The following is a 72,089-nucleotide window of genomic DNA, read 5'->3' as shown; positions in this document are numbered from 1 at the left end:
GTCGCGGCATTAGGAACGTTGAGAACCACTGCTACACAGGAACAGAGAAACAGAACTGAAGAGATGGAAACATGAATCAGTGAGCTAGGAGACAAATCTACAGACGCCAAGCTAACAGAAGAACAAATAACAAAAACCGCTAAAGAGACCACGAAAAGGTTGAAAACAACGTGGACACAGTAAGAGGAACAAACTGTGTCTTATAGGGATTCCAGAATATTTGTATTTTTATCTTTATATGATTATTTGACCCTTTCCACTTTCGAATTTTGTTTTATTCTTTTGGTTAGGTTTCCCCTTTTGTGAAGCACAGGAGTCGATGCACAGAGATAACATGGCAGGGTTTATGGGGATGAAGGGCTGGGGCAGGAGATAAGGAGGGTGGGGGGATTTCTGGAGTAAACAATGAAAGCAGGACGGGGGAGGGAACACTAGAACTGATTATGACTACACAACTCATTTTAAAGGGGATTTAACCATGGAGTGGAGGAATGTTGTAAAATTGATTGTGGTAATGACTGTACAATTCTTTTCTTATTGTACAATTCTTGATATGATTGAACTATTGAATTGTATAATATGAGGATTAGGTGCCAACAAAAATGTAAAAAAAACAAAGAATGTAAAATTTTTTAATTAAAATATTCAACTCTTCTTAAACATACAAACTATTAAATTTCACTCAAAAATGTTCTAATACAAGAAATAAAGAAAAGGAAGTAAAAAGCATATTGATGAGTAATATTGATGAGGAATAAATAGCATTCTCCTTATGTACACGTGGCCTAGTCTGTGCAGACAAATCCAAGGAATCTATAAAAACATTTCTACAACTATTCATGAGTTCAGCAAGGTCACAAGATACAAGATCAATGCTTAAAAATCAATTGTATTTCATTTTTGAGCTTGTAGAAACTCAAGTTAATAATACATTGCTATTTACAATCATTAAAAAAGGTAACTACTCAAGTATAAATCTAACAAAACTTGTACCAGATACATATGCTAACAACTGCAGAACACTGATCAAAGAATCAAAGAAAACTCGAATAAACGGTGATGTACACTGTGTTCTTGGATGGTACTCAGCCAACCAAGCCTAAAGAAAACATGTCAGTTCTCCCCAGATTACATAAAGGCTTAGTACGGTTGTCAAATGTCCCACAAGGTTTGTTTCATAGACAATGGACATGTTTATTCTAAAATTTATAGAGAAAGGTAAAGTAACCAAGCTAGTTAAAGCAAATATTTATTCTCCGCCATCTGTTAAGTATAAACCAATCAGTCTTAAGAAGTACGCCCAGAAAGCTCCTTTGAGGTAAAGATGGTGAGACTGCATCTTACATACTTCGGACATACGCATACTGTCAGGAGAGAGCAGTCGTGGAGAAGGACATTGCTGGTAAACAAGGACAGGAGAGAAGAGGAGGGCCTGCAAGGAGACGGACTGACACAGCGGGTGCGACAATGTGCTCAAGCATGGAACAATTTGGGGGTGGCACAGGACCAGGCCGGGTTTCATTCTGTTGCACATAAGGTCACTAGGGGTCAGAACCCGCCTGGTGTATTAGACACAGAAAATAAGCAAAAATCTCTGTCTTTATGGAGAAATCCTCAGGATTGTATGCTTGGTTCCCCCGCAAAAAGAAAAGAAAAAAAATTACCAAGTAAATTCCAATTCATTGTAACCCCGTATGTTGCAGAGTAAAACTGAGCTCCGTGAAGTTTTCTTGGTTGTAATCTTTTTATTGATTTGGGGGTCTGTAATCTTTATGGGAGCTGGCTTCCACGCCTCTTTGCCATGGTGCCTTCGCTGAGTCCCAACCTCTGACTTTTTGATCAGCAGCTAAGCACAGACCGTGGCCTCCTGGGGCCTCTGTACTTGGTCCTCACCTCATCCTTTGCTCCTTCGGTGCTTCAGCTCCTTCATTCTCAATGATCACAGGTGAGTTAATAATTCCCTGACTTTGGTTTTGCAGTTTAGATGTTTCCCATGAGTATCATGAAACATAAACTGGGACATCATTTAGGGATCTGGAACTCAGTATGTTTAAATCACCACCCTTTAACATCTCCCTAGACAGGTTCTCATTCAGTGGATGGTACTCAGCCAACCAAGCCAGAAGTTCATCTTAAATCCTCCCTCTCCTTCCTTTCTCACATCTGAGTCACTATTCCTTGCCCAGAGGACTCTTTTTATTTAGCAGGCTCCTCCTACCGTTTCCCAGCCTTGTCCGCATTAAATCCTCTCTCAACACAGCTGCCAGAATGATCAAAAATAAATGATCATCTCAGTTTTTAAAGGTTTAAATATTTCCTTGTCAAAATAAATAATAGTTTCCAGACTTTGACCCGGTGCCCCAATCTGTGAATATGCAACATACAGGCATGAAGCATGGACCCAACAGAAAGGCCTGCAGGGCGGCCACCACTACCAATTACATGGGCACCCACCACCCAAGACGAATGCGCTTCCAAGGACAGCAGTGAAGCTGCAGCTCAGGAAGAGGGGCGCGTCTGATCAGGAGCAAAGGAAGAGGGAAAGAGAAAGAGTGGACCACATCACAGCCCACCAAGCCCTGAGGACAATATTCCAGCTCAGAGCAGCCAAGGCAGAGAGAGGATCACAGGGCCGTCCCCACCGACATGAGGATGACGTCCCTCAATGGCACGTAGCACAAAGGAGGACAGCACTGGGGACAGTGTGGGAGATGTGCTGGATCCGGCCCCACTGCACCGGGGTGAAACACTAAGGGTGCACGGCAGAGCAGCAAGGGGGGCAAAGTGATGAAGTCCCCAAGGAGTGCCAAAGGTGGACTTTGGAGCCAGGGTGTGGCACCCCAGAGGACTCCACTGGAAAACACTTAAAAAGGTCAACGGCCAGACTGGTACTGTTTGAGGGCTTGTTTTTTCTGGCTGTTGGTTTTTTATTTGTTTTGTTTTGTTTTGTTGTACTAGTTGTTGATTTATTTTTTTGTCTTGCTTTATTTGTTATGTTTTGCTTTGCTTTGTATTTGCACATATTGTTGTCTATGCATGTCTATCTGGACAAGATGGGTGGGAAGCACAATCCGGAGGAGAGAACAATGGGACCAACGGTTTCCTGGGGGGACCCGGGGGAGAGGGGAAAGTGGGGAGAAGGAAGGGGGGGCCACCAAGCCCAGGGACAAGGGAAGAATAAGTGATCTAAAGATGATGTCAAGGAGGGCATAGGATGCTCGGGGGCCTCGATCAAGGGTAATGTAGCCAAGAGGAATTTCCAAAACCCGAATGAAGGCCGAACATGACAGTGAGACAGGAGGAAAGAAAAGGAAATAGGGGAAATAACTGGGAGGCAAAGAAAATTTATAGAAGTCTAAATACAGGCATGTATATATGTAAATACATTAATATATAATAATAGGGGGATAGTTCTATGTACATATATTTATCCATAAAATATTACGGCAGTAGATGGACATTGGGTCTCCACTCAAGTACTCCCTCAATGCAAGAACACTTTGTTCTACTAAAACAGTACTCTGTGATGTTCACCTTCCCTGACACAATTGCTAAAGACAAAGTGATTGTTCCCAGCTATCAAAAGATATAGCATCTGGGGTCTTAAAGGCTTGAAGACAAACAAACAGCTATCTAGCTAAGAAGCAACAAAGCCCACATGGATGAAGCACATCAGCCTGTGTGATCATGAGGTATAGACAGGATCAGGTAATAGGCATCAAAGACACAAAACAAACAAGCAAACAATCATATCAATGAGAATGAGGGGGGAGGGCAGAGTGGAGACCCAAAGCTCATAAGTAGTCAATTGGACACCCCCTGTCAGAAGGGCTACAAGGAAGAGAGGAGACAGTCAGGGTGCAGTAGAGCACTGATGAAACACAACATATAACCTTCTTCTAGTTCTTTAATACTTCCTCTCCCCACCCCACCCCCCTCCACTATCATGATCCCAATTCTATCTTACAATCTAAATAGACCAGAACATGTAAAGTGGTACAGATAAGAGCTCACAACCTCACAACGCAGGGAATCCAGGACAGATAAACCCCTCAGGACCAATGAGAGGATGCTAGGAAGGGAAAGGAAGTGGGGGTAGTAATGGGGAACCATTCATAATAATCGACATATGCCCGCCCCACTCCCAGGGAGATGGACAGCAGAAAAGTGAGTGAAGGGATACAGTGGTCCGTGTAATACCGGGGGGGGGGGGGAGAATAATTTACAAATTATCAAGGGGACATAGGGGAGGCAGGGGGAAATATGAGGAGCTGATACCAAGGGCTCAAGTAGAAAGAAACTGTTTTGGAAAAGATGATGACAACATATGTACAGATGTGCTTGACACAATGGATATATGTGTGGATTATGATGAGCTGTAAGAGCCCCAATGAAATAAAATTAAAGAAAAATAGTTTCCTTGTCTGAAAGATATACCGCATATTTTTAACCATGATATAAAATCCCTCTATCATCTGGTGCCTGCTTAATTTTCCATTTTGCTCTTTTTTTTTTTTTTTTAATTATTCTGGACTCACAATAAGATCACAAACTCTGGATCCAGGCTGCCCACGGGTGAATTCCAGTTCTCCTGTACACTGTGCCTTAGTTTTCTCAACTCTGATGGTTACAGTAATATGTCAATTTGGCTATGTCATTTTTGTCACAGGCTTGACAGATGCTGTGTAGTGATACTCCAATTTGTAATTTGATGTGATTTTTCCCCCTTCTCTCTTTTCAAGATACTAGTTTGAGGTTTGTGGCTTAACGTGAAAGTACTAGAAATCAATTGGAATTTTAGCGATCACTCTAAGAACATGAGTTTCCATTGGTGCCTCTTCTTTCTAAAAATTGTGTTGAACGTTATGTGTGAGTGAGGAGTCGTTTATTTGTTCTATTTGAAAACACTTGGTCTGCTCTCTTGCAGACAGTTAACCTACATCTCCAGATCTGTATGCCTAGGTTTTCTTGACTGTGAGAGTTAAGGCTTTTGTGCCAATCTGGCCAATAAACACATGCGGGGTTAATTGAAGGGCGGAGAGATAAATGGCTCAGTGAGCCTCGCCTTTGTGGTTCTCAGATCTCTTGCTTTCTGATGGTCGGACCAGGGTGCAGCTGCCTTAGCCAGTTCCCTGCTTCAGCTGGCAAGGCTCACTTCCTGTGTGACATCGTTGAGGAGAAGCCTCATGGACCTGCCCTACAGCCCTGTGTGCTGGAGCACCCGTGTGGAGACCCCTGCCAGCACTGAGATGTTTACACACTCACTGATTCAGCTTTCCCCCTGCCATCGGCGTCATTGTGTGTGTGTGTGTGTGTGTGTGTGTGTGTGTGTGTGTGTGTGTTGTGAGATTGAGGAGGACTTTGCAGATTGGTGTCAGATATGAACTAATGTTGGCCTTACGGGCTTGGACAGCACTGGGCTGGGATGCTTTCTTAATGTACACTTACCTTTTATATAAAACTGTCTCTTATATACATATGAGTTTCTGTGGATTTGTGTTCCCAGTCTTCCCAGACTAACACATAGACCCACAGAAAATGTGGAAAATAATGTTCTTTGGGTTTTAGTGGGGGTAATTCTATTTCCAAGGAGCTCTGAGTCACTATGAATATGGTAGTTACATGATTTCATGTCAACTTGACAAGTAGGTCACAGGAATGGGGTCTAGTCTGTCAATCAAGTCACAGTCTGATGAATGCCTCCTTGTGAGCATGGCCTTCTCATGAGAAAACTGGAATTTTTCTTCTCTTCCTCCCTGGAGGCAGGACACACTGTCTCTCTGCTACACATTCCTGGTGATGTGTCCACCGCCACTGGACCCACAGGACTTTCCACCCACCACCCTGTGATCTTCTTGCATTTGGCATCATGGCAAGTGCTGTGTGCATCTGAAGAGGAAGAACTGGGTTAATATCAGACTCGTGTGCTAATATTAAACTTATGGACGTCATCTGAACTGGGCTAAGATGTTTTATTGATGGATATTACTTCTTTATATAAAGTTCATATATATGTATATGTGTGTGTATATATCAATGAATTTCTTTCTCTAGTCAACCTGGACTAACACAGTGAGCTTAGGCACACTTTGGTGGGGAAGGGGTCCATGAGGAATATCAGTACTTTGACCAAAATCCTGAGAACCTGAATGCACCACTTCACTGTTGCTAAGTGTTGGTTGTGTGACCTAAGTTATTTTAGTGGAATTCAAAAAGAAAACCCTTACTAAGTGCAGCTGACCTAAGGTACGTAATGCAGTCTCTGTACGACAAATAGGCTAGAGGAGGATATCACCTGGAGGGGACAAGATGATGCTGAAAGTCTTCTCTTGTTTACCTGACTTAGTGATTAAAGGTAGGTCCTGCTAACTAGTTAGTCAACAGTGGCATCCTGAAAAAGGTCTAAGACTTAAAAGAACTGTATTTGCTAGCTCTTTGCTTGTTCATGATCAACTGTGTTTCCATGGTTAGCTTGAAACCTAAGTTAATGTAATACATCTATATACAACTCTCCGAAATGTAAATTCAAAAGTAAAAGATATATATTCTCTATGTCTGCTGATTTCAAAGAGGACATTACAAAGACAGCCTGTTTTACTGTTGGGCTCCCCACTGGTGTCCACCTCTAATAGAAAGTTCTATTTCTCCCACTAACTTGGAGTGAGTAAATTGGCTATATCACACCATGGTAAATATTTGCATTTCGGGTAACAATCCTCTGACTTTTTGGGTGTGCATTTTGGGTGGGTCTTGCAAGGGTCTCATGGAGAACACAGGTTGCTTATTGGTAAGAAAGAAATGCCACCCCCAAGTATCAAACTAGACCCTACTCGTGAAGTAGACACTGACAGTTGACTTCCTTGTGAAATGAGTGGTCACCTGTAAGGGAAATTTTTGATAATTCTCCGAACAGCATAAAATTCTGCAGCCATTCGAGCATGCGTAGCTTTGTTCTGTGTTGTGCCGCTTTGAGAGTGTAGTGCTATTAATTGCCGCCCTGGACAATAAAACAAAGGGACACACAGGCAGGACCCCAGTGGTGAGCTGGGACCAATCTTCCCCCAAGATGAAGATTTTTTTTTCACCTAATCTGCTGTGGGTCTCATAGGAAAGCTTATGAGATTTGTTCTAGAGGGAAAAAATTATTCAAATATATTTTATGGATGCCCTTTGTTAAGCAAGACTGTGGTGGACCAGCCTCTACAATCGAATGGGTCCTAAGGGGTGGTTGTGTAATTAAAGGGTAAACTAAAGGCCTCACCTCTTCCATGGAGCTGGGAACCAGGGAGAGAGCGAGCAAGTACTGGTAACCCTGTACATAACAGGAAGGGGCTGTCCTAGCGGCATACACATAACAGGAGGTCCTAGGGGCATACACATGACAGAAAAGCACATACGTAAGCAGGTGGGCAGGTTCTAGAGGTAAGATGGCAGCTTAACCTTGGCTGCTCCTGAGATGGCTTGACCTGAGGTGGCCCTGAACTCTTCTCCAGGGGAACAATCTGTGGTTCTTATCAGAAGGGAGTTAGCTGTGCCTAGGATGGGGTGGACACTAGGATCTGATTGCTCTCCAAGGCTGATGGCCTCTGGTTGTATGAGACAGCAGCCACATACTTAATAGGAATATCTTTCAGTTGGCATTATTATTATGGGGGGAGGAGCATTGTGACATTATGGGGGAAAACTTTTATTTAGGAGAATATGACTGGGATTCATCTCCAACTCATAAAGGTGAAGGCCTTCCACCACTAGAATCTGCCTCCCAGACTCTTTAAATATGAGGATAGAGAATTTGTCTGTATATACTCACTTCCTGGTTCTCAGTTTCCCACACTGGAAAAAGAAAACAACAAATAACCAGGGTAACAGAGACCATCTGTATGAGGCCATAATTGTGTCTAAAATAGTTCACAGCTATATATATATATATATATATATATATATATATATATATATATATATATATATATTTTCTAAAACCAAAACCACTGCCACCCAGTCCATTTTAGTTCATAGCAAGCCTAGATAGAGGTTTCCAAAGCTTTATAAATCTTTACAGAACAGACAACCTCATCGTTTCCCACAGAGCAGCTGGTGGGCTCAAGCTGCTGACTTTTTGATTGGCATATTAGTGCTCACCTGAGGAGCCCTAGTGGCATATCGATTATGAACTGGGCTGCTAACTTCAAGGTCAGTAGTTCAAAACTACCAGTCTGTCAGCAGGAGAAAGCGGAGGCTTTAAACTTCCTTAGAGGAACTGTCTTGCAAACCCACAAAGGCACCAGGTATGAGTCAGAATTGACTCCATGACAGTGAGTTTGGCTTTTTAATTGTTTTTGCAACGCAGGCCTCATGCTCCAGACTACCTCGATGTTAGGTTGTTAGGAGCCTCCGCAATGTAGTGGGCTAGGCTGGGCTGCAGTTTGAATTTACAAGATGCGCCGTGGAAAAAAGATGTGGATTTCTACTCCTGAAGACTTAGTAGGGAAAGTTCTATCCTGTTCTATAGAGTTGCTGAGTCAGAATTGACTCCTTGGCAGTGAATTAGGTTTTTTGGAGATTCTAGATTGATCTTTTCAGAGCATCGTAATATTTTTCATAGATAAGGGAGACTGAGTCCCTAGGCCTGCCTGATTTTACCCCCAAATAAGATATACGGGCAGAGACAAGGAACTCAACTAGATACTCTCATGAGGGTTTCCTTATGGTCAGTTGACTAAGGAAGAGAAACGATGTGCCTGGTTTACAAATGGTTCTGCAAAATATGCAGACACCACTTGGAAGTGGACAGCAGAACTAAACCCCCTAAGACCTCCCTGAGAGACAGTGGAGACAAGAAATTCCCTCAGTGTCCAGAGGATTGATCACTGTACCTGGTTCATACCCAGAGTATGCATAATCTGATCCTCTGCTGAGGGCATTCACAGGACACACAAACACCTTCACTTCTTTCACCCATTTAGAGACATCTATTCCCATGTTTTCCCCCAATACATCCTTGTCCCCAGTTTTCTAGCCATATTTCTTCTAAGTGTCTAACCATCCAATCACACTGTTGGCCACAGCCCATGAATTAGTATTCAGTCAAACATCTGGCCATCTTTCTAAATATCTGGCTGTCATGCTAAACAAAATGAACAGTCAACCTCTTTCCCGGTCACTCCTGTTATTATGCTATGATCTTATGAACAAAGTCGCCCTGGTGCCAAGGATGGGTGTTATGCAGGGGGCTCAGTAACATAGACTTCCACTCATCAAGGTCAACCTGGTGACAGCCACTTCTGAGTGCCCTATCATCAGAAGAGACTAACTGCAAACCCCCAAAATGGAGACAAATGGGGATTTGTTTACCCAGTGTAACCAGCCAGCAAGCTGGTGGCAGATTGATTATAAAGGACCATATCCATCATAGAAAAGGCAGAGGTTTGCTCTTAATAGACACTTTGGATATAAATTTGCTTCTGCCAAATTTACCGGTCGTGGATTTATAGAACATCTGACCACCATCGTGGTATTCCACACAGCATTGCCTCCAATCAAGGAACTTTCTTCAGAGCAAATTAAGTGTAGTGATGGAATCATGGAATTCACTGGGGTCCTGAAGCAGATGGCTTGATAGACTATCTAGACACAATTACAGGCCCAACTAAGTGGCAATGCATTGCCAGGTCCGGGGGAGGTTCTGGAGAACGCTGTATGTGCCCTAAAAGAGTGCCCGATATATGGTGCTTTTTCTTCCAGAGCCAGGATTCACGGGCCCAGGAACCAATGGCTGGATATTACCCCCAATGATGTACTTGCAAAATTTTTGCTTCATGTCCCCTTAACTCTATGCTCTACGGGTCTAAAAGGCTTAGTTCCAAAGGCAGGAATATACAACACTGATTCCAGGAAATGCAACACTAATTCCATTCAACTGGAACTTAAGCAGTCCCCTCATTCCCCCACCGCCCCCTCACCCCACCTCCCAGCCACTTTGGGCTACTCCTGTTTGTGGATCAACAAAGAAGGGAGTTACCATATTGGCTGTTGTGATTGATCCTGATTACCAAGGGGATATCTGACTGATATATAATGGAAGTAAAGAAGAATATGTCTGGAATACAGGAGATCCATTAGGAAATCTCTTCATACTGACTTGTGATTACATCAATGGAAAACTATAGCAACCTAATTCTGATGTTACTCCATGTGACCCAGAACTTTGGGGAATGGTTGAGTTGCCTCACCAGGAAAAGAATTAAAATCAGCTAATGCACTTGAGAGGAGCCCTGGTGGTATGGTGGTTATGCATCGTGCTGCAAACTGCAAAGTCAGCTGCTCTGTGGGAGAAAGATAGGGTTGTCTGCTCCCGTAAGAGAGTTACAATCTCGGAAACTCACAGGGGCAGTTCGACCCTGGTTTATCAGGTCAATATGAGTTGGCATTGACTCAGCAGTTTAGTTTTAGTCTACTGTGCTTGATGGGGGCAGATGGAATACAGACTGGGTGGTGGAAGAGGGTTAAGGATTAGAAAGAATCACAAGGAAAAGAGGGCTGTGATTGTTTTCAGTACTTTTTCTTTGTTTTGTTATATGGGTATGTGTGTATGGGAAGGGACTTCAAAAAGTTCGTGGAAAGATAGAATTAAAAGATACAATTTTTTCACAGACTCTTTAAAGCCCCCTCAAATTAGTTGAGGCCTGGATCCTATACAACATACAACATCCCAAATGAAGACTATGCTACCTCTAAAACGCAGAGACCCACGATGCATTGTGCCTTCTCGGTTGTAGGTAGGGCCAATTTCTGATACACTGATGTTTATTACCCGTGAATGTGACCTACCACTCATATATTTTATATTTGGTTTGGCTTTGTAACAGCCATCCTCCTCGCCCTCTGTTCACTTTCATGACTGCCATGTGATTCCTTCCATTGGTCTGGATCTACTGCTCTAGCTCTGTGCCGTATCTTTGGGAGGTAAAGGAAGTTGGATAACTCCCCAGTTTCTATCTAGCATGACAGGGAAGCCAGAGTGTACTTGATAATGCTCAAAAGCAAAACCAAACCCTTTGCCATCAGCTCTATAGCAGGATTTTCCTGGCCATAATCCCTTTTATTTTTAAATAATTTTATTGGGGGCTCATACAACTCTTATCACAATCCATATATACATCCATTGGGTCAAGCACATTTATACATTTGTTGCCATCATCATTTTCAAAACATTTTCTTTCCACTTGAGCCCTGGATATCAGCTCTTAATTTTTCCCCTCTTAGTATCAGCTTCTCATTCCCCCTCCCCAACCCTTGATAATTTATAAATTATTATTATTTCATGTCTTACACTGACAGATGTCTCCCTTCACCCGCTTTTCTGTTGTCCATCCACCCGGGAGGGGGTTATATGTAGATCATTGTGATCAGTTCCCTCTTTCTCCCCTTCCCCTCCTGGTATGGCTACTCTCAATATTGGTCCTGCTGAGTTTCTCTCTCCTGCATTCTCTGTGTTTCCAGCTCTTATCTGTACCCATGTACATACTCTGGTCTATCTGGATTTGTCAGGTAGAAATTGTAAGGTAGAGGGGATGGTGGAAAGCATTAAAGAACTAGAGGAAAGTTGTATGTTTAATCGTTGTTATACTGCACTATGATTGGCTCGTCTCCTCCCCGCAACCCTTCTAAGGGGATGTCCAGTTGTCTACTGGTGGGCTTTGGTCTCCACTCTGCACTCCCCCTCATTCACAATGATATGGTTTTCTGTTCTGATGATGCCTGATACCTGATCCCTTCAACACCTTGTGATCACACAGGCTGGTGTGCTTCTTCAATATAGGCTTTGTTGCTTCTCAGCTAGATTGATTCTCAGTTCATTTTCAAGCCTCTAAGACCCCAGATGTTGTATCTTTTGATAGCCGGGCACCATCAGCGTCCTTCACATTTCTATGTACCTATTTTGTCCTCAGAGATCTGTTGGAAAGGTGAGCATCATGGAACGCCCTGACAGTACATAATCTTAAAGGAAGCCAGCTGCCATATCTTTCCCACTCCATGGGGACGGTTAGTTCGAACCAGTCTTTCTGGCTAGTAGTGGGGCATTTTAACCGATGCACCAACGGGGCTCCTTTGGTGCGACACTGCAAATATTTTATTTCACCAGTGGTTTCATTGCCTCTGCAGCCCGCTAGGCTGACACTGCGATCGATGTCACTTTAGTCAAACTTCGCGCAAAATGTCCCTTTTGACTCACCAATTAACCAGACAAACGCTCTACAACTCAACTTCCCTTCGGGGAGAACAGGGTCACTGGGAACTCGCAAGTGGCAATCGTCCCGGGTTTCCCTGTCACCATGGCAACGGGACCAGGAAGGGACGGACTTGGCCTTGCTCCACCCTGCGGCGCCGGCTGTGCTGGCGCGGGACGCGGGGCGCGGGGCGCGGCGGGTTCCAGGCCGGGCTCGAGCCGGAGCCGGAGCCGGAGCCGGATCTCGAACAGTCGACACGTCAACCTAACCCCGCGGCGCCCTCGCCGCCGCCGCGCCCGCCCGGCCGGGATGCCGCCCTCCCGCGCAGCGTCCCCCACGCCTTTCCCACAATGCCCCGCGCAGGCCCCGCCCCGGCCCCGCCGTGCGGACCGGCGTCTGTGGAGCCGACCGGACCTCGCCGCGGCCGCTCGCCTTCCCGTCCCGAGCGGAGCCGGCCGGCCGGCGGCCGGGAGTGCGCGCCTCCCGCTCCCGCTCCCGGGGCACGCGCCGTCGGCCTCGGCCGCGCAGGGCCCGCCTCCCGCGCTCGGGCACTGGCGAGTGGCAGCCGGAGACGGCCGCGCTGCTCGGAGGTGGGCAGGGGCCGGGCCGGGGCCCTTGGCCAGGGAGGGGCGACCCGGGCGCTGCACCTGAGCCTCCGGCCGCGCGGCTCCCGCGGGCTCGCGCGCCTTGTCCGCTGCTCGCTCGCTGCCCCAGGGTCACGCTGTCGCCCGGGGACCCCGGCGCGGGGCGCCATCGGCCGCGGGAGAAAGTTTGCCTCGCGCATCCCCGGCTCTTCCCCCGCCCCGCATCCCGCCGGGATGGGCGCCCGACGGGGCATCCGCGGTGCCCGGCCCTGCAGTCGCCACCCATCCCGCAGGTCTGCACGGGGTGCGCCCGGCCGCCACGCCCACCCGGCGGTGGCAGTCCCAGGCTCCAACACGTTATCCACTGGAAAGCCCTTCTCTCCCCCAACGCGGCTCGAGTGTCCACGGGCATTAGTCCTTGTCTCCGTAGCTTACAAAGACAGCATTCCTGGGATTGAAAGGAGGGTGGGACGAGCTGACGAGCTTTCCCAGGTAAGGCGGAAAGGGTAGGGTCGAAGTGCACTGGGAGAAGTGAGCAGCGGGATCCTAGGAAGTTCCATTTTTCAAAGCTCGCAGATCTTTAAAGCAGACAAGTTGAAAGGTGATGGGAAGATTCTGTGCCCAACAGTGAGCAGGCCATGCCACACTTCTTTGTCTCTGCTCTCCTGCGTCTATTAATACCTAACAAACGGTGCGCTGAGGTTGCGCTGTTAACGTGCAGCTCCATGATTTGTCCACCTTCACGTCGATGAGGTGATTGCAGGCTGCTGAAGTGCCGTCTGTAGAGGGTTACGGGAGAAGTCCAGGCCCTGTGGAGAATCAGCCTCTGCACTGTGAGTCCGAATGACCTTTCCTGCAAGTGCAGTCTGATGGACAAGAAGAGTGGCAGCCTGCGAAGGGTGAAGAAGACGTTAAAAAGGGAAAGTGCCACAAAAAGACTCCGCTTCAGCCGAGTAGAAAACAGGAAGGAAGCCGCTTTTGCCTACCCTTCTGGTGTGGATCTGTGGATGGGGCTTTTTGTTGTGAGAAGTTTTGGTTTTGTTTTAAATACTCCAGCCAGCCACGACCGTCACCACCCTTTCTGGGCTGTCTTGAGTGCTTTCAGTGATCTAGCTGCTTGGAAGCAGTGGAGCGTAGAGCCTGCTACACCCCCGATTTACCATGTAATGGAAAGTGCATTACCCACTGGGTCACTTGATAAACACATGGTGTCATTGCTACTTTGTATTTAAATGTATTTTGACTGTCTGGCTTTCTCTCTGTAGGTTAACCTTTTGGGGGACGGTTTGTGACGTTTGACTCACCCTTGGAGTAATGTGAACAGCGGGCCGCCAACTTGCATGCGGTATCAACGATATCAACGTGGAACCGGCAGTGTGTCTCAACGCTCACCTAAAGCGGAACTTTTAGAAGAAACAGAATGGGTGCCTGGTTCAATAAAAGTGACTGTGTCAGAGACTTGAAAAAGATCATTCTCTGTTTTTTAGTAGTGTATATGGCCATTCTAGTAGGCACGGATCAGGATTTTTATAGTTTGCTAGGCATTTCCAAAACAGCAAGCAGCAGAGAAATACGGCAAGCTTTCAAGAAATTGGCACTGAAGTTACATCCTGATAAAAATCCAGTGAGTAAAACTTTCTTTTTAAGATCTATCTGCTTCGTGTATTTTAGCAAGTTAGGATGCTTTGATCTTAAATTACTGTAAATTCCTGCTTCAGAAGTCTAAAATCATCATGCAGCTGCTATGCTAAGAAAATAGAAAAGGCAGTACGTTCTGCTTTAGAATGGCGTGAAGGGACATCAGTCCCCAAATGCAATTGTCTAGTAATTTATAAGCTCTTGCCAAAAACTCTACTAAAGATACTCCTCCAATAGAAACAATAGTATCTGTGGTTTGCTTAGTACTTAAAGTAGGTTCAGATCAGATGATAACAGAAAAATTATTTGGTTTAGAACTTGGAAAATAAATGTCTTGCTAAAAATAGCAGTAATGACTAATAATAGCATGCTTTGATTTTTAGTACTTTCTCCCCGACTAAAATTAGAAACTATTATTGGTTGCAACTTGAGTGTACCCAAAACTTAGTATACCAGTAATAGGTATTTAATATTGTAACTTCTGAAAGTGAATGTGGTGTCAGTTTTGTTATTTTTATTATTTGCTTCATTGATTTTTTCTTAGTAATATTTGGTACTCAGCATTCGCAAGGAGAAAGATATGGTTTTGTGTTACGGGCTTCTCATTTTCTAGTTAAGACTTTTTAAAATAAAGATCATTTACTTTTCTGAAGTTAAGCAGAAAACCCAATTGTTTCAAAACCTTGCTAGTTGGTAATCTTTTCCAAAAATCTGCATTGTTCTTTTTACGGTTTTTCTTTAAAATTTCAGCATATGATTTTTTTTTTTAAGTTTCCTTATGAAAGACCTGAGACCTTTCTTATCCAAGCTCCTTGCCACAGTCTGTGCCAACTCATGGGGTGTTCTAGGCTGTCGTCTCTATGGGAACCGACGGCTCCCCTTACGGTTTAGAGGGGTTCTTCCTCAGGCCTCCAGGACTCTTTCCCTTATTCAGAAATTGATTGAAAGCATTTCTATGAAACAGTTAAATACAGTAATAAATCACATTTCTGACCAGTTTTTCATTATTCCTGTGGAAATGGTTCTTAATTTATCTGATGAATTGAAATTGAATTGAAATATATGCCTTTATTTACATAATAAATATATACCTTAGATAGAAGGTCACATCTATTCCTTTAAAAATGCCTTTGAGGTTAACAAATGGTTAAAAGATTGAGTCTGAACATGCTTAGTAATCATTTTGTTCTCAGAAACATTTCATAAATGACTGATATTGTGTAATCATATCTTTCAACCGTCTAAAAACTCAGTTCTCATTTTCCTTTTTTTTAATTGATAGTTTCTTTGAAAATACTTTTTTATTTCCACCCATGCCCTCCTGCCCGCCATGCCCCTGCCACCACCGAGTTCATTCTAGCCCACAGCAACCTTAGGTGTTACCAAGTGGGACTGGGACTGGGACTGGGATTTTCTTGGGTATAATCGTTGTGGAAGCAGCTCATCAGACCTGTCTTCCTTGCGTTGGAACCACCAACCTGTAGGTTAATAGTTAAGCACAAGTCAATCCTCACACCTACACACCTTATCTGCTAGCTAACCTCCAGAAAACTCAGGATTGAATTAGATCTACATTTAGCTTTGGAAGGGACTTGGATTATGTATCTGAAGCCACTGTTGTTTCTCGTTTTTTTCATAGAATAATCCAAATGCACATGGTGAGTTTTTGAAAATTAATAGGGCGTATGAAGTTCTCAAAGATGAAGATCTGCGGAAGAAGTATGACAAGTACGGAGAAAAGGGGCTTGCAGACAATCAAGGAAGAAGCCAGTATGAAAGTTGGAGCTACTACCATTACGACTTTGGTAGGATGCGTTTGTATGTGAGTGAATTTAGAAAAGTCTCACCGTCTGGATTATGTTGCTTCACCGTTTAACCCACATAGTCCACATCACGTTGACCCTCTCTTTAGTATGCCGGGGAGTGGCGTACAAAAGGATGAAAAGTGGATATTTAGAGATAAAGCTATATTGGTCACTATCTGACTAAGTAATTTTAAAATGAAGATAGCTATTCAACGAAAAAAGCTTTTTAGAAGTTAAATATTAAAGCCTTTCGATGTCTTTTAGACAGTCATTGTTCCTAAGCTTTAACAGTGATCTCTCCAGCTTACCTTCTATGAAGCCTTTATTAGTCATAGCTGATGTGGGTGACAGGAGTAAGAAAGGCGGCAGAAGCAGAGGAAGGAAGTAGAAAAGCCAGGGAGAGTGACGGTAAACCTGGGTATCGAGGCAGGAAGGGAGCATGCCAGTATCTGATACTTTTGCTAATCATTAACGAGCTTCAAATGGAGTTAAGGACTGTAGTATGACACTTCACTAAATGAAAACACTGTAAATGTATACCTGGGGCTTTGTTTCTCAAGACTCGCTGTCTATTCATAGCATGAATTTCAAGTCAACGCTCTCACTTCAGTAGCCTATCAGTCGTTAGCAAACCACATCCCCAAGGCCTATCCAGCCTTTGTTGATAAACAAACGTATTGGGGCACAACCCCACTTCTTGCTTCCTGTATTGTCCCCAGCTGCTGGGGATCACAGGGGCGGAGTTGAGTAGTTGCGGCAGAGACCCTGGATTCTGCAAAGCTTCCAGTGTTTGTTCTGCGACCTGCCCGGTGGCTGACCCCTGGTGTGATAGCCATTCTTAATATGATCGGAGAATTTGATATGTTAATAAGAAGAAAACTTCCCCTTGGCATGATTTTGATCATTATATTTAGGACATGAGTTTGTTTCTTCCTCTGCATATGTTCTTGGTGGTGGAAAATATTTTAAAAGTGATACCACTTCTTACAAAGAGCGTGACCTGACTGTAGTCCAGTCAACAGTAAGGAGCCAGTGTCATGTTCCTGGCCTTCATATTGAACTGCAGCTACGTAGAAGAAGCTGGGTTGGAAGGTACACAAAAGTTTTCTATTTTTGCAACTTCCACTGGGTATATTAAGTGTTTCAAAGTAGTATATTTAAGGTATATATAATAAAAGTTTTTCTTCGCAGATGAAATGAGTTGAATGTTGAGACCATACCCAACCTCCTTCACCTGTAATAGTCCATTTTAGGAAGTTAATATGTTTAGATTGTTCTTCAATTTAGTCACAAACGCTTTTACTTACTTTAGCTTTTCTCTTGGCAGTTTGGTATATAATCTTCAAGTTTGAGATTTAGTACAGTAGTCTGATTTTGGCATAGTTAGGACTCCAGAGTGAGTTTTATGTTTTCATTTTATGCTTTTGCAATTAGGTATTTATGACGACGATCCTGAAATCATAACATTGGAGAGAAGAGAATTTGGTAAGTTTGGGGGGCAGGTGATTTCTAACAAGTTTGATATCTTTTCTAAAACTCTTGGGAACAAATGTGTTTGATACAAAAACATTTTATTTTTCCGATTTTAGAGAGATAATGTGTTAAAATGAAAAAGGGAACCCTCGCTGGTACAAGTGGTTAATGTGCTCCTCCGTAACAAAAGTTGGATGTTCGTGGCCACGTAGAGGGGCCTAGAAAGAAAGCTGACTTCTGCAAAGCCAGCTCTTGAGCAGCCCTGGGGGCAGTTTCACTCTGACACACCTGGGGTCTCCGTGAGTCGGACCCACCCTGACAGCAAGTGGTAAAGAGAATGACATACAGTGAGGCGGTGCACCGTCACCAAAGCATGGCTGTGACTGCAGGGACATGCAGACGTGTGTGTACTAAGTAAGAGGGCTAAAACATGAGCTAAACCTAACACATAGCCTCATCATTTCGGGGCTGGCTTAGATGCCAGATGAACTTGCTGCAAACTTAATTTAAAAACAGACAAACACTTTTTTTCCTTGTTGGCTAAGTAAAGTGGTTATTTTGGAGGCAGACTTAATGCGACCTATGCTTAGTGTGGGCACCCTGGTGGCATTGTTGCCTAAACGTTAGCCTGTTACTTGCAAGGGCAAGGATTTTCATTTACCAGCCACTCATCGAGAAAAAAGATGTATGCCCCCTGTAAAGACTTACAGCCTCGGAAACCTTATCTAAGGATGCTGAGTCAGAATTAGCTCTGGGACCCTGAATTTGGTTTTGCCTTAGCTTATGACTGGTATGAAAATCAACATGAAAACTCAAATTATAAAAATACTCTTTTTTGTTGCATTTTAGAAAATTACAAATATTGCATTAGATTCCTAGTTCTTCAGATATTTTACAGTTGTTGTTTTTTAAGAGCCACACACACTGTATCACCAATATCCTCATTTTTTTAAGAAGCTAAAGGAATTTAGAAAGTGATGATGGCAACACATGTACAAATATGCTTGATAGAACTGATGTATGGAGTATTATAACAGCCGTAAGAACCCCCAACTAAAGGATTTAAAAAAACAGGGTTAAAGCAGCGGCAGCAGCTAACGGGATCTGGCCGGCATGGCGAGTGGCTTCAGTTTGTACGTGTGTCAGTGTCACGCAGCCTACCTGGTATGGGTCTGTCTACTGCTGTCCTCTCTATTAGTTTTTGGCTCCACAGTTGTCTTTGTGTGTTACTTACAGATAATTATAAAAGCTATTTTAAGGTAATGTATGTTTTCTTTCAGAGAAGAGTTATCTTTTCTTCTATCTGGTCACTGACAATCTCAGATCGGGTTTTTCCATACAGAGATTAAAATTACTTAGAAATGGAGTTCTGGACCTTGAGTGGGCTGGTCATTTCCAGTTCAGCTTTATTTCCAGGGCTGTTTCTTAAATGTGCCTTGAGTGTCATGTTTGGTCCTATGGCCCCATGAAGTTCTTGGGAGGCATAAATTGTGAAGTGTTACTATTAGCCAGAAGGTGAATGGTTACAATCTATCCAGAGGCACCTTGATAAGCTGATGCCTTTTCCTATTTTGCCTACTTTTCCAGTTTGCGATGGGAGTGTCCATCCCATTACATGAGGCACCTTTCCCAGGAATGGAACCCTGGAATGTTCGTATTTAGGACAGAAAATAACGTTGTGCATCCGCATCCTTTTTATGAAACATGTTATCTTTCTCTACATTATAATGCATTATTTTATCAACACGTTAATGATTAAAAACAAGTTCAAGATAGTATTTCAACAATAGAAGATGTTATCCAGGCCAGTCTAAATAGGGACTCCACAGGCAAATTCAAGAAGTTAAAGAGGAGCTGAAATTGCCTGTGCTTATTCTTAGAAATTGGTGTGCAAATAGAAGAGAGTGTTTTGCTGCCTTATTATAATGTCGAAGTGGATCAGATCATTTACTTGTGTCAGGGGATCCTACAGATCATGGGGCACCAAACGTTCTGGGCCTACTGCTCCCTTTTCAGAAAGGGGGGCAAAATAGCACCCACCTAGCAATGAAGACCTCGGGTGCTCTTTATCTCGTAATCCAGGAGGGAGCCTGTCTGCTTGTGCAGCGCCCTTGAAACTTTCCAGACCCCCCAGGAAGGAAGCGATAGATTCGCGTGGATAACGCGTTGTTGACTAAACGTTCTCTGTCTGGCAAATCTGTTTCAGCAAATCTGTATTGATGGTTTTAATTGTTAAAAACCTTGATTTCATGCTTTTTCAAACAAAACAATTTCCCAGGGTAATCTCTTATTTAGCAGCAAGGATTCCATATTATTCCTTGCATCTTCCGTTATACTTTATCATGTGAGTCTACTATTTGATTCACTTGGATTTTAAAGCAATTGCCCCAACTACTGGGCGGAACCACATTCCCCGCCACTAGCCTCTGCCCTTCTCTCCAGCTTCATGGGCACGTGGGCTGTACTGGTCAAGTGTAGGCTTCAGAGAGGTTTTATAAAACCAAGGACACTGTTTGAGAACTGAAATATTTTCTTCTTTGTCAGAACAAAATGTTTACATACAAAATATAATGGTGTCATTAATGATTTATAACATACTGCATTTTTTAAAAAAGTCAGTTCCACCGAAAAGAAAGCTTTTTTAAGGTAAAATACTCATGAACATTTAGTAAATAACTAATTCTGTACTTTTAGATGCCGCTGTTAATTCTGGAGAACTGTGGTTTGTCAACTTTTACTCCCCGGGATGTTCACACTGCCATGATCTAGCTCCCACGGTACCTACGCTTTTACATCTTGCTTACCACTTCAGTGTCTTTAGTTCTAGTTGATCTGTTACTTTAGGTTTGTTTTCGGCTGTTGTTGCTGTCGTTGTTTTTGTCTTTTAAATATTTGATTAAAACCCCCCTCGTAAAGAATGCGTGGGGAAGAATGCACTCTCAGGAGAACGTGTGCTGCTGCTTTCTCGTAGTGGAGAGACTTTGCCAAAGAAGTGGACGGGCTGCTCCGGATTGGAGCTGTTAACTGTGGAGACGATAGGATGCTGTGCCAACTGAAGGGAGTCAAGAGTTACCCCAGCCTCCTCATTTTCAGATCTGGAATGGTAAGGACTAATGCTGGATTTTTTTTAATTGTGGAATTTAATGACAAATGAAATTCTAGAGAAGGTATGATTTGTCGACTTCTGAGGTGTTTTTATTTTTAAGTTGTGTTTTAGGACCTTCAGCGAGTCTTTGTAGTTACAGTAAACCTTCTTGGACCGAATTAGGAATACTTTTACGTGCTGTTACTTTGACTTTGCTATCTTTCTGAATTCAATATTTTCAAATTCCAGCTTCTGTCTTAAAAAGCATCATTTACCAATATGTGTACTTCATGGTTTATAGCTATTAAATCATGGAATATAAATATCCAGTCTCCTTTTTATTTGTTAAATCAGTTTTCAATGGTGAAACTAAATGGAAGTGATTGGGAAGAGTATTATTAAACTGTCTTCCATGGATTCTGTACAGTTAGATTCTGCAGAGTGTTTATTTGAAGCTATGCTGTACTGTGGAATGATGGACAGGTCTTCCTGTATCATTCAACATAATGTCAGAGCAAAAGTATTTGACATTTTTAATGAGCTTTAAAAAGAAAAAGTAAAGGATGTTTCTTTTTGTGTTAAACAAAAACAGACTGCAGTGAAATATCATGGTGACAGATCCAAGGAAGATTTAGTGAGGTTTGCCATGCAGCATGTCAGAAGCACTGTGACCGAGTTATCGGCAGGTAATGTTATTTTCCTAACTTGCTTGATTTCACAGATACTTTGAAATGAGTATTTTCACATTTTCCGGTGGTGATATTTTGTTCTAGTGGTGGCGTTTCTGGGCCCTATAAAGGGGAAATGTGTCATTGGCCCCAACCCCTATTAAATAGTGGGCATCTAACAAATGAATTCTTCAGAGGCTGAAACCATCGAGATGTGGCACATGGGGATGAGGTAGTTTGGATTAGGTGGAAAAATCAACTCTGAAAGCTAAATGTTTTATTATGCAAATGCTTCATTGCCTTCATAAGTATATAGACAGTAAATTCATGCCTATCCAGTATAATTTTGAAGTTTAAGAACTCTTCTAATCCTAGGTTTTTAATTTATCAATCGAAAACAGTTACATATATAAATATTCAGAAGTATCCATGAAATGACCTCCACAGTATTCGTGGCTGATGGGATATTTGTTTTATCCATTGAATACCAGTTTTATCTCAGTTAAATACCGTGCATTTATGTACATAGTACATAATGGTACTGGTAACTGTTTTGAATGTAATGGTAACTGTTTTCTGTCCCATAAAGAGTTACAGTCCCGGAAACCCACAAGAGCAATTCTACCCTATTCTGTAGGGTCGCTGTGAGTCAGCACTGACTGCTTGGCAGTGCTTTTTGTTTTGTGCTTTGGAATTTTAATGAGGGAGACCATTTGTAAACTTTTACATTGCAGTGTAGTGACAGCTGTGACAGAGGTGAGCTTTGCCCCTCAAGGAGAGCATAAAACATAAATCAACCCAGTTAGAGAAAGGGTTCGGAAATACATTTTTTAAAGTTCCTATCTAGTCTGTCTTGATACGAAATGGTAAGTCTTAAGTGATCTCTGTAAGTTTGGGGCCCTGGAAGTCCTTCTCCATCAACCTAATAAGAGGATGGGCACTTTGTAGTGTGGCATCTGGAGAGAGATGTGGCTGCTGAACGAGTAAACACAGTCCACATCCCAGGGACCGTACCGTCTGAATTCCTTTTGAGAAGTAATGATTTTGGAGTCTCCAGTTAAAAAGAAGGGGGAATTCCCTGAGAAGGAATTTGATGTGCCCAAGAGAACTTTCAGTGAGTTAAATTGTCCTACTCAAATGGATAGCAAGAGTGAGATTAGAAGCAAAAAACTTTTAAAGAATGTTTCCGTTATCAAGTAACAGGTGATAAATTTGCTTTATTTTCTTTTAAGGAAACTTTGTTAATTCCATCCAAACTGCTTTTGCTGCTGGTATTAGCTGGCTGATCACTTTTTGTTCCAGCGGAAGAGGTAATTTTATTTGCTGTTTTATTATGATGATAGACTTATCATTTAAGTTTTAAGTGACAGTATGACAGGGCTACCGCTATGGATTTTACACTACTTGAAACTATGAATTGTATCCAAGATTATAATTTTTGCCTAGTGGATATTTACCTTTTTGGTTATTTTACATGTAAGTGGGCATACAATTAATTTTAATATATCATGATAAATTGTTCCTTCCAGTAGTTTGGAAAAATTTAGCAGATGACAGATTATACAGGCCCTTTATTTATCATTCATTTCAGAATTAAGTATATTTCCCCATACTTTTGAATATTAAAAATTGATACATACTTGTCGCATATCATTATATAGTTGAAGAAGACAACTCCCCATTTCTATGGACCTTCCCTTTACTGAATTAAGTTGAAAATTCATTTCCCTTTGTACAAAAATCACAACTGTAAATTCTTTCAAATAATGAGAATGGTTAAGGAAAAGGTATCATTATTAAAAACTATCTTAATTCATTAGTGTATTATTATATGTTTAGTCTTAACCTAAGTCTTTTCTGCCTGCTTCGCTTCTCAGACTCTTTGGGCCATTTGAGAAGGTATTGCCTGCAGCAGAAACTCGGCCTAACCCAGCCTGCCCCTGAAAAGCTGTCTCATTTTGGCCTAACACTTAGATTTTTATCCATGTACACATGAAAACTTTAAAACTCTGTTTTACTTATCACTGCAGATAATTATTTTCGCTATCTCTGTGTGTTCTGTGTGAGGAACTCTCCTGGTGCTGTTAGGTAATCATTGGACTACTAACCTTAAGGTCACCGGTTGAAACCCACCAGCCGCTCTTTGGAAGAAAGATGAGGTTGTCTGCTCCCATGAAAATGTGTAGGCCTAGACACCCTGTATCGGGTCACTATGATTTGAAGTGGACTTGATGACTATGTGTTTGTTTTTTTGTTTTTTGCACGTCTTTATCAAATAGGTCTGATATATTCCATTTCTCCTAATTCATAAGATCCTTTGGGTAGGGACATTGTTGATAAGGAGATGAAAGTAAAATCCTAAAGGGACACTTGAGAAAATTACTCTTTTTCCTTGCTGCTAAAAACGAGGGAATTAAAACCCAAACCAAACTCACTACCATCAAGGTAGTTCCGACTCATAGCTACCCTATATCAGACAGAGTAGAACTTTTCCTTTGGATGTAAAGCTTTACAGAGCGGAAAACCATCTTTCTCCCAGGGGGCAGCTGGCAGGTTTGAACTGCTGATCTTGTGGTTAGCAACCTAACACTAAGCTACCAGGGGCCTTAAGAGAGGCTAAGGAGACATCATAAAACAGGAGGGTATGTATACAGAATGAGATTCAGTATCCATCTGGTAAATTATGTTCTCAGTATTTATCAGGAAAGCCCAGTAATTTGCTCTGGAGTCAGCATGGTAACTGGGGGAAAGTGGGTGGAGCTGTACTCTTAATAACCTCAGGTTGCCTCATAAGTTTTTTTCCGCCCCCAGATTGCTTGACTCCTCAGACACGACTCAGGCTTAGTGGCATGTTGGTAAGCATCAGACATTTTATAAAATTATGTCACCGTGTTAAACACACGTAGCAATTGATTTCAAATATTTTTCATGGCAGGTTCTTGAACATTCATCTCATTTGTTTGTAATCCTTCTGTTCTGATAAACATATACATAACAGTAAATGCCCTTTCAACTAATGAGCAATATTCCATAAATCTTGTCATGTACTTTCATTGTCAGTCACTGCCCAAAACTTTATAATTTGACTACGGTTTCACCTTTGGCCTAAATTAGTGTTTTTTGTCTTCACTTATGCTCTTTGAGACTTCTTGAACTTGTTTAATCTGTAGATTAATATAGTTCATCAGTTGTGAAAATTTATCTGTTGATAACATTTCAACTATTGTTTCTTTCTCTTTTCCCCTGGAATCCCAAATAACTGTATGCTAGACCACTTTTTGTTTACCAATTTGACTGGTCCAAAATTTTTATTCAGAACTTGGAAGTCTTGAGAGATCTACATTACATATTTATAAGACCTTGCTGATCAAAGGAGCTCAGCCACAATAGGTGACAACTGGAAAGGCATTGAGTTAAATGCACATGCAGACACACAGACACTCAACTGGTGAACCATATGATCCTTGTGCAAAGGACAGTTAATGAAAAGGTTTTTTTGTTAGTTTGATTTTTTTCATAAACATTGATGACATTGCCCACTTTCCCTATACAGAACTGTGAAAGCAATCGCCTAGAAGGGGATTCTGAACAAAAATTCATTACCAAGGAATTGAGTGTTCTGTTTAAAAAGTTTTAAATTTACAATCGGAAAGTTGTATTTTTATCTCAGTAAAGCCACATTTCTGAGCTTGTTTCGTCCGTTCACAACGTGTCCTGTTTGTTTTCTGTCCCCTTTAGGACGGTCTTGTTAACGTGGGCTGGATGGACTGTGCCGTCCAGGACAACCTTTGTAAAAGTTTGGATGTTAAAGCAAGTACTATGGTCCACTTTCCTTCTGGAGCCACTTTGGTATGAATCACTGTTTTAAATTTTTTTTCTATCAAACAGTGTTATTGGCATATAATTCACAAATCATACACTTCAATAATTCAATATTACGAGTGGTACAACCATCACCACAGTCAAGTTTTAGAACGTTATTCTTATCCTCGTATTTAGCTCTCCATTTCCCTCCCAACATCCCTGCCATGCTCTCAAGTGAACCAGCTATGAACCCTGAGCATGTCACTCACCTCCCTTTGGTCCTTTTGAGTAGTGGAAGTGACCTCCCAACCTGCTGTGCCAGGTCGGGATGGAACGGTATGGAAGGAAAGAGAGTAGGAAGCTTAAAGAACTAACCCAAGCAGAAAGTATGCGCAAGCAAGCTGGGCAATGCCACTGAAGCACTCCTGGCGATGAGCTCTGTTTGGGTAGGTTTTAGCCAGCCCGGGACGGCAAGTCCTGGCCTTGGCGCTTACCTGGACATTCCACGTGGCCCTGAGTCTGTCAGACCCCAACCAAGGTGATCAGAGGGCCCCAGAAGCAACCATGTAAGCATTTCTAATCTGTGGTTCTGTACACATCCCATTCCTGGTCCTTTCCCTTTCTGTAGTCCTGCCTGCCACAGTGATCACTTGACCTGCCGCCCGTCAGGATTGTGTGTGATTGCCTTTGATGTCCGTTTTTATAGTGAGCCATGTGGCCAAGACCTTTTGGAAACCGTTATGGCTTTATGCTGCTGGCTTCCTTCATGCGGATGGCTTATCTTTACCTGGATCCTATTTAACATTAATAAAGCCATCTCTATTAAAACAGATTTTTTTAATTAAAAAAAAATTTTTAAGCATAGATGTCACCTTCAGAGTTTAGGTGAGCCAGATCCATTCCATGATATTTTCAGTCATGTCATGTCATGTCATATACATGTGAATGCTCGACAATAAATAAGGAAGTTTGAAGAAAATTTCTTTGAATTTTGGTCTTGGCAAAGAATCTTAAATATGCCATGAACTGTGCTGCTGCTGCCTGAGCATTGGACTGCTGACCTCAAGGTCGGTGATTCAAACCGACCGGCTCTTCCTCCAGAAAAAGATGAGGTTGTCAGCTTTTATGATGATTGATTGATAGCTCCGGAAACCCTCAACAGCAGCGGTCCTCAAACGACCCTTTCACAGGGTCGCCCAACTCATCATATAGCAAAATCACAGTTATTAAGTAGCAATAAAAATAATTTTATAGTTGGGGGGGGTCACCACAACATGAGGGACTGTATCAAAGGACCATGGCGTTAGGAAGGTGGAGAACCAGCTCTACAGGGTCATAATGAGTTGGGATCAACTCAGTGGCATTAGGGGTTTCTTGTTTGGTTCTGGCCAGGGGAATGAACAAATACGTTTTGGAAGAAGTACAGCTGGAATGATGCTTAGAAAGAAGGGTGGTGAGACTGTCTCGCATACTTTAGACATGGTATCAGGAAGTACCAGCCCCTGCAAAGGGGCATCGTCATGCTGAGAAGAAGGTCAGTAAAGAGGAAGACCTCAGTGAGGGGGTTGACCGATAGGTGACCGCAGCAGTAGGCTCAAACACAGCAACCTACGTGAGGACGGCACAGCGTGCCCCCCTTTGGTACGTACGTCCTTTGCACTTGCTGTGTAGCAGGTACCCAACAGCAGCGGTGGATTCGTTATTGACACACTTAGCTAGGTTGCTCTTTTTTTAATCATTCAATTGGGGGCTCGTGCAATTCTTATCACGATCCACATACACATCCATGTGTCAGCACATCTGTGCATTTGTGGCCACCATCATCCTCAAAACATTTGCCTTCCACTTGAGCCCCTGATATCAGCTCCTCATTTAGCGGGTGCTCTTTTTTTTAAGATGCAGTTTGTTTGTTTTTTAGATCATTTTATTGGCGGCTCTTACAGCTTTTATTAACAATCCTACATCCAATTTTGTCAAGCCTATTTGTTCTAAGAAGCAATTTTTAAAGATATAGTGAACCTGACAAGTCGATGAATTATAGACATGATGTGTTAAAAATTTCCATTTTGACATTTTAACACCTCAATAACAAGAATTCCTATAACTCCTCTGGAATATTTATACCGTGGACTCCGCATTTTTATTTTTTAAGAGAATCTCTGTTTTGTGACACCATTCCCATGTCAGATTTCACATCACAGCAGGTCAGTTGTGAACTTAGGTTGTTCATGACTAAAGATCTATGTAAGGGTTCTTGCAGAAAATAGGAAACTAAGTGAAAGGGTGGTTGTAAAATCAGAATTATTAAGCTTTGTTTTGTCAGCCACCAAGTATGCTTCCTTGCGGGTCGCTGCCGCTGTGCTGTGTTGAACAGCGACTTCCTTGGCAGCTCGGCCAGCAGTAAAGTCTGGGGAAAAGCAGGGACAGAGGAAATATGGGCAGGAATAATGGAGGTGTGTTAGGAAGGAGTGTGTCTGTAAAGCTTTAAATACAATACCTAAATCTGAATCATACTGAAAATCTGTTAGTACAAATGTAAGTTTGTTTTTTTAAATCTGTGTAAAAGGCTCTAAGATCTATTCTAATTTCCTAGTTTTATGTTTTCATCAGACTATCCATTATCAAGTGAGGTATGAAGTGTCTTAAAGCCAGTTGCCATCCTGTCCGCTCCAGTCTGAAGGGATCCCATGTGCGTCAGAGTAGACTGCGCCTCAGATTTTCAATGGCTAGTTTTTCAGAGGTAGAGTGCCAAGTTTCTTCCAAGGCAACTGTGGGTGGACTTGGTCAGGCCTCTACTTTTCCACTCAGCAGCCAGTGAGTTCATTGTCTGCACCACCCAGAGACTTCCCATGAGGGGTCTTAATCTAGTGTCATAGGAATTTGTAAAGCATTGTCATTCTGGAAAATAAGATTAACAGTAAAGCCAACTGAACATAAGCCAGATTTTTCAGATGATTCAGAGGTCACACCAGGTTGTTCTAGGGGTTTTACAGTAAATAGAAAAGTACACTTAAAGAAACCCTCACAAGGGCATTTTTTAAATAATTTACATCTTTAGTTTTTTAAAGAAATAACTCAGCTATATATGTAATAATTGTTTTTAAAAATAACGTGTGTCTCTGGAAAGAAGGAAAATGTTTGGAATAAATAACTTGAAGAGCTAACTTCTATGATTTCCAACTATGGAAAAGGAAAAAATAAAAATCACTTAATATAATTATTATGCGAAAAGCTTATAATATTCTTTTATTGTAGAGTCTTAATTCGCTGGATGCTAAAGAAATATATTTGGAAGTAATGAGCAGTCTTCCAGGTTTTGAAGTCCTTTCGGCAAATACACTAGAGGTAATGTTTTGATTAAAAATGTTTAGTACTAATAAAAGTTGGGAGCATTTTTAAGTCTTGACATTTTAAAATCAGCAGTTGTTTTATTCTTCACGAGAGAGCATTGACGGTGCCGTCTAAAGAATTAGACATGAGTCAGTTCTGGGCTGAGCTCTCGCTGCTGCTGCTGCTGCTGAAGGTGTGGCTAAGGACGCCCCAGGCCCCTGCCCAGCAAGGCAGCCGCAGAAACACAAGCAATTTTTTTGGAGTTGCCTGCTGAGCAGTGGGTTCTAGTTTATAGAATTATTCATATTTGCTCACTGAAAATTAAGAAGTAGCTTTAGAAATACTGCGTCCATGGTGAAAACAACTGTCTTTTTTTCTAATTGTTAATCCCAGAGCTCTTTAGGCTTGTGTCCCTACCAACTGAACCTTGTCATGAAAACCAAAATTAACTGATGTCGTCCCACCTGTGATGCTTCACCATTTGTTACATACTTTTAAAAACCATACTGGTGCAATGGTATTGATCTTCATTTTAAGACTTTATAATTTAGTAGCCCTTAGTTTTCTGTGTGAGCCCGGTGTGGTGGTTACATATTGGGTGTAACCAAGAGGTCTACAGGTTAAAACCACCGGCCTCTCTTAGGGAGAAAGACAAGGCTGCCTTCGATTTGGAACCCCTACGGGATGTCCTGCCCTGTCCGGTAGGGTCACTGTGAGGTGGAATCGACTCAGTGGCAGTGAGGTTGGGTTTTTTTTGTTGTTGTTCAGCTTTCTGTAAAGGAGCCCTAGTGGATGGGCCTCTGACCTCCACTCTGGGGGAGAAAGATGAGCCTTGACTGACTGCTGGTCTCTGCAACTCTGTATAGGGCCCCTCTTAGTTGCACTCAACTATGGCGGTCAAGTTAGTTTTTGGTTCATCCTCCTACAATATATATTTGACTTATTATAGCATTCTTCCAAGTAAACTAAAAAAATCTATGAATAAGTGTATATTATAAACAATATTTTGAAATAATGGGTAGGATAGTTAAGGTTAACTTTAAGTCAGACAAAGAAAGATAAAAATTCCCCATCTCCGATATTTCTTTATTTTTAAGGATCGTTTGGCTCATCATAGATGGCTCTTATTTTTTGATTTTGGACAAAATCAAAATTCAAATGATTCTGAGTTGAAGAAACTGAAAACTTTACTCAAAAATGAACATATTCAGGTAAGAGAAATATATTCTGCCTAGTCTCTGGCTTATATGTTTTCTTGTTAATTTAATACATATAATTAAATTTTAGTAACAAAAACTATTAGAGAACTATTTGAAATTGGGTTAAAAGTCATTTTTGTGTTTTCTTTTTTCCCACTAAAAACTTAGCTGCTGTTTGTAAGTGGTTAACTTTTATTTCCCTTGACTAGTTACCATGTGATAAATGTGTACCATGAATTTGAGAGGCCTTCAAAAAGTTTAGGGAAATAGTCCGTTTTTTCATAAACTTGTTCAAAACCCCTCACACATACTATAGCAGAGTATTTTTCTTGTTTGTAATTCTTATTATTTCTGTATATATACTTCTTGCCCGTTTAAAAATTGGAATATATAAATAAGCACACAAAAAAATCTAAAATTTACCCATCCTCCCACTACTGATATAACCCCAAGAGTGTATGATAATGCATTTCAAACCTTTTGTGAATATGAGCATGTGGTAGGTATATCTATATTTGTATATATATATGCATGGTATAATAGAAGCACACATGTAAATTACTCTATACACATGTAAGTTATTATATATCCTTTTGGATCCAAATGAATTAATTATATTCTATGTTGTGAATTCTTTGCATTCAACGATAGCATAAACTTCACATGACAATAAATACATACGTGTGTGCTTCATTGTTCCTGAAGACTTGAGTATTTCATGTGTGATTATTCCATAGTATTGTTTGTTTCACATTTGTTATCTTTCATATCAAACATTACATCATGGGTCTAGTTATTTCCTTATTATTGGGGGTTTTTAACACAAAAGTTGTATATTTTCTTCAAGATTTTTAAATCCTCCGTACTCGATGGCAGTGTTTGTTTTGGATTTAATGAATCTCACTGGCAATGTGTGCCTGGTCCTTTCACCATCTCTGGTTGCGTGCTCACCATTTTCATACGCCAAAAGTGATTCACTTTCATATATTCTCTTTCCAGTAAAATTTCATAATTAATCAGAATTTCTTTTCCAGTTTATTTTATCCTTATGTCTCTGATCCATTTTCTTTTGGCTAATAGGATTTTGTCCCCCTCTTTTATTAATGGATTCTTTGTCTTAAATGCTGTAAATGTTTCTCAGTTTCTTATTTGCCTTTTTATTTATGTGACTCTTCACTTGATGGTATTTTTATTTATTTGTGCTCTTGGTTTTGTACTTCGTAATCCTTTCTCATCCCAGGGTGAGATTATGTGTCCATTTCCTATATTTTGAAGATAGATTTGTTAAACAACTTCATACTTTCTTGGAAATTGCATCTTCTCAGGTTTTAAACTCTTTTGGTGGCTTTTGTTTTGTTTTTTTCTTCTAAGTAAATTGAGTTTGGGTACTAAATGTGAACAGTATATTTCTCTTTTATTGTTCCTTCATACTTCTGTTTAGAACTGTGCTGAATGCTATAATTTTAAAATTATCTTTATGAATATTTAGAAACTGGCTGAATAGTATTTTATGTTTGTGTCAGGCCAAAGCTTAACCACCTCTCGCTTAGGTTGGCAGGTTTGACTGCTCCTCTGCGCCTGACGTCTGCAGGAATCTCTATGTCTTCCAGCCGTGTCTAGCGGTTTTTAAAGGACAAGGAACCAAAGAATATGAAATCCACCATGGTAAAAAACAATGTTAAAAATCTGTTAAAAAAAACCAACAACTTTGTTATTTTATTTGGGGGGGGGCAGAGGGGCAGTCCATAGGTATCTTTCTGTATTTTTAATAATTTTGTAATTCTGCTTTTTTGTCTGTATGAGTCCATACTTTATAAAGTACTCTCACTTACCAGCAAATATGTTTCTTGTGGAGAAAGATATTTTGAACTACATAGTAATGTGTGCCTTTTATTATTCTTTTTAAAACAAATAATTGTTTTCTCAATATTTTGATCGATGTTTCAGTACAGCCTCTAGGATATGTCAGGTTAATGAGCAAGCTGGGATCCTGTTTGTTAACTAAAAGGACATCTGTCCCTATATCTTCATTGACAGTTTTTATAGTCAACGTTTTAGACTTGCATCTTTGATCCATCTTGGGCTCATTGTTTAATAGGAGTGAGAGAGGGGTCCTGTTTCATTTTTCTGCAAATGGGTGATCAGTTTTAACTGCCCGGCTTATTGAGAGGCTTATCTGCCTCATTTCACGTGCTTCAGTCCTTTGTCCAAGATAAACTGTAGGAGGCGGGTTATTCTGCGTTCTCCGTTCCATTCCATTCGTGGACCAGGCTAGTCTGAATACCTTTATTGTACAATGAGGATTGAGATCAGGAAGTGAGGGAACTTCTACTTTGCTTTCTTAAGTAATGTTTCGCTTATCAGGGATCTGTTTCTTTTTCATGCAGCGTTGATTAGTTGTTCTGTTTCTTTAAAGAATGCTGTTAGACTCTGCGTCAGAATTGCTTTATGTCTGTGCACCTACACGATTTTAGAAAGGTGACTGCTTGTAACAAGATGAAGGGGAGAGTGAGTCTTTATGACACACAACGGCTACCCTAACCAAATAGGGATGATTTGCATAAACAGAAGTAGATAGGCTTCTAACACCAAAACAAAGCAAATTATGCTTAGTGCTCGCTTAGACTGGGAGAATGAGTTAGAATAAAACGCACGTTTCTAACCTGGTGAATTGGCACGCAAATGAATAGACCATGTGAAGTAGATGAGAAGACTGGGGCTGATTTGGAGCACAGACGCCAAATTCACAGTGTAGAGGTTGACCTACAGAAGACTGGGGCTGATTTGGAGCACAGACTCCAAATTCACAGTATAGAGGTTGACGTAGAGAAGAATTTGGTTTAAAGCATGTAAGTTTGAATAAGTGATTGTAATCAAAGTCCAGGGAGAAGTATAAGCTTGCTAGACTTAGTGGTCAGAGAAAAAGAATGGACGGTCAAGATGAGAGCCCTCGAAGGGAGGGTTAGTGACGGAGGAATTTGCGAGCCGTTTAAGCAGCAACCGCGACAGGAAAGAGAAAGCAGCTGGGGCGGCAGGCATAGACTTAAGATACCTGCTAGGAACGTCCTCCCTGGACACTGAGCTTCCCACAGGCCGGGGTGATCGTATTTCATTGTTCTGTGCCTAAAGCATTTAAAACTCAGGCAGCCTCGTACTGAGTTCTTCGCTGAATTTTGCGTATGGAGTGGGTAAAGCATGGTTTTATTTGGCAAGCTAAGGGGTTATATTCTTCAGAAAACGGCAGATCCTCAGAGGCCTTCTTGAAGAGGACAGTACGATCACTTGAAGGTTTTTAAGTTGACTGTGGAGGCAACTTAAAAAGTGGATTAATTAAGGAATACTGGGAGCAGACAGAGCAGCTTGATTATTGCAGTGGGCCAAACTGAATTCAGACGCAGTGACAGCGCTATTGATGGTAAGAGAGAGAACAGATGGAGTTTAAGCTACAAGAGCAGAGAAAAGTAAGTCAGGGATTACTGGGAGAAGATGGGTGGGTGGGTGGGTCATCATTGGAAAGATAGACATGATAAGAAAAGGAAAAATTAAAGGCTAAAATAAATTTGTTTTTCTTTGGCTGTGTTGGAAATGTTTTTTGTTTTTATCGCATCCAGTTATTTTCTACAGGGCAGTTAATAGCAGAGGTTTTAACTTTCCTACAGAAGTCTAGGCGGAAGGCACAGGTTTGGGAATTAGGTCACAAAATAGCTGAGGTGAGCATAAAGAACTCTGAAAACACTTTAAGGAAGTGTTTATTCAGCCTCTAAGGACAAAGGAATATTTCAAAGAGACCTGGACATTTTAATTGATCCTCTAAGAAACAAAACTGTGCCGGAGTCAACATCCACCTGACAGAAAACCTAGACATAACAACCAAACATCAAAATTGTCGCTAGACAGACTTTGAAATGTGTCTCTGGAATGTAGATTTTAATTGTACTCTTATTTCTTCTCAAAGGAAAGGTGATTCTCTATGATATACTTGCTTTTGCCAAAGAAAGTGTTAATTCTCATGTCACCACACTTGGACCGCAAAATTTTCCTGCCAATGAAAAAGAACCATGGCTTGTTGATTTTTTTGCCCCTGTAAGTTGTATTTATAGCTGTTAAATTTCATTGTTACTGGGTTTTCTCATTGTATAGTGAAAAAAAAAACTTTCTAGATAACTATGAATCATTAATAGTAGCCTGTTATTATTCATTGTTGCCCAACATCACATTGTTTTTAAATATGCACTGATGTACTTAACACTAAGAATGTACAACGTAGTTCACCTTATCATACTAGTGTGTTAAAATGTATTGCTACAAATCGTAGGAACCTTTATTGAACAAAGACATCAAAATGTGTTTAGACAAAGTTACTGTGTTTAGACATAGCCTCTGTGTAAGTCACTACATTTTTGTAGGCCCCATACTTCATCTTTCATCCTTCCCTGAAGATTTGGGGGATTTAAGATCTTAGATTTCCAAAACATCAAAACACTGGTTTACTCTCCTCACAGGACTCAGATTGTTTTCCTTTTGAATGTTCTTTGAGTTTGGGAAAGAAAAGAAGATGACTGGAGGGCAAGAGCAGGGTTTTGGGGCGGCTGGGCCGGGTTTCCCACTGACTTGTCATAGGACACCCCTTTTCTGCTCTCGAAGAACGAGCCAGTGCATCATAATGATGGGGACACCAGGGCGCCCTTCCAGCCACCACCTCACCCACTCGAGTTTGAATTAGTCATCTGTCCTTTGAGAAAATATATTAAAATTGCCCCTGGAATTAAAAAAACACTAGCACCTTTTGAGCTGACCTCTGCTGCAAATCTAACTAGCCTACTAGGGCCCCTCAGAGCCCACTGCTTTGATGGACGGGTTTTCTGAAGGCACGCTAAGATATGTGTATCACTGAGAGATCTTGTCTGTAGTCATTCACTGATCATAGAGGAAGACTCTTGAGGACACATTTTGTCTGGAATAAACCTGCGTGTGTTTTAACTGGGACCGAAGTAGCCATGCTTTTTCACTTGCCCTGGCATTGCTTGTTGTAGAAATGCTATTTTTTGTTTCACTTGCTCAGTGCGTATGCTGTTTGGTTTGCTTTTTTCTCTTATAGTGGTGTCCACCGTGTCGCGCTTTATTACCAGAATTACGAAAAGCTTCCAAACATCTTTATGGTCAGCTTAAGTTTGGTACCCTGGACTGTACAATTCACGAGGGACTCTGTAGCACGGTAAGGCATAAGTGTAAGCATTGTTAATTTTTTAAATTTTAAGATAGGCCTTCTGGCAATCTAATAGGAGACACCACCCCTTTTCTGTCCCTTTGTCATTCTGTGGGGGGCTTGTGTGTTGGTGTGATGCTGCAAGCTATGTCACTTGTATGTTTAATTCCAGCAAGGTCACCCAAACTGTGTAGGTTTCAGTGGAGCTTCCAGACTGAGAACAGACCACAGGAAGAAGAAACAGGCTGTCCGCTCCTGAGGAACTAGACACTGACAACCTTACCCACAGCACAGGAACATTGCCCCACACCGAAGGCCCTTGCACAGTGACTGGTGTGTTCAAACAACTGACTGTGTGCTTAGCAGTTTGATGCAGAGCCCACTGTGCTGTGTAAACCACGGGAAAAAACAAAGCCTGTGGCCATTGAGTCAATTCTGACTCCCGGTGACCTCAGAGGACAGAGTAGACCTGCCCCTAGGGTTTCCAAGACGCTCATCTTTACAGGCGCACGTACCACATCTCTCTCTGGGAGTTTTGCTAGTGGCCAAGTGCTGGCTGGAAATGCTGGCTCTACTGTATGATACTCACCTTCCCAACACAATCGCTGAAGACAAAATGGGTGCATAAGCAGATAATGGTGAAGAAAGCTGATGCTGCCCGGCTATTGAAAGATCCAGCATCTGGGATCTTAAAGACTTGAAGACAAACAAGTATCCATCTAGCAGGGAAACAACAAAGTCCACATGGAAGAACACACCAGCCTGTGTGATCATGAGGTGTCAGTGGGAATAGGTGTCAGAAGTTCAAAAACAAGCAATCAAATTGACATGAAGGAGTATGAAGAAAGTGGAGACCCAAAACCCACCTGTGAGATAATTGGACGGTCCCTCTCAGAAGGTCCACACGAAAGGGATGACTTATCCAGGGTGCAGTACAGCACTGATGAAACACATAACTATCCTCTAGCTCTATAGTGTTCCCTCCCCTTACTATCGTGGGCTTTGTTTTACCTCATTAATCTTGCTAGACCTGCGTATGTTCATTTGTTTAATTAAGTTTAATTATTGCATGAAATAACAAGACATTGCTATTAAGAAGATATAGCATAGATAACCCTTCAGAAACAATAATGGGAGTAATGATTCCCTGAGGGTACGGGAAGAGGTGGTGGGGAAATTGGGGAAAGGAGCTGATAGCAATCATGACTGTATAACCCCACTCGGGAACGAATAACAGAATTGTAGGTGAATGGATATATTTGTTGGTGTAAGATACAGGGAAAATAATATTAAGGTTCCTGGGGGGTAGAGTGGGGGAGGGAGGGGATAAAGGGGAACTGAAATCAAAAGGTTCAAGAAGAAAGAAAATGTTTTGAAACTGATGGTGGCAGCAATTGTACAGTTGCCTGACCTAATTGAATTACGGGTTGTTATAATATCTGTAAGAGATCCCAATAAAAGGATTAATAAAAAATAAAATAAATTTAAAAAAATAAAAATTGCTGGCCTTAGCAGCCAAGTGCTTAACCTCTGTACCACCAGGCTCCTTAAGCCTCAGATAGAGGTCCTTTATAGCTTTCAAAATAAGTAAGAATTTGAAAAAGACTCTTCTTGGGTTGGTGCTCCTACTGATTGCATTCCGTGCCATACAGGCTATCCTGATTCCTAGATAACACGTGACCAATTTTTTTCTTGCTTCTTTATACCCACAATTCTTCTAGAAAAATCAGAATTTTTTTTTTTTAAGATTCAATCTATAACTTTAACCTGCTTTTCAGAACCACTTGTTACACAGGCAAATGAGCGAGGACCAAGCATGCTAACTTCTAAGTGTTCAGTGCCTGTGGGTTTCATAGCAGTAGAGTGACCCCATAAATGAAGATTGTTTGTTCATCAATACAATCATGAATGCCTTTCCTTTGCTAATTTAGGTCAGGCTAAAACTTATGTTAACTTAGCAATGGGATTTGGGTTTGTAGGGGTGATGGTTTTATAAACACTTCAATAAAAGCAAGCTGATTATAAATTTGAAACAATTAGGTAAACTATAGAAAATCCTTTTTTGTTTTCTCTTTCCTAACAGTATAATATTCAGGCTTATCCAACAACAGTAGTATTTAACCAGTCCAATATTCATGAATATGAAGGGCACCATTCTGCTGAACAGATTTTGGACTTCATAGAGGTATATTTTAAATTATAACCTATGACTATAAGTCTGGTGTGCAATGTATATTTTGTGTGAATATTTACTATTTAATAACTAGGTTTATTCTTTTTTATGCCAAGCATTGTTTCCTAATAAGGACATGATTTTGTTATTTCCCTTTATTTTACTCTTGGATACTCGACTGCAGAGTGAGCACAGGGGCTGTAATTAGTTACCTCTTTGTTTGTGTAGTGCCTCATACATAGGTCATTGGTTTCACGATGTTGTAAAATGCATCTTCCCTGTGTGCTGCTCTTCTCTAATAGAATCCCCTCAGACTTTTCCCTTCCAGTCCCGAATAGATGATGGAGGCGGGAGCTCAGTCTTATCCAAGAAACATGGAGCAGGCCTCTTCAAGCCTGCACAGCTCAGTGTCTAACCTGCTGCTTTACTGACATAGATGGCTCCGACATCTGCGCATCTTGTTATCACCCTTTCTACCTTTACTTCTCAGATGGACTGAAGTAGTTGTCAGGGCTCTCTAGGAGAGAAATGAGAATTTCAAGTTATTATTGTCCATTGAATGGCCATTTTACTTTCTTTTCTATTCATCATTTTCCCTCTTCGGAAGTAATGGTGTTATGTTACACTTCAGGTTGGTTTTATCCACTTTGCTGGTGTGCAACTAACATCTTGGTTAACATTATCTGGTCCTAATAGACTGCAGCTTTGTTAATAACCCAGCCTTTGGAGTAGGGCATCTGTAAGGAAGTACTTCTGTCCTGCCAGTCAGAATGCCAGAAAAATGTAACGGTGCTTTCCATTAGTAATGCTGGGGGTCATTTCCAAAGCAAGTATTCTAGGTTTCAGAACAAAATCATATGGCCTACGTAGGTATTTGGACAAATCTTTGAACTTGTGCTTTATAGACCTAAAACCTTAAATAGAATTGCCTTTCTCTGACTAAGATGATCACAGTGATACATAGAGATAAGGGGAAAATACAACATCATTTAGGAAAATTGCTGGGCAAAATTCCATTTTAAAAAATAAATTAGGGCTCACTTCTCACTTTTAACAATTCACCATGAATTTCTCTAAGTATTTTAAAGAATGTTTTAACTTCTCCACAATTGAAACTTTCGTAAATGATGTATACAGGTTGTCAATATTGTATAAATAAGTATTTTTAAAATATTTGTTTTAATGTATTTTCTTTAGGATCTTCGGAACCCTTCAGTGGTCTCCCTTACACCCACCACTTTCCATGAGCTGGTTAAGCAGAGAAAGCGTGACGAAGCGTGGATGGTCGATTTCCATTCTCCGTGGTGTCATCCGTGTCAAATGCTAATGCCAGAGTGGAAGAGAATGGCCCGGGTGTGTGAAATCGTTTTTGTGAAATGTTAGCATTTATCGCAGTTCAGTATTTTGAAACTAAGATGAACTTAGAATTAGATTATCATTTAGCAACAGTGCTATTCCATTTAAGTTTTGCCTTTGTTTTTAACAACTGGTGTCTGAATGGCATTGCATGGTTAGCCTGTATTTCCTGGTACATTTTTGACCAAGTTGTTAGTGTTGACCCAACCAAAACTCCAAATTCACTGCCACTGAGGCATTTCTAACCTACAGTAATCGTGTGGACAGAGCTGAGCTGCCCCCTGTGGGTTTCTGAGGCTGTACATCTACACGGGAATAAAAATCCTCGTCGTTCTTCTTAGAGTGGCTGGTGGTTAAGAACTGCTGACCTTGGGGTTTCGCAGTCCAGTGCTTAGTCACTACACCACCAGGGCACCTTTTTTGACCTTGTGTTTTTCACTTAAATGTATTATATCCGATTCTTTTTAGAGTTTAAGGATGGAATTTCTTCACAATACTGTAAGCCTTGAAAGAGAAAATAATCTTGATATTTAAAACACATGGATTAGGAAATTTTCCTACATAGAGGAAATGTTCTCATTTGGAAAATGCAATCAATATTTCATCCTTATTTCTAAGATAATCAAACTTCACATGTAAAGTGATTGTTCCTGTCTTAAAAGTCCGATGACGCCTCTAATCCTCTGTCCAATGTATTTTTAAAAAATCCTGTCTGAGTCAGGATACCTATAAGTTTGTCAGTTACATTATAAAAATTAAACCGCTGGTGGTACAGCTAAGTCACGGTGGTGACTGCTGTATGATAGGCATATATAAAATAATTATATAGCTCATTTTATTATAATCGTGTTGATAAAGTTTTCTTTTCTGTTACAGATGTTAATTGGACAGATCAACGTAGGCAGTGTAGACTGCCAACAGTATCATTCTTTTTGTGTCCAAGAAAATGTTCAGAGCTACCCTGAGATAAGATTTTTCCCCCAAAAGTCAAATAAAGCTTATGAATACCAGTAAGTATTTTCTCATTTGAAAACATTTATTTATACTTTATTAACATAAAAAAGTAACCCTATTTAAAAGTAACCCAAAAGCTTTTTATTCAGAGTCTACCATATTTAAGATAGAAAGGAGTTTACTGAGCTCCCAGGAAGATGAGAAGACCAGCACAATCCCACGCTCCCTGAAGCTTACAGCCCCACGCTCCCTGAAGCTTACAGCCCACCCCCCATCAGGACAAAGGAAAAGGAAGCGCTGCCATTTAGTCAGTTTCTACTTGATGGATCGGGGATATACTAGCCACTGACCTACATTATTCACACACGTACCCTGGGGACAGCGTGACCCTCATTTACCGACTGGCAAACTGAGTCAGGGACACTGAGACAGCTTTCTCAGGCACAAGCTATGAACAGCTTGAAACCAGCATGTGTGAACCCAGGTCTTTTTTGGTGCCCATGCTCTTGCCACAACATCGTGTAGTATTTCAGGTAGAAAATTCACAGCAGAAACCTTGAGGCAGAATAAGATTAAAGTTATTAAAGACGTAAAGGTGAACCATGGATTTCAAAGCAGAAATCTTTTTTCACTGTTTCAGGAAATTATGAAATACTGCATTTATAATGTCTGTCGACATGGATTTTCAACAATGGGTAGTAATTTGACAGACAATAGCTCAAGGTTAAGTCTCAGAAGTGGACATCTCAAACAGTTGAGTTTCGCTGTACTCAAAAATCTTGGATATCCAGAGCTGAAAAAGACATCAAGACTAATGTAAAATTATTTGGGAAGCCTTGTAAAGCATTGTAGTGGGGTTGATCTGAGGAGAGCACTGGATGAAGCCAGTTAAACTTTAATTCCCCCCCTGGGGTTGTTTTCTCCACACCTGCAGCATCAGAAAGCGCTCTGAACAACTTAACTTTTCTCTTCCTGCAGCAGCTACAGAGGCTGGCATAGGGATGCGTATTCCCTGAGAATCTGGGGTCTAGGGTAAGTAATTTAAAGTACAGAGATTCAAAGCTATTACCCCTCCCTCTTAGGTCTGTTGTTAAATTCATTGTTTAAGAGTTTTAACATTTACCATACTTGATAAAATAATTGTAATTTACCAAGCAATCATTTATAATGTAGAAAACTTTACAATATTACATGGTAGGTAATTGCTCTTATATAGATATATGTCATTGAAAATAATTCTCATCCCTTTTTACAGATTTTTACCTCAAGCCTCCGTAGATCTAACCCCCCAGACTTTCAGTGAGAAGGTTTTGCAGGGGGACAGTCACTGGGTGATTGATTTCTATGCCCCATGGTGTGGGCCTTGCCAAAATTTTGCTCCAGAGTTTGAACTCTTGGCGAGGGTAAGTCTTGCCTCTCTCCTTAAAAAGTTTTATCACGTAGGTGTGTTAATAATTTTGCTTCCTCTGGATTTTAAAAAACAGTATTCCATTCTTATGACGATAATATTTACAAATTTCCTTCTGTCTTCCTTTAGTAAAGTTTCACCTGTCTTCACTGCTTTCTTTAATAAGAGCATCTACCTAGCCGTCAATGCCAGAAACTTCTGTCTTACCCTCTTGTTGCTCTGTCCTTCTGCTGTCACTAGTACTCGCCTTCCCTCCAGGCAGCCCCGATACCATGAGTTCTCTCTCTGGGACTTGTTTTAAATCTAGCCCCCTTCTCGCCATCTCAGACCTTCCCCCCTCACCTGGATTTACCGTTGTACCTTTTCTACCAGCCACCCACTGCAGTCTACCTTCTTCAGTGTTTCCTGGTGGTCTTTCTAAGTGCCGACAGTCCAAGTGTGCATTCAAGTGTCATTGACATCTGGTCTCTGAACTGATCCTTCCTCCCTTTTCAACCCCATCACATTTCAGGCGCATCAGAATCTCCACCTTCTGTGAACATGACACTGGTTCACCCCGCATTCCATGCTGCTTTCCTTACCTGGGTCATCTAAATGCTGTTCCCTTCATTCCTCAAACCCCAGCTCAAATGAACTTGTCAGTGCCACCTTGATCTTCCCAGTGGACACCTCGGGTAGTGCATGTGAAATTAACTGAATACAGAGTTTGGAGTGTGTCTGTCATAGTCGTCCTATTAGTGCCCTACTCCCGATCGATCAATAGCTCCCTCACTCAGACTCGGGAGCTGCCCCTGTCTAAAACAGCCATCCGCATGTGTGCGTCGGCAGCGGCTCTGCTGTGCCAAACCAAGAGCACATCATCCCAAGCGGGGTGGGGTTGGTTTTGTTTTCAAATAAAGGGATTCACAGCCCCTGTGAGCCATAAAGGACTTATTTCATTATTGACTGGCCTTTCACTTGAGAGGTAATTCATTCTTTCTACTTTTTAGATCTTGTTTTTCTTCTCAGACTTCCCTTTTCTCTAAAAATTCTAACAAAATTTTGACTTCCTTTTCCCTCCAACATTGATAACTTAGCTCAGTTATATACCTTGTTACATAATTATTTTGAATATTGTAAAACATTATTAAAAATGAAAAATCACTCATATTAGAAACATTAAATAGAGGTATTGTGCAAGCTACTGTGGCTGTGAAAATAAAAGCACACGTTCCATGTCATCAAGAAAATTAAATCTAGTAGGGATATAAAAAATGCAAGTAAACATACTCAGTGTGACAAGAGAGTTACTATACTTAAATAAGAGTGAAGCAGGAGCATGGGTCAAAGAATGCCCAAGCCATGCCAGGGCAAAGCAAACAGCTCTCCAGAAAAGTGAGTCTTGAGGCGAGAATTACACAGCATGACCAGTTAGGCAGTGCACAGGGGCGACTGGAGAACATGCCGAGCAGAGAGGACAGTATTTACAAGAGAATAGAGACATTAATAGAGCAAGGCATATTCAGGATTCTCCTCTTAGTTCAACTTTGCCAGAACATAGGACTGAGGACAGCAAAAGCTAAGCCTCAGTAGCCAGACAAAAAGGAGTGACCCTTTCCCCTGTAATACTCGGACGGACCTCTCTCTCTCCATGAATTCTTACAGTTCAGAATGTATTCTGTTTAAGCATTGTTCTCCATGAGTATCCCTGCACACGAGGAGGAGAATATTATGACCCACAGGGTCAGAGTGGCCATTGGCTAGTTTATAGAACTAGATCAATAGGCTCTTCTTGGTGTGTCCTGTCTGGAAGCTCAGCTGAAATCTGTTCAGCATGAGCATTATAGAAGTGTTCGTGATAGAAAGCTCTCCTAGGATGAATTGGACAAAGGCTTACAGACCAGAAAAAAGGTCTGGAGACCAAAAATGATACTGTACACTCAAGTAGGCATTAGAAATGCAAATAATCAACTGATATATAAACTAAGAATTTTGTAAATGGCACACAAACTTATTAAAATCTCATTTGTAGATTTAGTCACCCTCAGTGTGAGCTGAGATGCCAGTGTGCATACACATCCATGCTTGAAAACACAGCTCCTCTGCCATGAACACTGCTACGCTGTGGACAAAACCATAGGCAACCACGATAGTCTGGTTATCTGAAAATGAAAGATGACAGCCTGAACCAGAAATGGGGCAATGATGATAAAAGAAAGGGAAAATTACAAGAGAGGCTTAAGAATAAACAAATTTTGTAATCTAGAATGACCCTAGTTTCTGACTTGACCTGAAGGAACATTCTTTTCCTTGAGGAAGACTGAATCTTGAGCTCCCGGTCAGATCTCCTGCTCTTTCTTTAACACATGCACGCAAAATGTGGGTAGCAAGGGGAAGTTGAAGTAGTTAGAGTGAAGATTCTGGTAAAACAAAGGCGGTCTTTGTGGTGCTCAGTAAAGGTGGTGCTCAGTAAAGTATAGGCTAAGGAGTCAGTATGTTTGAAAACTAGTTCATTTGAATAAGGGTTAAGATTTAAGTCTATTGCTAAAGACAAAGTGGGTGCATAAGGAAATGTGAAGAAAGCTGATGGTGCCCAACTATCAAAAGATATAGTGTCTGGGGTCTTAAAGGCTTGAAGATAACAACAAAGCCCACATGAAAGAAGCACACCAGCCTGTGTGATCATGAGGTGTCGAATGGATCAAGTATCAGGCATCAAAGACCCAGAACAAAAAAATCATATAGTGAATGGAGTAGAGACCCAAAGCCCATCAGTAGGCAATTGTCTATCCCCTTACAGAAGGATCATGGGTAGGATATGAGCCAATCAGGGTGCAATCTAGCACTGATGAAACATACAACTTTCATCTAGTTCTTTAATGCTCCCCCCTCCCTCCCCCCCAAACTATCATGACCCCAATTCTACCTGACAAATCTGGCTAGACCAGAGCAAGTGTATAGGTACAGATAAGAGCTGGGAACACAGGGAATGCAGGACAGATAAAACCCCTCAGGACCAATATTGAGAGTAGCCATACTAGGAGGGGAAAGGGAGAAGGGGAACTGATCACAATGATCAACATATAACCCCCTCCCAGGGGGACAGACAACAGAAAAGTGGCTAAAGAGAGACATCAGTCAGTGTAAGACATGAAATAATAATAATTTATAAATTATCGGTTCGTGGGGGAGGGAGGAGAAAAATGAGAAGCTGATACCAAGGGCTAAGGCAGAAAGCAAATGTTTTGAGAATGATGATGGCAACAAATGCACAAATGTGCTTGACACAATGGATGTATGGATTGTGATAAGAGTTGTACGAGTCCCCAATAAAATGATTTATTTTTAAATTTAAGTTTATAAACCATCTACTTATTAAATTTTTTAAAGATTTGAAATATTTAGTATATTATCCTTGCCATTGCTTGCCAAAATAACATGCCTAAGATGACATAGAAAGTTACTTGTTTCTCTTTTCAGACAATTCAAGGGAAAGTGAAAGCTGGGAAAGTAGACTGCCAGGCTTACGCCCAGACGTGCCAGGAAGCTGGTGTCCGAGCCTACCCAACGGTCAGGCTGTTCCTCGCTGAGACGGCAAAGGTACGTCGCTTTGCTCAGCTCCGCAGGGAGCCCCTCACAAAAGCTTTGCCTTTTCCCAACTTCTTTTGTCACTTTTTATATTACTGCAAACGAACAAAACCAACTTCTTGTTTGCCTCTACACCACGTAATAACTGTGAAAGGTTTTTCATGTCATACTTAATAACTCAATTGTCTTAAAACTTGTATACTCAAGAAAAATACTATTAAAGAATCAAAATATTAATAATGGCTTTCATTGGGTGATAGAATTCAAGGAAATTTGTTTTCTGTGGAGTTTGTATTTCCTAATTTTTATAGAATATGTTTTTCACTTTTATAATCATTTTTTCTCTATGAAGATAACATTTATGAGAATACTATCATAATATTAAAATATCCTATTTACCTTCCCCTCAAAAAAAGTGGGGAAAGAAAACAGAGACGAAGAAAAGGAAACAATGTGCTACACTTCACCCCCAGCAAAGAGCATCATGTTCCCATGTACTACACTTCACCCCCAGCAAAGAGCATCATGTTCCCATGTACTACACTTCACCCCACAAAGAGCACCATGTTCCCATGTACTACACTTCACCCCACAAAGAGCACCATGTTCCCATGTACTACACTTCACCCCACAAAGAGCACCATGTTCCCATGTACTACACTTCACCCCACAAAGAGCACCATGTTCCCATGTACTACACTTCACCCCACAAAGAGCATCATGTTCCCATGTACTACACTTCCACCCCAGGCAAAGAGCATCATGTTCCCATGTACTCGTCCTGGTGAAAGATACCCTCCTCACCTCGCAAAGTTCCTCTCTAATAAATTGTTATTCCCCACTTTCTCATAGAGTGGAAAATTGAAAAGTGAGGAGGGAATTTATTCATTTAAATGCATGCGTGGGTGCGCGTGTGTGTGAGATAATCTTGCCTCCTTAGAGTAAAATGGCTAATGATTGGCATACTGCCATTTACGACTTCCGGTTTGCTGTTTTAAAAGCCTTACTGAAGTCTGCAATAGACTAAAAGACCTGGTGTTTAGCCCACATATGAATATTCATGAACTACTTCCTCTGGACTTTAATTTCCCTGATTTATGAAGCTAAGTGTTGGTTTGTATAATTTCTAAGCAGCCTCCAATGCTAGCATTCCATGAAGATAGCTGCATTCATGGCATTGTGCCTGCGCCCGTTTGCAGAGGTTCTAGCTATGTGAATGGACGTCCGTATCTGTCTGTTGGGGGGGGGGGCAGGGAGGGTATAGACACCAGGTACCCCGCCCAACTTACCAAGAAGATCAGCAGCCAAACCATTGCCACTTCCCTTACTCCCACCTGTGCCCATCACTGTGCACGTGTCGGTGTTCATCCTCCATCCTTTCCGAGAGTCTGCCTTTGTGTCTCCAGTATGTGGATGGTTTCAAAGTGTCAAGGATATGATGGTAGAAATAGTATTTTCCTCTTAATAGTCACAGCATTAAAAAGAAATCGTTTCTTTAGAATAAAAATAAGCCATCATTCAAGAGTAAGATGACAGTCTTTTGTGTGAGAGAAAGAAAACCTGGGGTCACAACCTCACCTGCCTGGAGGAAGTGGGGCAGGCACATAAATGATTGCCTAATGCAATAGGGCAGCAGCAGATGTTCCCTCCTGGAGAACGCGCCACCTCCCCACATCGTGGGCCATGTGGCCCGGGTCACAGTTGTTCTTATGCATCTCGAGAAGCCAGAGCACTAGACGATGACGATACGAAATCGCATTATTTTAGAACGCCGTGGGGCAGGCAGCTTATCCCTGGACCATCTTTAGCCACTATCCATTTCTGCCTCATGAACAATCTAGTTCATAATTTGGCTAATTTTTAATATTTTACTTAATCGTTTCTTACGCCTTTGGTCCTTTCTCTAACCTACCGTATATACTCGAATATAGGCCAACCCGAATATCCACCAAGGTGCCTAATTTTACCACAAAAACTCCATTCAAAATGTGCTGAAAAACTCGGCTTATACTCGAGTGCATACGGTATAGAATTCCTCCCTAAGGAGAAATCAGAGCATTAAGCAAATTAGAACTACAGTATGTTTCCACTGAGTGACCTAGTAATGGTGTAATAACTTGCAGAAGCTATGCTGACAAGCATAGGATAAGCTCGTATTCCTGTGCCTGAGGAAAGTGAAGCTCACACCCATAGGCGGGGGCTTCTCCTGTATTCTTCACAGTAGTCAGGTCTTGTGCTCCGAAGAAAGTAGCCTGCTCGCGCCCCTTGAGCTCTTCCCAGGTGAATTTTCACAAACCTAGATTAGTCCTTGTGCTGTCTCACTACCTGAGCATTTACATCAAGACGTGTTTATATTACAGAATAAAGGTGAGGGGTCCTTGGTTCAGAGTCTTAGGGCTGAACCAGGTGGCCCTCTTTTGGTCCATTAAGAATTCTTTGCATCTGCCAGTGGGTCAGAAAGGAGTTAGGTGATCACTTCTGTGCTCATGCTACATAAGCATAGGGCCTGCCGTCATCACGTTGGGCACTGAAAGTATCCGTGACCTTTGCTGTCTTCCCAAGTAAAAATCTAAGACGTTTTTCACCAGTGGAACTAAGCAAGTGTTTGTCATATATTCACATGTTCTGGTAAAATATTCTAATTTCACATATTTTAATATATATCTTTTGGGAAAAAACATGGTTAAAACCTGATATTATATATGACAACTATATCTAATACAATCAGAAATAGAGCTAACTAAAAAATTTGTTATTAGCTAAGTGTTAGATTTTTCAGCGACATTTTGTAATTTGCCAAGAGAATTAAAAAAAATAAACCCTATCTCACAAATATTTTAAGGAATCCTGGAAATGCAGTGGGTTACACGTCAAGCTGCTAACCTCAAGGTCTGCAGTTCAAAACCATCAGCTTCTCTTCGGGAGAAAGATGAGCTTTCTGCTGCTGGAAAGATTTACTCTCAGAAACTCACAGGGAGTCAGTGCATTTCTGCTCTATCTTGTAGAGCACTATGAGTTAGAATTGACTATAATAATGAATTTTAATTTTAAGAACATTCTAAGATTGACAACTCTGGGTTGAGGTTGAAGTAGAGAGGAACAGGACTTTAACCAGAAGCTGAGTCCTTACTCCTTTAGAATCAACAGTTCCATTTCTCAATTCTGAGAATAGCTGAAAACGTCTGACATGAATATAGGGTCATTTTCTGGTGGAATGATATTAGGGCAGGGGTGCTATGCACAGTTATGGAATTAGCCCATTTGAAAAGGTGATACTGTATGCCCCAAGGGACCCAAAGGGAAAGGTTGGAACTTACTGCAGTGTCCCTGTTCAAACTAAAGGACCAGGAATGGCATCCAGCGTCCAGACAAGACAGGAAGACAAAGCAAAATAATAACTGGAATACACAAGCTTTCAGAGGGCAGAACATGAGTAAAATCTTCTAGACAGTTTGGATGTGGGGGTTGGGGCTCCCACCAGGCATAAGGAAATAGGTGGCTCCGTATTCCAAGTAAAGTTGCCGGGATATAATTCAGCTGCCTTCCTACTGTGTGCATCACAAGCCATGGTTGCATCTGACCAAGGTTTGTCAGTGTTGGTTAATCTATTAAAGTGATTGCCATTTTCTAGGACTGTCTCTTCTGAAGCAAAAAAGATGTTTCAAGGCATTGAGTTAAACATGTTTTTCTCCCAAGGAATTATTTTACAGTCTTCCCATAATACTATTAGTAGTAGTGTTTATTTCAGGTGTGTGCTGTGTAAACTCTGCCTATACAGCATTATGTAGTTCTCTGGAGAAATTAGAGTTTCACGCACCGAAATTTGAGGGATGAGAGGAATATTTAAAGCATACTCAATGCTTTAACTGGATGAAATTTTCATGATTTTATTAAGTATGTAATTGATAATAATTTTCATTTTAGAGAAATACTTGGGGAGAGCAAATAGACATGAGAGATGCAAAAGCTATAGCTGATTTAATACATAAAAAACTGGAAACTCTACAAGATCAAGGAAAGAGAAATAAGGTAAGGACTAAACGTACAGCTTCCTTTAGTGAAAAGTGTAGTCGACTTTTTTTCATTAGGTATGTCAATAAAGCAAGTGAAGTGAAGCTTTAAAAACAATACTTGAAGCAAAATACAGAATGTAGCCTGTAGACATTGAATCGCTGTAATGCAGCCAAGTGTCGCAGGCCTGCCCACAAGATGACCTTCCAGCCGCTCGGACAGGGTTTCATTCAGATCCGAGAGAGAGGAACGCGATGGGCATGACTCTGTATTTGCTTGGCTTATTTTGAAATAAGTTGCTTTTATTTCAAGGTAAAACATTGAAATAGACTACATTATTAATCATAAAAAATAATTTTATAACTAGTATTAAATAGCATGCCAAATCATACTTTTAAAGTATGTAAAATTATAGTTGTTAGTATTTGTGAGGCGTTAACAAGTGAGTTATTTTCCCCTATTATTATAGCTAGTTGGGCAAGGTGTATGTCATCTAAATGTCAATTTGTATTCTCTTTGTTTCTAACATGAGAAGGACATGCTTTATCGGTTTCTCTCCTGATTACATGATTACATTTTACGTTACTTTTACAGGATGAACTTTGATAATATGAAGAATTTCAAAGGAAAAGTAATTCTGATGTGACATCAAAAGACACCATTTTTATTCTTGGTCCTAGTGGGAAAAAATAATGAACATTATCTGGGACCTACAGTTGCACTGCCTAACTTCTGTACAACATTGGCTTAAATCAAGGATCTGCAGACATTCAATACAAAGACAGATCATAAATATTAAGTGTTTTTGTTTTTCAGTTTGCTTTGTTTAGTTTTGTGACGTTTTGTTTTGAACAACCCATTTGAAAAATGTAAACATCATTCTTATCTTGGCCTTGAAAAAAGTAGTCCATAACCCAAATTCAGTCTGGGCTGTATGCTTCTGGCTCCTGGAAACGGCATTCAAGGTGGCTGGTGTCTGTGCTGTCGACATCCATGTCTAAAGTGACCAAGGTGGACTTCTCACTTAGGTTTTATGCTGCCCTTGAAAGGGACAGCTTGGGTTTCAGTCACCTGGTTTCCCAAGCATTCTATCTGTGGCCATATTTCATTTGAAAAACACACTCCTGGTATGGAAAAATAAAGGTATCCTATTTTTATGTTATAGTGAAAAGATTATTCGTTTTCTTTTTAAAGGTTGAGTAATTGCTTTTAACTTTGCATAGTAAAGAAGAAAAATAAAACTTTGCTGCAAAAAGCAGATCTTAGAAATTGCTCTTGTTTCCAGAGAAACTTGAGAGAAAAAAGCATAATTGTTAACTGGTCCTTGTAAAACAATCATAAGAGAATTTCTGAAATTGCCTTTATAAAAAATGTCTCTCGATACTTCTTTTTTTAAATATTTGTGTTTGGGATTTCTATGCTTTGTTTTTTTCCTGTATCTTTTTATTATTCCCTTTTTCTTCATAGTTCTGGTTATTCACTCCTGTTCAGGATGTTCAAATAGGAAAGATCACTAAAATACTATCTCCATTAGAGCTTATAATGATCCTGTAGTTATTTCAGTTATTACTGTACTAGAGAGATTGACATTGTCAGATATTATTTAATTGAAGTTATTTTTATTAAAAAATCAAATAACATATATAAGAATGGGGTCTTTTTGTTTCCTAGTTGTTAAGAATCAAAGATTAAGAAAGTTTTCTCTCTTGCATTTCAATAGAATATGGTAAATAACTTGTGGTAAGTTACAATTAAGAATACACAAAATGGAAAAAGTGTCCTCAAAATGAAGTCCTTTTTTGTTTGTTTTTGTTTTTCTGAAAATCTGTTGAGACTAAACTTGTGTAGACCTATACTTGGTATAGAACCAAGCTTATTTTTCATATCCTCTATCATTTCCTAGTATATGTCACTATCCCCACTAACATAGAGTCCACTCTTTTAAGATCATTTTATTGGGGCTCTTACAGCTCTTACAACAATCCATGTATCAGTTGTATCAGTCATGTGTTGCCATCATTATTTTATAAACATTTGCTTTCTATTTGACCCCTTAATATAGGCTCCTCTTTTTTTCCTCCATCCCATTCCCACTCTTCTGATCTCTTGATAAATTATAAATTATTTTCGTATCTTACACTGACCACTGTCGCCTTTCCCCCACGGTTTCTGTTGTCTGTCCCCCAAGTAGGTGGGGGGGTTGTTATGTGTTGATCATTGCATTTGGTACCCCTTCCTCCCCTCCTCTCCGTACCATCCTCCCACCTCCTGGTATCATTCCTCCCATTTCTGTTCCTGAGGCGTTTATCTGAACTGGATTCCTTGTGTCGTGAGCTCTTACCTGTACCTGTATACATGTTCCAGCCTCGCCTGCAGTGAGGGGCAGGACTGGAGTCATGATAGTGGAGGTTGAGGAAGCCTCAAGGAACCATAGGAATAGTGTGTTTCATTGGTGCTATACTGCGCCCTGTTTGAATCATATCTTGCTTGTGACCCTTCTGTGAGGGATGCCCCATTGAGTTGGGGTCTCTGCTCTGAACCCCCCTCATTCTTAACACAATTTTTTGTGTTGGTTTGTTTGGGGTCTTCTGATGTCTGTTACCCTATCCCATCAACACCTCATGATAGGCTAGTGTCCTTCCATGTGGGCTTGTTGCTTCTCTTCTAGATGGCTGCTTGTTTAATGTCAAGCCTTTAATGCCTCAGATGCTATATCTTTTGATAGCTGGCCACCATCAGCTTTCTTCACCACCTTTGCTTGTGTAACCCTTTTGTCTTCAGCAAGCATGCTGGAGGGTGAGCCTCACAAAATGTCAGGTTGTTAGAACAAAGTGTATTTGCATTGAGACAGGGCTTGAGCAGAGGCCCAAAGTCTGTCCACTACCTCAGTGTATTGCCACATAAATATATGTACATATTCCAGTACTTGTATTTTAATGAATTAATGTATTCACATGTGCATATCTATACACTAAGTTGTTCAATTCATTAGAATATGGACTTTTATAATACTTTGTGATTGTCCTTTTAATCCTGTTGGGGTTTGTTGTGATTTACCCGGTTTCATCCCTCGTCCTGGCGATTGATATTTGCTCCTTCCTATGCTTGGTTGGGCTTGCCAGCAGTCTCGATTCTGTTGATTCTTTCAGAGAACCAGCTTTTGCTGCATGGATATTTGTGCATTGTTCTCTTGTCTTCCCACTCGTTTAACTCTGTCCTGATGTTTATTACTTCTTTTGCTTTTGGAGGGGTTGTTCTGTTGCTAGAGGTTTCATGGTGGCACATGTCTTAAGTCTTTCTTCATAAATGCATTTATTGCTATCAAACTTCCTCTGATAACTGCTTTTCCTGTATCCTATAGGATTCGGTACATTGTATTCTCATTCTCATTCATTTCTGGAAACTTGCTCATTTCCTCTTAATGTGCGACACCCATTCGTGTCGCAGATCACTATTCATCTATCAATTGTTTGCCCTTGTTTTTCTGGTCGTCCTTTTGTTGATCTCCAGCTTTATGGCATGATAGTCCGAGAGGGACGTCTGAGTAATTTCTATGTTTGAATTTACTCTGGCTTGATTTGTATCCCAGCATTTTGGTCTGTTTGAAAATGCACCATGGGCACTAGAATGTGATTTTTGTTGTTGTTGCAATTGAATGAAAAACTCTATAAACATCTATCACGTCCAGGTGCCTAATTGTAGTTTTTAGCTCTGTAACCTCCTTGCTGAGCTTCTTTTCCAGCTATTTATCTTTCTCTGATAGTACTAGTTACCTACTATGATTGTTGAATCTGTGATTTCTTTTTTCATCTTTTGAATAGTTTGACAAATTTCGTGGGACTCTTGTTAGGCACGTACATATTTATTATACTCACTGGTTCCTGGTCTACTGATCCTTTGAACATTATACAGTGTCCCTCCTTGTCTCTTATTATGGTTTGCACCTTGACGTCAGTTTTGTCCGAGATTAGGATTGCAACTCCTGCTCTTTTTGAGTTGCTGTTTGCCTAGTATATTTTCCACCAGCTTTTATTCTTAGTATACATATATTTTTTGTGAACTTAAGATGTGTCTCTTGCAGGCAACAAATTGATGTGTTATGTTTTCTGAGCCAGTCTGCTAACCTTTGCCTTTTAATGGGCAGGGTGAAGCCATTGATATCAAGAGTTATTATCATCATCTGTTGATTCATTGTTGTCGTCTCTTATCTTTTGTGTTGGCTGTTTTCCTATCTCCCTTCATATCAATGTGCTGTGTTTGTGTGGTAGTCTTCATTCTTGCCTTATTTCACATCTGAGGCAATGTTATCTTGGTAATTGTTTTTGGCACGTTGATTCCTGGGTGGAGTTGTTCTATATGGAAGTCTCCTGCTTTTGCTTGATGGATATTGGGCTTTTGACCATAGTGAATCAGCAAGGAATTTCCGCCATGTTAGGTGTCTTATGGTGTATTCTTTGAGTTTTTCCTTGTCCTGGCAGATTATTACCTCACAATCTACCTTAATAGATAGCTTAGCAAAGGTAGAGGATTCTCTGGTAGGTGGTTTCTTTCTTTCTGCTTTTGGGAGATGTTACTCCACACTCTCTTCCTCTTCATGGTATCTGCTGATAGGTCTGAGCATATTCTCACCTGAGCACCACTGTATGTGACTGCCTTTTTTTTCTCTGGCTGCTCTTAAAATTTTCTCTTTTACCTCAAAATTGGATAATTTACCTATTATGTTCCTTGGTGAGTTCTTCCTGGGGTTTAATTGATGTCCTCTGCTTCCTGTATGATTTTCTTATTCTCATTCATTAAGTTGGGGGAGTTTGCTTCCAGAAATTCCCTCACTAATTAAACTGTTGACTTCGTTTTGAATTTCTTAAAGACCAATTATTCGAATATTCTTCCTTTTCATTGCATCTGACATTGTTCCCAGGTTTTCTTCCGCCTCTTTGATTATCCTCTTTAACTGTCTTTCCCATTTGAAGTCTGTCTTATTGTCCTAGAGATTGCTAGTATGATTCTGTGCCTCTTCTAGTCTGTTGGTGAGGTCCGTGATCTTGTGCTTTGCTTCTGTTACCTCATCCATTAGTTCTTGTATTTCTTTTTGGTACGTGGACTTCATCTTCTCTTTCTTGGACTTCATGCCCTCTATCGTGGACTTCATCTCCTCTATTGTTGCATCTTTATTCTGTGCTGCTTCCCTGTCTTGCAGCCTTTTAAAGACTCTGGAGCCCAAAACTGGTAGAGCCAGATTTTGGCTTGGGCTTTGGCCATCAGAACCTATTAGCTTTTCCGTTTTGTTAAAATCCTAGACTGTACTATGGAGATTAAGATCTCTGTAAATTATTGTGCTAATGCTGTGCTGATGGACAGTTCTGGCAGCTTACATTCAAAGTTACACAAAGGACCACAAGGATGGCAAGACTTCATCTCATGTGTTGTAGACGTGTTCTCAAGAACGACCAGGCCCTGGAGAAGGACATCATGCGTGATAAAGTAGAAGGGCAGCAAAAAAGAGGAAGACTCTCAAAGTGGATTGACTCATTGGTTTTAACAGTTGGTTCAAGCTTAACTGTGAGGATGATTTAGGACAGGGCAGTTGTACAAAAGATCATTATGAGTCAGAACTGACTCAGATGACAACATTGACTATATTAGGGGGTACCCCCCCCAAGAAAAGGATTTTGTTTACAAAGCTACATATTTAAAACTTTTTTTTTTTACAAAACATTCTTATCACCTTCAAAGTATTCTCCATTACACTCAATACATTTGCCAAATCTGTGATTCCATTCTTGGAAACATGCTTCAAACTCATTTGGATGGCTGACAGCACCTCCCTCATTTTTTTCCTCGCCTCTGTTATCAAATCACTTTCCTTTCATGCCCCCTCTTGCTTCAAAGTAACAAAAAGAAGTCACGTGGAGCAAGGTCAGGTGAGTCAGGTATGTGGGATGAGGCATGTTGTTTTTGCCTAAACCTGATGCACTGATGGCTGTGTGAGCAGGTGCATTGCTGTGGTGACTAAACCAGTCCCCATCTGCCATAAATCAGGCCTTTTTTATCTCTATTACGCAATCTTTTCAGAATCTGTAAATAGGAAGCTTGATTAACAGTTAACTACCCCCCTCACATAAAAAACAAATGAGTATCAGTGTTGGGAATACCCCTTGTATTGTTCAATTTGCTCATAACTGTTATAAGAATTGTTGCCTAAAAATAAGTTGGTTCTATTTCTTTTGAATACTCACAGAGTTTATCAGGAAAGAAGCAGGTTACAATTCAGCATAAAGTTCTTCAGTTATAACAGCTTCTCAACTTTGCACATAGCAGGACTCTACCTGATCCTTGGCTCCTCTAGCCCCTTAGGCCTCTCTAGCTGCTACCCTGTTTAGACAAGTATTAAAAATCTCAGGACCACCAAGTATCCAGAGTCATCTCACTCTCCTGGGAAGCTTCCTGGCCAAAGACGTTCAGCTTCCTGCATGCATGGGCCTGAATCCCACCGTGCCATCTCTCACAGCCTCCAGGCTGTACTTACTGCCACTGCTTTGCTGCTTACTGGTGCCAGAGCTCTGTCTCCTTGATCAAAGAGGCTCTTTGTACAGGGATTCAAAGTTCAAAGGCTCTGCTCCATACTTAGTTCACCTTTCTCGGCTGTAGTGAGTATCTGAGATGGTTTATTTTAAGCCTAGCTGGATAATAAAACTGGCCAATCAACTCCTTGAGCTTCCATATATGTTACACACACACAATCTCACCCCACATGGGTCCTGTGCATCATATATGCATCATTAGCAAGATGTCTTGTTCCCTTGGTGGGTCACAAGTACCTAATTTGCATAGTCCTACTCAGTCATTTGGTGGCAGAACAGCCCATCTCCTCGTCTCTCTAGTCAAACTTCTTGGAGCAATCAGCTTCTCCTTTCTGTGCAGCACCTGGCCAGCTTCACTTCCAGCCACAGGTTAGCAGCCCTGTGTCTAACCCACAGCACCGCCAGGGCCCTCCAAACGTGTGGCCAGTCTGAAATAATCACTAACCATTAGTCTTTGGCAGTTGGGCAAAGAGTGCTTGGGGTTTCCTTACAGAGGCACCAGCCAGTCAACCACACTAAGCCAAACTAAACTCACTGCCATTGAGTCAATGCTGACCCATAGCGGCCCCCTGTGGATTTCTCAGACTACCTGTTTATGGGAGTAGAAAGCCCAATCTGTTTCCCGAGGAGTTGCTGGTGGTTTCAAACTGCTGACCATGAGGTTGGCAGCCCAGTCACTACACCACCAGGGCCACTTGCATGCAAACCAACGACCTGTGTTTCTTTACAAAAAATCCTAGTTCCCCTTTGAGCTTACCCAATCAAGCATTGGCTGAAGGTGCTTGTGCTTGGATCCCTAATCAACACCCCTCAAAGCAGAAGTCAGTATACGGAATGATATATTGCATTGGGGAAATTTACAGATCTCTGAATTATCAAAGCAAGGTGTCACTTTGAAGACACAAATGTGCCACATCAAAGTCATGGTATATTAATTTGCTCCATATGCGTGCAAATGTTAGGGAGTTGTGCAGTCCTCCCTTCCACTAGACTGAAGAACCAATGGCTGTGAATTATGGTGCTGGCACACCATGCATAATCTACCACGGATGGCCAGAACAGGGACCAAATCTACTATGGTTCGTTTTGACCTTGGTATTGAACCAGAATTCCCACAGCCTGACTTGACCTCTGCTTTGGCCCTAAGAAGGTCACGAGTATCAGTCATACAAATTACTCTAGGAGACGGTGCAAAGAAAGTGAAAGTGTTTTCATGCAAAAGTTTAATCAACTGTTAACCTAAGACAGATGTGCATAAAGGAACAAGTGCAGTCAGAATGTTTCTTAGAAGGATGGCAACATGTATTTCCACATATTTTGGACATGTTACCAGGAAGGACTAGTCCTTGGAGAAAAACGTCACACTCGGTAGAGGGTCAGGGGAAAATCCAAGAGCTTCAATGAAATAGATTGGCACATGACTGCCATAGGGGCCTCCAACAGCCAAAGGGGGGTGGTGGTGGTGGATGCAGGGCCATGCGGTGGGTTGGTCTGTGGTGCATCATGTTTCTAGGAGCCAGACGTGACTAGACAGTGCCTAAAGACAACAAAATAACAACTAGCCCCTCTGTATCTGAATTGGCAGCCCTTACAGCTTAAGTATAACTTTATAATAATGTTCCAGAATTTAGTATTTTTATGATGTGGTTTCAGGTAGCTTCACCTATCAAGGTAGTACCTATTTCTTGGAAAGGAACTACCCCAAAGGATTTCTGTGATGGCATAGTCATGCAGAGTCCCCATCACCACGAATTAGAATGGGCTCTGGGCAGTGGGTTTGGTTTCTGGTTGACTTCCTTGGAGGATTTCAGGCAGAAATAACATTAGGCACCAGTAGGTGGCAGTGAGAAATAAGCAGAAGCACAGTAGGTAATTAAATGCTATGATTGGTTTCAACCTCCAATTGAACCAGAATTTCACAAGCTGGTTTGCCTTTGTTTGGGCTCTGATAAGATCCTGAGTATCAGTCTGATAAGTTCCTGAGTAACATTTTTCATGCAAAAGTATATAATCTAGAAGAACATAAAATAGATATGTATGATCATGAATACTATTAAAGAAGAAATTCAAGAAACTCATGCACATATTACTGTAGATATGTACAGAGAGTGAGTTTCAGCAGATTCCCATTCATGAAAAAAGCTGGCTAGAAAACTATATAAATCACCTTTAAGAAACATGAAATATTTATAAAATGACATTGAACAGAGTGTTTGCTCCCTTGGTTTTTAATTCAAAAGTCTGTCCAGGATATTTTGGTACTTTAGATTGCTTTCATTTCTGAAATAACACCCTCTTGTCTATGAAAGTCCTTCTTGAATTCTAGTCCTGGTTCAAACCTAGTTCCTAACGCGTGAGTTTGGCACCTACCTACAGAACAGAACAGGCCTGAGAGAGAGGAGCTTCTGAGACCTGTCAGCTAAATGGAATTTGCAGGCTGAAGTTGAAGCTTGCTTTCCACAAAAATTGAATACACACACACACACACACACATATACATATAACACCATTTGGGAAATTAGAACACTGGATAAGTATTAGCCACATATTGCTTTGGGGGCATTCTTTTTGAAGGTATGATAATGATATTTAACACAGGCCACAAGGCCAGAGAGCGGTTTTCAAATAATGGCTGGATGTGGAGCAGCTCCTCCTTCCACCATCCCAAATGCCCACAATCCAGGCATGGGGACTGGTCTTTAAATAAGACTGAGTATATAATAAATAGTACTTGGGTAATAGATAAACAGGAACTGGGCAATTGATTATGCAGTTCTCTTTTTTCTATGTTTGATATTTTCACGATAAAGCTTTAATAACTAAGTTTTAATTTTAAAAATACTGTATTTATAACTTTATAAATACTATCTTTATAACCACCAGTAATCAGCTTGACATACTGTGTGACTTGCATGTTGGGAGACTGGAAACGATGCACCTATAAGTAAGTACCAGCAAGTTCACCCACAGTAGACGGGTGAGTGGAGCTGCCAGACTAATCAACTGAGGAAGGCATCGGTTGTCCATTTCTAAGTGGTTCCCACGGTAGACCTTATGGACAGCAGTAGATCAGTGTCAAATATAATGCCAGAAGTGGGTGCCTCAAGGTGGAAGGAATGCAAATGATGACGCAACAAGCTGTCGCCACAAAGCAGAGTCTGACGATGACTGTGGAGGTTGTGAGGCTTTCAAGGTCTCCACCTCTTGATGGGGACGAGCAAAGAGCAAGACTCTGGGAACTGAGTAAATACCCAGGTAAATGCTTCAAAACGTTAAAGCACTGGAAGCACTCATTTGCCTTTGCCAAGAAATGTGGACGACAGCTACCTGCTCCGCCAACTGACAGAGGTCCATGTACATGTGTCCACGGCAAAGAGAGCGGCGACCAAGAGAATGTGCATGTGATCTAACCATACCATAAATAGGACATGCAAGTGAAATTTTGTTGAAGATAATTTATAAAACAATTGTAGCTACCCCCCACAGACCTCTATGGATTCCCTGCTTCATGCCTGTATGTTGCATTGGGACCTGCCCCACTCCCAACTATGTGGAGGACCCCTTTCCCCTCCCAGAAGAATGAACTACAGAGGACAGCACTGAAGCTGCAGTTCAGGGAGAGGGGCACATCTGATCAGAGCACACAGGAGCAAACGAAGAGAGGAGAGTGAGTGGAGCACATCCTGGCTCACTAAGCCCCAGGACGATATTCCTGCTCAGAGCAGCCAATGCATAAAGAAGACCATAGGACCAGCCCCACCCAACACAGCCCCAACCAACAACCCAATACTAAAAATACACTTTGGGGCCAGGACATGGCACCCCATCAGATTCGACCAGAAAGCATGCTGATAGGTCAACAAACAGACCTGAAACTATTTATAGCAGTGGTCCTCAACCTTCCTAATGCCACAACACCTTAATACAGTTCCTCATGTTGTGGTGACACCCCCACCCCAACTATAAATTTATTTTCATTGTTACTCATTATTGTAATATGCTGTTATGAATTGTCATGTAAATATCTTATATGTGTCTGCATTTTCATTGTTACAAATTGAACATAATTAAAGCATAGTGATTAATCACAAAAACAATATGTAATTCTATATTTTGAAATATTTATTTCTAATGAAAAATAAATGAAATTTTGTCTTGAAGCATGGTGTAGCATGGGTAACATTCTTCACTCTAGGTACTCTGATGTGGGCATAGCTGCATGTGGGTGGATGAATATGTGTTTTCCGATGGTCTTAGCAACCCCTGTGAAAGGGTCATTCGACCCCATTTGACATCTGATTTTTAGGCTTTTCTTTTTGTTGTTATTGTTTGGGATTTTGGTTTTATTTTGTTTTTCTCTGCCTTGTTTTTGTACTTATTATTGTCTCTACATGTCTATCTAGAGAAGATAGAACAAACAATCCGGAGGAGAAAACAATGGGACCAATGGTTCTGGGGGAACATGGGAGAGGGTGAAGCAGGGAAAGGAAGTGGATGTTAACAAGGCAGGGACAGGGGAACAACAAGTGATCTAAAATCGATGGCAAGGAGGATGTAGGATGCCTGGTAGGGCTTGATCATGAGCAATGTAACCTAGAGGAATTACTGAAACCCAAATGAAGGCTGAACATGATAGTGGGACAAGAAGAAAGTAAAAGGAACTAACTAGGAGCCAAAGGGCATTTATAGAGGTCTAAATACAGGCATGTACATATGTAAATATATTTATATAAAATGATAGGGAAATAGATCTATGTACATATATTTATATGTTAAGTATCAAGGTAGCAGACTTGGGCTTCTACTCAATTACTCCCTCAATGCAAGAACACTTTGTTCTAATAACCTGGGATTCCATGATGTTCATTTTCTCGACACAATTGCTGAAATCAAAATGGGTGCATAGCAAATGTAGTGAAGAAAGCTGATGGTGCCCAGCTATCAAAAGATAAAGTGTTTTGGGTCTTAAAGGCTTGAAGACAAACAAGCAGTCATCTAGCTGAGAAGCAACAAAGTTCAAATGGAAGAAGCACACCAGCCTGTGTAATCATGAGGTGTCAATGGGATCAGGTATCAGGCTTCAAAGATGCAGAACAAAAAATCTTATCAATGTGAATGAGGGGGGTTGCAGAGTGGAGACTCAAATTCCATCTCTAGATAACTGAATATTCCCTTACTGAAGGATCAAAAGGAAGAGACGAGCTAATCAGAGTATAATATAGCATCGATGAAACATACAACTTCCCTCTAGTTCTTCATTGCTCCCCCTCCCCCACCCCACTATCGTCATCCCAATTTTACCTTACAAATCCAGCTAGACCAAAGCATGCACACAGGTGCATATAAGAGCTGGAAACACAGGGGATCCAGGACAGATAAATCCCTCAGAACCAATACAGAGAGTAATGATACTAAGAGGGTCAGGGGAAGGTGGGGGAGAAAGGGGAAACAGATCACAATAATCTACATATAACCCCCTCCCAGGGGGACAGACAACAGAAAGATGGGTGGAGGAAGACATCAATCAGTGTAAAACATGAAATAATAATAATAATACTTTATAAATTATCAAAGGCTTGTATGGGAGGATGGGGGAGTGAGGGGAAAATGAGGAGCTGATACCAAGGGTTCAAGTAGAAAGAAATTTTAAAAAAAATTTTTTAACATTTTATTAGGGGCTCATACACTCTTATCACAATCCATGCATACATCAATTGTGTAAAGCACATCTGTACATTCTTTGCCCTCATCATTTTCAAAGCATTTGCTCTCCACTTAAACCCTTTGCATCAGGTCCTCAAAAGAAAATGTTTTGAAAATGATGATGGGGCCTTTTTTGTCCCATCTCCTAGCATTCTACCTTTTTGTCTGCCACTCTCTTTTCCTCGGCTGCCACCCATCTCCTGGTACAGCCACACCATGGGTTTTGGAGGCTTGAAAAGCCCCGCCGGCCTTCAGGCGCTCAGTGATTACCTGGGTGACAAGAGCACACTGAGGGGTATGTGCCATCGCAAGCAGATGTGGCAGTGTTTGAAGCAATCTCCGGCCCTCCACCCGCTGACTTGTATCCTGCCCCACGTTGGTACAATCACATCAAGTTGTACGAAAAGGAAAAGGCCCATTTGCCAGGAGTAAAGAAAGCTTTGGGCAAGTACGGCCCTACTAATGTGGAAGACGCCACAGGATGAGGCGCTGCAGACAGTGAGGATGATGACGACACTGATCTCTTTGGATCGGAGGAGGAGGAGGAAAGTGAAGGACAGTGTGAGTTAAAGAAAGCACTTGTTGCCAAGCCTTCCATCTTACTAGATGTGACACGTGGGACGATGAGACCGATGTGGCAACATTGCAAGAGTACGTCAGAAGCATTCCAGCAGACGGCTTGGTCTGGGGCTCGTCCAAGCTCGTTCTCATGGGGTATGGAATTTAAAAATTCAAAGACAGTGTGTAGTTGAAGATGATAAAGTTGGTACAGATGTGCTGGAAGAACAGGTACTGCTTTTTGAAGACTGTGCATTCCTTCTGGATGGTTGCACTTAAATAAAAGACAAAAAGAAAATTATGATGGCAACAAATGTATGAATGTGCTTGACCCAATGGCTGTATGCATGTATTGTGATAAGAGCTGTATGAGCCCCCAATAAAATGATTCTTTAAAACCCAAAACAATTGTAGCAGTACAATCGTAGGGAACTACCAGAAACTCTAGCTGGATTCAGAAGCAAATGTGGAATGAGGGAATATCATTTCTGATTTCAGATGGATCTTGGCTGAAAGCAGAGTACACCAGAAAGATGTTCACTTGTGTTTTAATGAGTGTGTACTGGGTGGATCATAACAAACAAATGGATACCGTTGTGAAGAATAGCAAATCCAGACCACTTCATTTTTGCCTATGCAGAACCTGTACACAGACCAAGAAGCAGCTGTTACAGGAAACAAAGGAAATGTGCAAGGCTTAAATCAGGGATAGTGGGCATCTGCATTGTATCCTTTCACCATACTTCTCCAATCTGCACGCTGAGCAGACAGTCCAAACAGCTGCACTCTCTTGAAGTTTGGAAAATCAGAGAAAGGCTTATTAAACTTCAAAATGCAGAAGATATAGCCTTGCTTGCTGAAAGGGAGGAGGACTTGAAGCACTTGCTGCTGAAAAATCAATGGATTACAATTCACTGTAAAGAAAACCAAAATCTTCAGAAGTGAACTAATAGACAAGGATCCAAATTGTCAAGGATTGCATTTTGTTTCAACCCACAATTGATGCTCCCAGGAGCAGCACTGAAGAAAGCAAACAACATTTTGCACTGGGCAGATGTGCTGCAGAAGGTCCCTGTAAAGTGATGAAGAGCAAAGATGTTCCATTGAGGACGAAGGTGCGATGAAGCCAGGCTGTGGTATTTCCAATCAATTTACACATGAAGATTGGGCAATGAATAAGGAAGAACACAGAAAGACAGATGCGTTTGAATTGTGGTGTGAGTAAACAATGCTGACAGTTCTGTGGAGGTCCTGAAAAACAAACTTGTCTGGGAAGCTCCTCAGAAGCCAGACAGCCTTATGCACTTTGGACACATTTTCGCAGAAACCAACCAGTCCCTGAAAAAATGACATCATCGCCGGCAGAACATCAGCAAGCAAGCGAGCAAGCCTCGCAATGAGATGGATTGAAATAGCCACACCCTGGGCGCAAGCATAACGGGGTGAACATGGCTCGGAACACGTGCTATGTTTCGTTCTGTTGTATACAGGATGATTATGACATAACATCTTTATAACTAAGGTGTGATTGAAATTTTAGACAGTATCCTCAAATGACAAATGAATAGTTTTCTTTCTTTCCAGATAAATCATTTCACTGACTCAGAAGAGGAAAATGACAGGGTCACTGCAGTTGGCCGGCACTCAATGAGGTCACTTCAGAAGCTCGGACTCAGTCATTTCACTGTTGAGAACAGCCGTTCCCAGCCTTCCTCACGCTGCGACCCTAGAATACAATTCCTCATGTGGTGCTGACCCCCAACTCTAAAATTAGTTTCGTTGCTACTTCATAACTAATTTTTCTACAGTTATGAATTGTCATGTAATTACCTGATAGGCAGGATGTATTTTCATTGTTACAAATTGAACATAGTGAAAGCATAGTGATTCATCACAAAAACAATATGTAGTTCCATATTGTGAAATACTTATGTCTAAGGACAAATAAATGAAGTTTTGTCTTGAAGCATGGTGTAGCATGTTTCCACAGTTCCACACCAGGGACTCGTATGTGGGTGTATCCGCATGTGGGCAGACCCGCCTGGAGAAGGATAGAGGAGCGGTGTCTCGGTTCCTAAGACCATCGGAAATAGGTGTTTTCTGATGGTCGTAGGCGACCCCTGTGAAAGGGTCATTCAACGCCCAAAGGGGTCGCGACCCACAGGTTGAGAACCACTGATTCAGAGCCTATGTGATGTGGCTCAGACTCTTCGCATGCTGGAAAATTATAATCCTAATCCCTCACTGGGGTAATAAGACTAAATTCTCAAAACAGAAAGATCGACTAGCGATTGTCTAATCAAACTAGACTAATAAAAGTAAGGACTGGGAATCCAAAGCAGTCTCACTGTTCTGTCCAAAAACAACCAGCCCCTCTTCCACCAAGTACACAGTTTCCCAGAGTGTAAATCTTGTACCAGAGCAGGTAGCCTCACCTTCCTCCCACAGAGCAGTTGTGGGTTTAAACTGCTGACCTTTGGTTTAGCAGCTCTGTATGGAAATCAGAGTGTCACCAGGGCTCTTTCATCCTCTATAGCAGTGGTTTCAACCTGTGGGTCCAGCGATCAAGGCAATACCGTACACACAATTCCCTCGTTACATGTTATTTCAGAGCCTCATGGGCCACAAAAAATTACCTCGGGGGCTGCATGCGGCTGGCGGGCTACCAGTTTGACACCCCTGCTCTTTGGGAACGATCTAACAATTTATCTGAAGGGTCAAGGCACAGCATTTTCCTCGGATCGCCTCTGGGATTCCCATTGACTACAATTCCCTGATTGACTCCTCCTAACTTTTGATCTTGCTGGAATACAACTTCCTTCTCTCAAGGAAGCCCTTTGCTGTTCCGAGTCTCTTTCCTGTCCTGCATATATGTATGAATTAATGAACATTTTTAACAGTTTTATTGTAACTTTATCCACATAGCAAATAATTCAATAGTTCAACCATATCAAGAAGAATTGAACCATATTTACCATAATCAATTTTAGAACATTTTCCTTCTCTCACACTCATCATTATTCCTATTATTTTCTTTTCAATTTTGGCAAAAATATACACAACAAAACATCCACTGATTCAACAACTTCTACATGTAGAAATTGGTGCCACTGATTGTAGTCTTTGAGTTATACAACCATTGTTGTTAACCCCTCCAAATTTTCCCCCCACCCTTAAGATGAACTCAGTGCTCCCCAAGCAAAATCTCTTCCTCTTTCACCCATCATAACCATATGTCAAATTTGTTGGGTTTTTATAGTAGTTTTCTTGATATAATATTCACATATCATGCATTTCCTCAGTTAAACTACTTCTAAAAATAGTAATATATACATCAAAATTTCTATCTCACTTATTCCCTGTTATTCTCAATGTACCACTTCTGGGCAAAAACTCTTTCCTATTAGAACACACACACACACAGCTCTTTAATTTTGCACATTTTTCAGCACCTGCCCCATTTGATTCTGGAATTCTTGATGGGACTAGGTACATTACTGATTCAATAATTCAGTATGAGGGGGAACCCTCCCCCCTCCCCCACCCAAAGCAGCACTGTGCTGGGCAGAGCAGAGATTTTGTAGCATGCAGTATTCCTGCAAGGCGAGCTTTGAGCAACCGGTATTTGAAATACAGGTGACATAGCTTCCAGCATCACAGCAACATGCAAGCTCCCAGTAAGACAAAGTCGGGAAATGGTACTGGTGTATATATGCCAAGATGTAAACCTCACTGCCATCAAGTCAATTCCAATTCAGAGTGACCGATGGCTCCGTGGCTGATAACCACTAGATCCGCAATGTGACAGCAGCACCTCCGGAGAAAGACAGGATTGTCTCCTGCCATAAAAAGTTAGTCTCAGCAACCCACAGGGGCAGTTCTAGCCTGTCCTCTAGGGTTGCTATGGTGACGAAATCACAGCCTCTGACACAATGACCGAGTTAAAGAGGAAGGATGTCGCTTTGAAGAGTAAGACGTGTCCAAGCCAAGCCATGGCATTTCAAGGCATGAAAGTTGGACAATCAGGAAGATGATAGAAAAAGCAACGCATTTGACTTACACTGGCAAAGAATCCTGACAGCACCATGGGCTGCCAGACAAACGAATCTATCTTGGAGCAAGTACAGCCAGAAGGCTCCCTTGAAGGCAGGCCAGGGAAACTGTGTCTCACATACTTTCATTCAGCAAGGACTAGGCCCTGGAGAAGCGCCTCATGCGTGGCAAACTAGAGGGCCAATGGGGGAAAGAAAGGTCCTCACCCAGGTTGATTGGCACAGTGGCTGCAGCAATGTATTCAAGCCTAGCAACTGGGAGGATGGCGCCGAACTGGGCGGTGTTCCCTTTGGTTGTGCAAAGGGTCGCATGTACCACAAAGCACTTTCGATTGAATGGTAAATTGTGTGCGAAATGGATTCACATAAATGTGTATGCTGTCTTCTAAGGCAGAGAGCACACGTTACCTTGGTTTGAGGGGTGCTTCTAGTCGTGTTCATCATAGCCACTCTGTCGCAGGGTAAAACCCCGCCCCTCTCTTCATGTTAACCGAATCTAGTGCTCTAGGGGGACATAGGAACAACTTTAAAAAGATACTGTGCATGTCCTCCATGTGTGAGTCTACCTCCCTTGGTCGCTGAGAAGTTGATTACGACTTATGGAGACTCCATGTGTTCAGAACATGGCTTGGGGGCTATAATATTTACAAAGAAGTACCAGACCTTTCTTCTGCAAAGTTACCCTGTGTGTTTGAACCAGCAACCTCTAGATCAACAGCGGATCACCAATGCCTTGTGCTACCACGGCTCCGTCTGTGAAGTATGGATGTACACTGGAGATTGGCCCCATAAGCTATCATGCCTGAAACTGGAGGCATGCATTTTTATTTCTTTCAAAGGACAAAGTACTGTGGTTTTGGAGGAGAGAATTGGGAAAAACTCTTTCTGCATTTTGCTTTAATACTGTTTTCAGATTTCACAGCCATCTAGGAATAATTATTTTAAGAAATCATGAAGAGAAAGTGCCATTCACCTTCATAGAAGAAAGTTCGTTGGAAACCGTAGGGGTGAGAGGCAGAATGAGGGGGCACTCTGCTAGAGACCAGTTTTTTGCAGGCCTATTGGAAGTAGAGTAGCAATTTGATCCTAATCATCTGTAGATACACTTTTGCAAAATATAAAATGGAAGTGAGGTAGCAGTGGATATACATGGTGCAAATTGAACCAAAATTATCTCAAATATTCATTGAAAAAAAATGATAAGGATGAGTCAGGAAACAATCACGATAAGCATTGTTCTCAGCCTACCCTTTCAACATTGCCTAATTTGCCTGTCCCACCGTCCGCATCACTTACAGCCCCACTGGACACCAGACAAGATGCAGTCCTGGGTGTTCCCGCTTCCCTTGATACTGTCCTGATTGAGAGGTCATCCCAGATCAAGAGAGAGTCTTAGAATGTGCCTTTGTTTCTCAAGATTCTGGAAAGGTGAGAGAGAAAGTTGTGTGGGCATCTCTACGATCTACACCTTGATTTGGATTGATTTGTGAGTTCCATTATTCAACACCTTCAAACAAACAAATGCACTATGACTGAGCAATTGGTGAATGAGGACAGAGTGCCCACCAAGGTCACGGCTCTACATTGCAGTCTTTTCTGTGTAAGATTAAAGGCTTACTTATGTGGTCGTAAACATTTCAAAGAGATCCACTTTAGTAACAATGTCAAAGTAAGAATAAGAATGAAGGTGTTTTCAGAATTAGATTTGCTATGTAAAAAAATGAGTTCAGAAGTTAGGCTTTTCTGAGTTACAGTAATAATCAGTAATAGAAGCAAAATGGGTGTATATAATCATTTGTCAATTTGAGAGGATTAAGAGTGAAAGGTTGGAGTCTAGCCTGTCAATCAGGTGATAGCCAATGAGCTCTCTGTGTGGGCATGGCCTTCTCCTGAGGATTCTGTGACCTCCTGTATTTCCTCCTTGGAGGCAAGAGACAATCTCTCTGCTCACTCCCTGGGTGACATCCCTGTGGAGAAGACACATGGAGCCAGACCTCTGGAGCTGGAGAAGCTGTGTGGAGGCCCCTGCCAGTGCTGAGATGCTTACAATGCCACTGGATCCACAAGTCTTCCCACTCACTGGCCTGCAATTATTCTGTATTTGGCATCATGACATGTGTTTCCTGAGCCTGAAGAGGACTTTATAGATGGTATTGGACATATGGGCTAATATTGGACTTAAAGACTTCATCTGGACTGAGCTGGGATGTTTTTTAATATTCAACTGTTCTTGTATAGACAGCTCTTTCTTTTTTTTCTTTTATTTTGATTACAGCCCTTTCTTATACACACACGGGTGTCTGTGGATTTGTTTCTCTAGTCTACCCAGTCTGACACATGGGAAACTAAAACATGTTCTCCCACATAAATATTTGAGAAAAAAACACAACAAGGATTAATGGGGGTAGGGTGGGGCTGGAGTAAAAAATGTAAGTATTAAAAGGTGAAAGATACCTAAATCATGAGGACAGAGAGTTAAAATACTTAACTCAAAAATGCTAACTAGCTATCAGTAGCACTAAAATCTTGCAAGTTTTCGTTTCCAGAGGGAGAAAACAATGAGTAAGCCTATGTTTCTCGGCACAAGTGACATTAGTATATTTCAGAAGCAAGCCAGGAACTTCCTTCCTGGAAAACTGCAAACATAGACTATGCAGAAGTCGTAAGAGGCCTTCCAGCTGCGGGACATTAGGATCAGTGTCGCAGCACACCGGATGACAACACTGCCCTCTGCTGTAGGGAAATATCTACTGGCTTTATGGAGAGATTATTAAGTATAGCTAGAATGTGGGGCTAAATTTCAAAATTAATAAAGGCCATTTTGTGGTTCCCCCCCTCTTGATTCCTTTAGAGTTTTTAAATTACTATTTTTCCATACCTAAATATTTTTATGAATGTCATCAAATCACATTTCCAGTCAGCTCAGGTTATGTTTCCTACCCATTTTCATAGTTCATCTCAAATCTTTTTGGTAGCCACATAATCCCCTGTCAACTGGAGCGAAGGGGTGGAGTCTAGCCTGTCCATCGGGCCTCTGTGTGGGCAGGGTCTTCTCTTGAGGATTTTGGGAATTCTTGTCTTCCTTCCTGGAGGCGAAATACACACTCTCTCTGCTACACATTCCTGTTGACAAGTCACATGGAGCCAAGCTGTGGCAGCCAGAGCCCTGGAGCTGAAGGAGCCACATGGAGAGCTGTACCAGTGTTGAGATACATTCACAGACTTTCACCCACTGGCCTGAGATCTTCCAGCTTCTGGCATCGTTGCATGTGCTGTGTGAGTCTCTAGAATTTATGGACTAGTATTAAACATATGGGCAAATACAGACTTATGAACTTGATCTGGACTGGGCCAGATCAAGGATGTTTCCTTAATAGACAATTGCTCTTGGATATAAAGCTCTCTCTTACACACATGAGTGTCTCTGGATTTGTTTTTCTAGTCAACCCAGACTAAAACAGTCTTTAAACCCAAGGTTCACTTTTCTCCAAGAAGCTTTCACTGACTACTTTACTCCACGTTGATTTCTGCGTTTCTAAATGTAATTCATCTCCTACCACATAGCTTAGTATTTATTTATAAGAAAACTTTAATTCAGGCCTGTGGTCGTCTCCAATGACTCCACATGCCTTTGCCTTCCAAACTAGACTGGAAAGGCTTCTAGAGCAGAGGGGGCATACGTAACACTGATATCCGCTAAGAGCTGTCAGTAAGTGGAGAGTGCGAACTACCTGGTAGTGTATTCATTCAGGTCACATGACTGCGTGCGCAACCCGAGCAGAAAAGTCTACAACGTAAACATGTGGTCGTATGGAACTCGGCAATGCTTAAGGTGTGGTTAAGCCTGCTCTATACAATGTCAGAAGTAAAAACTATTATGTGTTTTCCCAGTGATAGTTCTTCTTCCCAACACCAAACCAAAGAACTTGGGTCATGTAGTGTATCAAGTACACTGTCTACTATATTAACTTATTTTTGACATGGCCTTTGCTTTATCATTTTATGCCTTCCACATAATCCTACTCTTTCTTCCTTTGTTCAATAATCCAGTATTTAAACGTTATGACTAGTTTTCAAATGAATATTTTTAAGTCCCAAGTTGGGGATAAAATATGTGTACACTATATAGATTCAGTGAATAAATACCAACATACAAATCTCCCCTAAATGAAATGTATTCCCTCAGAATTACTCAATTCATCCATGATGGGATTAAGCCATAAATTTTTATTCCAAGCAATAATTCTCCAATTAAAATCTAGAGCCTAGTTTTCAGTGCTGATTCATAACTTGTTGACAACAACTTGGTATGAGTGAAGCCTAATGTAAAAACTTCTGACCCAGCCTCAAAAGTTAGAAATTATGGAATAAATGTTATACACAGTATTTGTGAATATCATTTGAGTCAAATTAGCAACAAGTGAGTTACTATGAAGTGAAATTAAAATAAATTTAAAATATACAAACATCTTGTGAATTGCCTCGCTGTCATACAGAATGCATTAGAAAGCAGATTGTTGCAGATGACGTTAGGTTAAAATTTAGCATCCTATCATTTGATCTCCCCTGTGATCCATTTAATTTTTCTTAGTCTTAAATATTTTTATTTCATTTTATTGGGGGCTCTTACAGCTCTTATCACAATCCATACATAGGTCCATTGTGTCAAACACATCTGTACATATGTTATCATCTTTTTCAAAATTTTCTTTCTGCTTGAGCCCTTGGCATTAACTCCTCATACTTTGCCCCTCCTGCCTTCCCACCCTCCCTCCCTCATGTCCCCTTGATAATTTATCAATTCTTTTTTTTTCACATCTTACACCAACCACCTTCTCATTTCACCAACTTTCTGTTGTCTGTCCCCCAAGGTGGGGGGGCCATACATTGATCATTGTGATTGCTTCCCCCTTACTCCCTCTGCCACCCTTACCCTCCTTATTGATCCTGAGGGGTTTATCTGTTCTGGATTCCCTGTGTTGAGACCTCTTATCTGTACCAGTATACACATTCTAGACTAGATCATTGTAAGACAGAATTAGGGCCATGGTAGCGGTGGGGGTAGGGGTGGGCAGCATTTAAGGACTAGAGGAAGGTTGACATTTTTATCGGTTTTACTTTGTTATTCTTGTTAGTTTTATAATGTTTGTTGTTTGCTTTTTAATGTCTTTCTGTCTATGAAATCCAGGATAGGTAAATCTATAGAGACCGTAACTGGATTAATGGTTCCTTGAGGGTATGGCAAGGGAGGTTAAGGGGAAATGAGAACTTAATATTGATGAGTACAAGATTGAAGAAAATGTTCTGAAACTGATTGTTATGATTGCACGAGTCTTCTTGATGTGATTGAACTACTGAATTATATTATGTTAATTATATGCCAATAAGACAGTTTAAACATAGACAAGTGTCTTCTACTTTGAAAACTTGAACCCGTTCCATGTCAGTATATGTCTGACACTATGTGGGGGGATAGGCTTTTCCATGACGATGACATAGCTAGTTGCAAAAGGTTTGCAGAACATTGTTTTAATTCAGTATCTTCAGAATTCTCTTCAAACCGATCTCCATGAAATCTTCCCTAATAAGTAAAACCGGACTCTACTAATTACTACTTTTCTCTCTCTCCCTATCTACTTTTTGCTCTCCTGTTTAACAAACACAATAAACTCAACCCACTGCCAGAGAATTGATTCTGATGCATAGCGACTCCGGAGAGCTGAGTAGAATGACACTTGTGGATTTGGAAGCTATAAATCTTCCAGACCCTCCCTCCCCCAATTCACAATAAAAAATACATTTAAAAAATCTTTCTCCCATGAGCAGTTGGTGGTGTCTAACTGCTAACCTACAGGTGAGCAGCAGAACCCATCATGCATAATCCCTCCAGGACTCCTCAATGCACCATGCAGGTATTCAAATGCTACTCAGAGTCTGAAGACACTCAAACCAATGTGGACAAGCAACTTAAAAACAGCAAGTTAGCTGCTTACTTTATGCAATAAGATTTCTAGCTAGAATTAGTTATGTTTTAACAGGAATCTCTGGGTAGCACATATGACTTAGTGCTCAGCTATTAACCCAAAGGTTGGTAGTTCAAATCCCCCCAGAGGCCTTTCAGGAGACAAGCCCCAGGACATCCTGGAATATACGTACTTGTTCTCTGAAACACACAGAGTTGCCATGAGCTGCAGTTTAGGCGGCTTGTTTGGTTTTGTGTTAGAGTGGGTAGAAAGCAAATACAGTAAGACATACAGAAGTGGACTCTGCAAGAGAAGGAAAGTTGTCAGAGAAAGAATACTTTCTACTAATAGAGCCCAGCTTTGACTAGGTCAGCAGTTCAAACTCATCAGCTGCTCCACAGGAGAAAGATGATCATCCATCCGTCTTAAAGATTCACCATCTAGGAGTCAGAATTGACCTGCGGGCAATGGGCTTGTCCTGGGCTTTGGTGAAAGAGAGTAACAGGGCAGTGGTAACTATCCACTCTGTCAAAGACAGAAAAGTTGTGAGGCCAAGAAACAAGGCCCTCCCAGATACCACTGTATCAAAAAGTCAAAATTTAATCTCACATTTCAACAACAGAAATACATTATGCTGTGTATTTTATAGAGTGTTGGAGATATAAATTTTAAATTAAACAATTAAATGCCAAACAACACCATCTAGTGAGTCAGATTGTATTCTAACACTCACTTACATCCATT

At 41.2% G+C, this 72,089-nt stretch overlaps 1 protein-coding gene and 1 pseudogene across 1 annotated transcript; both read left to right on the top strand.

Moving 5' to 3' along the window:
- Positions 1–12,598: 12,598 nt before the first annotated feature.
- On the top strand, positions 12,599–49,645 carry DNAJC10 (DnaJ heat shock protein family (Hsp40) member C10). Its single transcript, XM_075528871.1, has 23 exons — positions 12,599–12,817; positions 14,077–14,435; positions 16,089–16,254; positions 17,689–17,739; positions 20,422–20,504; positions 20,699–20,830; positions 21,405–21,498; positions 22,713–22,790; positions 24,292–24,335; positions 25,219–25,329; positions 28,540–28,629; positions 29,712–29,825; positions 31,364–31,478; positions 33,769–33,896; positions 34,912–35,028; positions 37,103–37,204; positions 38,390–38,545; positions 39,425–39,558; positions 40,481–40,534; positions 40,758–40,905; positions 44,370–44,489; positions 48,402–48,506; positions 49,083–49,645. Exons 2-23 carry the CDS (start codon positions 14,232–14,234, stop codon positions 49,092–49,094), a joined length of 2,358 nt encoding a protein of 785 aa, XP_075384986.1. The 5' UTR covers positions 12,599–12,817; positions 14,077–14,231; the 3' UTR covers positions 49,095–49,645.
- An 11,343-nt stretch (positions 49,646–60,988) lies between these two features.
- LOC142423943 (elongation factor 1-beta pseudogene) lies at positions 60,989–61,609 on the top strand (annotated as a pseudogene).
- The last annotated feature ends 10,480 nt before the right edge of the window (positions 61,610–72,089 follow it).

Source organism: Tenrec ecaudatus, chromosome 13 (assembly GCF_050624435.1).
Source record: "Tenrec ecaudatus isolate mTenEca1 chromosome 13, mTenEca1.hap1, whole genome shotgun sequence".
Lineage (NCBI taxonomy): Eukaryota > Metazoa > Chordata > Mammalia > Afrosoricida > Tenrecidae > Tenrec > Tenrec ecaudatus.
This window is presented reverse-complemented; position numbering and strand designations above follow the sequence as displayed.

Excerpts from the sequence above, each read along its gene's own strand:
- DNAJC10 (XM_075528871.1), top strand. The coding sequence starts at position 14,232 with ATGGGTGCCTGGTTCAATAAAAGTGACTGTGTCAGAGACTTGAAAAAG. Across the intron at positions 24,336-25,218 it reads TCAGGCTTAGTGGCATGTTG|GACGGTCTTGTTAACGTGGG; the intron begins GTAAGCATCAGA and ends TGTCCCCTTTAG. Across the intron at positions 29,826-31,363 it reads TCAAAAATGAACATATTCAG|GTTGGCAGGTTTGACTGCTC; the intron begins GTAAGAGAAATA and ends CCTCTCGCTTAG.